This window comes from Cnephaeus nilssonii (assembly GCF_951640355.1).
Source record: "Cnephaeus nilssonii genome assembly, chromosome: 2".
Lineage (NCBI taxonomy): Eukaryota > Metazoa > Chordata > Mammalia > Chiroptera > Vespertilionidae > Cnephaeus > Cnephaeus nilssonii.
This window is the reverse complement of record NC_137073.1, coordinates 111,398,804-111,459,751: the sequence shown is the minus strand read 5'-3', so window position 1 is coordinate 111,459,751 and position 60,948 is coordinate 111,398,804. Positions and strand designations below refer to the sequence as shown.

The following is a 60,948-nucleotide window of genomic DNA, read 5'->3' as shown; positions in this document are numbered from 1 at the left end:
CCGCCCTCTCCCTCCCCCCTCCCCTCTGAGATTCATCAGTCTGTTCCATGTTTCCATGCCTGTGCATTGAGCATCTGCCCCCTGGTGGTCTTTGTGCATCATAGCTACCGATTGAACATTCGAACAGTGAACAGTCAAAAAGTTGCTTAGGCTTTTATATATATAGATAACATATTCCAAATCACATCTTGTTGCAAGAGCCGTCAAGTGAAATAGTTACCCATCCAAGTGAACAATGTCAGATCACCTCTTTCATCCAATAGAGGCGCTGGAGATAAATACCCGGGTAAGGAAGTGGAATTCCTGTGTTTATGCTTTCAGACGATTTAACTGAAGGAACATTTAGCTGCCACTCCTTCCTGTTTTGAAAGAACCCTCTGCTTCAGAGGCCAATGGCTGAATTCACATCAATATTCTGCCTAAAATTCATCAAGAGGAAGGCCTCTCTTCCTCTTGAATGGATTCCGAAGCACAAAAGCCTATGTGTGTCTTTACCTGCTATTTGGAATGGCCTGGTACCTCAGAGAGTCAAAATCTCCCAATGACCTTTATGACATGGGGACTATAATAGAATAATGAGTTCATAGCTTTGTATAAAACATACTTAAATTTTGTGGGCCCATCCTTTAGAAAGCACAGGAAATAATGCTCTCTCTGGAAAGGACTGAGCTAAAGGAGAGAGATTTATATTTGAAGCACAGTAAGAGTCTAAGAAGGCAAAATCCCAATTTAGTTGGGGACAAGACTGTTGGAAAATTTCCCAAAGTGCTTTGTTCTAAATCTCTGCAATAATAACCTTGGATTGTGTTTTGTGTTGACTGGTTGACCTATTCTACTTGCCTCAGTCCTCTGAATCTGGTATCTGGAACAAATATAACCCCTAAAGGGATGGTTTCTGTAGGGCGTGAGCTATAGAATCAGGAGGAGCAGGCAGGGTGTGGTGACACCCAGAGCAAAGCGACTGATGTGTGTTTAAGGCCTTGGCCTCAAACAGGCCAACATGAAAATGCTCCCTGAAGGGAAGAAGGTGTTGGCAACAGCCAACGTGTCTTAAGCAACATCGAACAATTTAGAGCTCTTGACAGATGGGCTAGGAATTCGGAGCATATATGCCCCTGGGAAACCAGCCAAAAACACTGCGTGGCTATGTCTTTTACGTCTATAGTGACGGCGTGGACAAATTGCAGTTGTTCTCAACTCTGACCCGCGCAGGGCTCCTCCCTGGCCGAGCTGCTTTCCTTCCCCCTGGTGTTCTCATCTTACTCCCTGGAAGAGAGCAGAATGTTCTGCCTGGAATTTTATCTTTAAATTTCTGTGGCGGCGAGGAGAGCCCCAGGGCCTGTCTCAGGGAGCGGGAAGGGTCCAGGTGTGCAGCCTGCTCTTTTTCACAGCGTTCGATGTTAATACTTTACTCGTCTAAATCAGACACACCGAACTGGGAGCCTTTGTTGAGGGAAAAAAATCATGTTTGCCAACGAATCCAATACAGTTCAACTAAAACCAAGCCTGTTACCCAGCTTTAAAGACCATTTGTCTACCTATTTCTAAACTGTCTTCTAAATAGAATCGTGAGAAGTCACCGGTAGAATAATGCTCTTCTGCAGGCCAACCTGACCCGACAGGTACGCTTACCAGGGAGCAAAGGTGACGTCAGGTGTGGGCACGCTAGACCGTCTCCATTGCTGTGATGGAAGTGGTCAGCCACAGGCCTGTGCCTGCTGACCTGGTTCACCCGAGATCCTTCTGTGTTTGACAGAAGCTACTGTAGGACCCTAAGGTCCTTCTGATTCAGATGAAATGGCCTTACTCCAGCTTGGCGTCCTACAGAGAAGAAGAGAACCTGTTGGGCGTGGCTAGTGTGGTAGAGAGCAAAGCATGAAGGTTTTTCCCTCTGGGCAGCTTAGGTGGGACTGGCTGACAGCGTGCCTTTGAGCAGAAAGGAGTGGTGGTTCCTCCAGTGTGGCTTAGTCCTCCAGGCGCCCACTAGTGGGCTTCGTGCCTCAGCCTGCAGCCACCCTCTGGGGCTGACACTAGGTCGGCACCTGGAGATGGGATACTGCGTCCACCCTCCCCTGGGCAGACACCTTCTCCATGAGGACATCCTTCACGTACAGAAGAGGGAGCTAAGCAAAGGGGGAAAGCTGCCTGTGATCATAGCACCAACAGGAACCGGGCTGAGGAGAACGTGAAACTCATCCTAACCAGGGCCTTCCCGGCCACAGCAAACCCTCCGAGGGAAGGCAGTGTCTGGGGGAGGCTTTCTCTTCCTCAGTGACTCCACTTGGCCTCTAGTCTGAAGCCCGTTTCTTGGACACAGTGTTTGGAGCCTGATGTAGTCTTGCTCACTTTCCCAGCTTAATTTCTTCCCTTTCCAGCCTCAGCCTTTAGGCCCTAACAAGCCCTCCAGATGCCCAGACCCCATTCCGACGGCCTCTGTCCATCAGCCTGCAGCGACCTTGCATGCCACACCCTGGTCTGGCTCATGTCTTATTTAACCTTTATGATTCAAGTTGAAGATCATTTTGTTCAGAAAATTTCTTTGCCTCCCAAGACTGAAATAGGTTCCCTTCCTGGGCACCCACAATACTCTGTGTGTATCTCCATGGCTGATGTGGGGACGCTTGTGTATAGTTATCCATCTCCTCTCCTTTCCCTACTGCAAAGGACGGACCCGCCTTCAGGAATGAAGAACACGTCCCCTGAGATTCTGGCAGTGCCACTGGGGACAGCTCCCTGCAGGGACTGCCTTTGTTGCAAAGAGCTGCCCGAGCCAAGTCACGTCCCTTTCCTGGGGTGGTCAGCCCCCGGAAGTAATCAACACAAGCGTGGCGAGGCTCAGCCCTCACCCTGGGTTCAAGTCCAAGCTCCCCTGAACGTCAGAACTCTCTGCAGGGCCGGCTGCCACTTCTTCCCATTGAGGCTGCATCACAACTCGGCTTCCCTGTGCCCGACCTGCTTCCTTCTCGCCCTTCCACGGGGGTCGGCCCCAAGGGCTCCCTCACACATCTCTGGCACACCGACCGCCCTCTTGGAATCGTGTCCAAGGGTGCCGTGTGCGACACCTGCCTTCCCCTGTCCTGAGCAACGCGAGGACAGGGACTGTGGCTTCTTCATCTCTGTATTTCCAGCTCCCAGCACACTGCCAGCACCGAGTGTGTTCTCAGTCAATGTCAGTGTGCTCTCAGTCAATGTCAGTGGGCTCTCAGTCAATGTCAGTGTGCTCTCAGTCAATGTCAGTGTGCTCTCGGTCAATGTCAGTGGGCAGGGTGAATAAACGAGACTCAGTGAAAGGGGCGTTGGTACTGGGAGAAGACGAGGGGCAATCAGGTTGCCTCTAGAAGGCGCATGGCTTTCTCACCTGATAGGCTGGACTTGGAGTTCACAGATTGGGTGCTGACGCTCTCCTCCTCTTCCTTATTCAGTGTGTGTGGCTGGATTCCAGCAGGAAGCAGAGCGCATGCTAAAACAAGGTGATGTGAGAGAGTTTACTAACACGACTGTGAACAAGCAAAGGCCAAGTGCAAGGAAACCAACAAATAGGGTGGTATTTGGGGCAACTGACATGATGCCATCTCCGGGCCTAACGGGACAAGGGGAAGGGGCTGGCTGGAACCCAGACTGGCACCGGCAGGGAACCGTGGCTTGCCCAGAGGGGCACAGGCCATTCACCACGACCTGGCAGGAAGGGAGTGGAGAAATAAAGGCTCAAAGCTTATTTCCACCACCTCCTCTCTCCTCCCAGTGTCTCCCATTGGCCGAACCCAGGGAGAAGCCAGAAAGGGGTCCTTGCTGCAGGCCAATGGCACAGAGCGCAGAGAAGGGGGCGGGGTGGAGAAGGGAGGAGAACGGTCTAGGGAGGCAAACAAAAGGTACCCAGCACAGGGACCATGGAGACTCAAGAGTGGAAGTGATTTGCCTCTTCCCCCTTGCCCGCCGGATGGGTAAGGTGCCTAAAACACGCTTTGTAAGCTGCACACTGGAACACATGCCTTACACAGGGTTTAACTGAGAATATTCCACGGGCAGGTCTAACTGAAACCCTTTCCCAACTTAGGAAGAGTTGCGGCAGACAGTGTTGCTGGTTCCGGGCCTGAAGTCACTCCCTGCCTGCTGGCCACAGCGCCCTTTGGTGAGTGGGGACGGGGTGGAGAGGCCAGCTGTCTGAGTGTTGACCTGTGCCCTGCATTTCAATCCTTTGGTTCATGCATAAGCACACGGCCTGTTTTCGCCCGCGAGGGGCTTCAGAATTCGGAGTGCCTCTGCGATAGTTCAGCATTATTTGGAAGAATGGAGCCATGTGATTTATTTGCTCAATGCTCATTAAAAAAAATCTATAGCATAGCTTCTCTAACTCCTACCACAGCTTTCACCTCCCACCCAGGGGAAACTGGCAGGATTCCAAATCTTTTGGGGTAAAGAAAAGGTGCCTAGACTCAATATAATTTGTGGGAAATTAGTTTTTAAAAACTAACAATGCTTTCATTTCATTTTATTTATTACTCTTTAATTTTCATTCTTTGTTTCTGTATATGTTGGGGATATATGAAACCTAAAAAGCCAGAGAGTTTGACTTTTGTGTGTCCCTTAGCAAAGGGGACTGTGGAATGTGTACTCCTAATGCAGTTTTATCCTTTCCCTCCCTCCCTCCCTCCCTCCCTCCCTCCCTCCCTCCCTCCCTCCCTCCCTCCCTCCCTTCCTCCCTCTGTCTCTCCCTACCTCCCTGCATAAATGCATGCACACATACATTCATTTAGTACATATTTGTGAATGCCTAGCATATACCATGTACTTTTCTAGGCAGTAGAGATACAGAGATGAACAAACTGAGAAGTGCTGCTTATATTCTAGTGGGGGGGAGTTAGACAATAAACAGGATAGAGAAATAAAAGGTATAGTATACTAGATGTTGGCAATTGCTTGGGAGAAAAATAAACTAAGAAAGGGAAATGGGAGAGTGGGACTGTTGTTTTTCAGAGTGATCAAGGAATGTCCACATATAAACATATGGCACTCAACCAGCGTAAGATGAAATTATACTCTCGATTACAAACATGCAGTTTTGGTTCTAACTGCTTTAACGGAGACTCTGGGTGATGCACTGAGGTTGTCTGAGCCACGTCTCTCACCTGTGAAGGACAGAGGTTGAGTGGGGCAGAGGGAGAATGCTGTAATTCCAGTGAAATGGTCCAGTGAAATATGTGGACATAATACTCACAGCCATCCTTTTTAAATTTAAATTTTACTTTTCAATTACAGTTGACACTGTGTATTATTTTGTGTTAGTTTTAGTGTACAGCATAGTGGTTAGATAATCATATACTTTATAAAGTGATCCCCCTGATAGTCCTGGTATCCAGCTGGCACCATTCATAGTTATTATGATATTATTGACTATATTCCCTATGCTGTACTTTATATCCCCGTGACTATCTTGGAACTATCAATTTGTACTTCTTGATTCCCTCACCTTTTCCACCCAGTCCCCCATCCCCTTTGGCAACCATTCGTCTGTTCTCTGTATCAATGAGTCTGTTTTGTTTGTTCATTTATATTTTTTAGATTCCTCATCTAAGTGAAATCATATGGTATTTATCTTTCTCTAACGGATTTATTTAATTGAGCATAATATCCTCTAGGTCCATCCATGCTGCCACAAATGATAATATTTCATTCTTTTTTTATGGCTGAGTAGTAGCATTCCATTGCATATATGTACACACCTTTTTAATCCACTGGTCTATGGGTGGGCACTTGGGCTGCTTCCACATCCTGGTTATTGTAAATAGCCCTGCAATGAACATAGGGGTGCATGTCATCTTTCGAACTGGTGTTTCATCGTAATTCTTGATTCCTCCCTTTCTTTCACAGCCTGTCAGCAAATTCTCTTGGCTCTGCTGGCAACCCATATCCACACGCAGAGCACTGCTCCCACTCCCCCTGCCACCGTCTTGGTCTGAACCACCATCATGTCTTGTCTGGCTTATTGCAATACACACCTCCTGGCCTCCCAGCTTCAAATTCTACCCACATCAGCCAGCGTGAGCTTCAAAAAGTCAGGTCTTGCCACTCCTTTGTTCAAACCCCGCATTGGCTCCAAATCCACACAGACTAACCTCCCAAGTTCTTATGGTGACCTTTGAGGCCCACTCTGACCTTTCCCAGAGCGCCCGCCCTCACTCACCCACTCTGCCCCCCTGGCATCTTCATTCTTTCTTGAATGTCAAGAATTTCCTGCCTCGTAGGCTTTTGCTTTATCTTCCTTCTGTCTGGAATGCTTCCCCCCCCCCCCCCCCACCCGACTCATCCACTTCACTGCCTCCCTCAAGTCTTTGCCCAGTTCTCTAACCCAATTAACCTTCTCCACCTCTCCCTCACCATTTCCACCGCGGACCCCATCTCCTGCCCACCGTCTTATTTCCATAGCGCTCCTCACTCTTATACATCCAATAACATTTACTAAATGATTGACTGGTTATGTTTGTGTGTGTTTTCATCTGATAGAATTAACTCCATAGGGCAGCTCTGGAATAGTGCCTGGTGCAGAGTGGGTGCTCTGTAAGTATTTGTTCAGAAATAATCAATGTGGTACACACACACACACACACACACACACACACACATGGTTTGCCCACCTCCTCACTGTCTCATGTTGTCCTTGCTTCGAACCACCTCCCCCACACTCTTTGGTCATATCCTACTGTAGGGGCTGAATGTCTGTATCTCCTGCCACATTCACATGTTGCCTGGAGTTGGAGATGGGGCCTCTAAGAAGTAATTAAGGTTAAATGAGGTCTTGAGGGTGAGGCCCTGATCTCCTAGGACTGATCCTTAAACACAGAGGCACCAGAGAGCTCTCTCTCTCTTTCTAGCTTCACCCACGCACTGAGGAAAGGCCAGGCTCACTAGGATCTGGATCGGCTGGCACCTTGGTCTTAGCCTTCTAGCTCCCAGATCTAGAGAAATAAGTTCCTGTTGTTTCAGCCACCCAAGCTCGGGTGTCTGGATGGCAGCTCCGCAGACTAATACACCTACCCATGCACTTAGACTCACCGTCCATGTCTCCTTCATTGAGCCATTGCCAAGTATGTTAGTCCATAGGGACATCCACTTTCTGATGTTCAACAGCACTTTTAAATACATGCAAAGTTGTAGAGTTTGATTATACTGTAGTTTTCATGGACTTGCTCTCTGCTTTATGAGTGTGCATCTATTCTCCCCACATGAAGTGTAAGCCATCCATGAGGGCAGAGGCTGAGACAAATACAAGTCCACTGTGCCAGGTTCCTTCGGACAAAAGCCTCTTGGTCATAGAGAGGATTATAGAATTATTTAATTGCCTGAGGTCACACAAATGGTCTTGCAACAGAATCAGATCCATCCTCATAAATCCCAGGCCAGGACTCCATGTTGGAGCAAGTTCCATTTCTGGGCACTACAAAAGGTGCCCACAACCTAGAGCCTGATTCATAAACAGATGAGACCTTTATAAAAATACATTCATGATAAAATGTGGTTGTTAAGGACACCAAAGCATGTCAACACCCAATGAAGAGAAAGGGGGTAAGGAACGAAATCCTGGATCTCATCAAATCTCTCAGTTATCTGTAAGACCACCCCTGCCTCCCCCCTCCCCGGCCCATGCTGTGTGGGTGAGCTGGTCAGGGTCAGAGCAGGACTGACTGATGAGGAAGAACAGGAAACAAAGGGAAGGAGAATGAACTGTGCAGTCCCTGATCAACGGAAGGAGATAAGAGGAAAACACATTTAGAGAATTAGAGAATCACCTTGTGGGGAAAAATAAGCAGTGGCTCTCCGGTGTACATGATCGTGGGAAGGGGGAGGTTGCTGTCCCGACTGAAACTTGCACTGGAGACACAAGACATGGCCATTTCCATCTCATACATTGTACACACCGCACAAACCATGGCCAGCTGCACTGGGCTTTGAAGAAACCCTTTCCCTGAGCTACCATGGCATGTTTGGTGGTTGGGATCCCAGATCAGCCTGGAAAGGTCTCTTTGAGCTAAAATATCTCCATTTTGGAGTACAAGCTAAACCCAACTGAAATAATACAGCTTATGGCTGATGGCTAAGGAAAGATTAGTTCATTTGAGAAAAAGGAGAACGTGGATGCACATTCCTGTAGAAGCTCCAAAGGCATTTTGGGTACCTCTCGATCTTGGAACACTGCAGTTGCTGTGAGGTCTGTTTTTACTTGTAAAGGCACAACCTCTGCTTTCTGTGGTAGGCCCCTAGTACCACTTCACATGTAGAACAAGCCGGGCAGAGTGAATGGGGAAAATAAGAGAGGACTCTTTATCAGGAAGCTGAGCAAGAGGAAGTGAAGAGAAAGGGGTCAGAGCAAGCGTGACTCAATGTTAAAAAGAGAGGGAGCTAAGGTGTGTCAGAGGAAGGAGGGGCTGGGTGTGCGGATGGAAGGAGGGGTGCTTTGGGGTCCCACCTGACCTGGATTTACATTTTGGAGAAATCGTGATTCTGAATAAATTACTCCCTTAACTCCTCAGCCTTAATTTCCTCATCTGTAAATCGAGGACGGCCTTGCCTCGTAAGCCCGGTGTGGGGATGAAGTGAGAGCACGGAGCTGAGGCTGAGGGTAGGGATGCATGAGTGAATCATAAAGGGTGCTGTGGGTAGGCCTGCGGGGTGGAGTTGCACAGAGGCCGCAGGGCCAGAGCATCTTGGTTGACGTCTGGAATGTACCGGAGCAGGAAGTGGGAGGGGAGGTCCTGGGGGGGAGGGGGGCTGACGAAGGAGGAGAGCATGTGCGCCTCAGGGCTGCTCCTGAAGCGCATGCTCGGGCCGCAGTGGAGGGAATACCTGGGCTACTTTATGCTGTGCTCTGTGCCACAGGGTCCTTAGTGCAGCCCCAAATCTTTTTCGCTGAGGAAGTAGCACAGTGTCTCTGGGTGTGTATCTGCAAGCCCTGTTGGGTTGGCTGTGAATGTTATAAAGAAACTAGAGGCCCGGTGCATGAAATTCATGCCGGGGGCGGGGGTGGTCCCTCAGCCCAGCCTGCACCCTTTCCAATCTGGGACCCCTCGAGGGATGTCCAACTGCCCATTTAGGCCCCATCCCATCCCTTTCACAATCCAGGACTGCTGGCTCCCAACGGCTCACCTGCCTGCCTGCCTGATTGTCCCTAACTGCTTCTGCCTGCCAGCCTGATTGATGCCTGACTGCTCCCCTCCCGGCCCTATTGCCCCTAACTGCCCTCTCCTGCAGGCCTGGTCCCCCACAACTGCCCTCCCCTGTAGGCCTCGGTCCCCCCCGCCCCCCCCCCCCCCCCCCCCGCCACAACTGCCCTCCTCTGCAGGCCTGGTCACCCCTAACTGGCCTCCCCTGCAGGCCTGATTGCCCCCAACTGCCCTCCCTTGCAGGCCTGGTCCCTCCCAACTGCCCTCCCCTGCTGGCCTGATAGCCCACAACTGCCCTCCCCTGCCAGCCATCTTGTGGTGGCCATCTTGTGTCCACATGGGAGCAGCCATCTTTGACCACATGGGGGAGGCCATCTTGTGTGTTGGAGTGATGGTCAATTTGCATATTACCTCTTTATTATATGGGATGAGGGTTACAGCCCTGGGGCACCTTCTTGGGGGCCTGCGCTCTAGGGGAACAACAGGGCATTGCTGTGGGAAGCAGTGGGCCTGGATCCCATCTCCCCAGGGACTATGAAGTTGCTGCCAGGCTCAGTGAGGGTGCAGTGAGCAGCAAGGACATTTCACAGCTTTCCTGGGAGCAGGGCACTCTTCTCTGAGCCCAGCTCGGCCAGCCCGCAGCCTGCTACCCCCAGAGGCTTCTTCATCTCTCGGCGCTGCCATGGGGATGCTCAGATGGGCTTTAGGGGGTTGTGGGGTGGGAGGGGGGGGGGGCCGGGGAGAGGATATTAGAAATAGCAGAGAAGCTTTTCCTAATGCGCAGGCCAGCAGCCCCTGGGTGGGGTGGGCTTCAGTGACCGGTCCCCTGCCCAGAGGAACGGTTGATCACAACCAGGCCCAGCCTTTCCTTCCACAACCTGCGGTCAAATCTCTGAACAGCTGGCTGTTTCCTCAGACCCGGGACCGTGGGAAGCTTCTCATGGCAGGCCTCCTCGCCTCTCATCCATCCTTAACCCACACTGCCTATAATCGCAGGGAGCCGGGTGCATTCAGGGAAGGATGGGCTTGTAGGTCAGCTACTTATATTTTCCAGAGGCAGGTGTATGCAACTTTGCAACCATTTGTAAACTTCATCGCAAAACAGACTGCAGATTCGCCATGTGACAAGAGTCCGTCTTCCAGTTTTCTGCGGAAGCTGACATTCGTGGGGAAGGATGGAGAGGTAGCTTGTGACTGGGCAGTGTGATGGGCACTTTTCCCGGGGAGACAAAAAGGAGGCACTGGCTGAGGACCCGCCAGGCCCAGGACACGCTGCCCGCAGCCTGGAGTCATGACAATCTTCCCACTCACTTTTCCCGACGCCCCGCAGTCCAAGGGATGGTCTAGCTATCATATTTCCAAGGCAAGAAAAACCTACTGGGGCATTGAACAGAATATTTGAAAAATCTTTAAAATCAACAGCTCTGCTGCTTGGCCCTGAGGAATGCGCCCTCCCCGGGGGTGCCTGGAGACCATGGAATGCGCACCAGCAGCGGGCCTTACCTCATCCTCCCCTCCCCGCTCCGAGGCCTTGCTCGGCCACGCGGCCTCCTGCTCTCTGCCTCTGCACTCGGGGCAAAACTGTGGGATGGACCAGACTTGCCGTCCAGCTCATCCAGCTTGTCCTCCAATGGCACTTTCCACCCCATGCTGCCCCCTGGCTGCTCGAAACTCACTTTGGGGGAGGCAGTTTATTAAAGTTTGCAAAGCGGTAGGGAGCCTGTTTACAGATGTTTTATCTCAAGAGTCTTTTTAAATTTTTAATTAGCACTAGTGACTAACATTTGAAATTCAGGAGGTAGAAGTCCGGATTCTTGGCTTCTCATGAAACAAATGCAGCGTTCTAACCTCGCTAGAGTGCATTTCCTCCTGTCACAGCGCTATTCCCTTTAGATGCGTCTGGGCTCTCGAGTTTGCTGCAGTCCTCACCCCTCCCTCTTAATCTAAACGGGCTTGTTTCACTCAATTGAAAAACATCTGTAGGCCCATAGAGACTGTGGTCTGCTACTCCCCCGGAGGCATAAGGCTAAGCAACACAGGCATTCATAGGACTTGAACCTCAGCCTGTGTGACGGAGGGCGTGTGACTTAGCTCAGGATGTCTTCTTTTTATCACCTGTGAATGAGGATAAAAATGCCTACCTCAAAAGTTATCATGGAGATTATATAAGTAATAGCGACACAGCACCTACAATGATGCCTGGCTGTAGAAAACTCCCCAAAACGTGTTTCATGTATTACACCTTTCCTAACCCCTTCCCTCGACTTTCCTCTCCCTATTCTTGTCTCCAGCTCATGGAAACAAATAAAATGGTTTTTTGCCATTCATTCAACAAATATGGAATTGAGTATCAATGCTGGTCAATGCGTTAGATACTAGAGGAAGGAGGGTGTAGGGGAGACATATCTCCATGAATAAGACACAGTTCCATGTTTTAAGGAGTTCGTGGTATATGGTAGTGTTACAATGTGATCCGTGCTGCAATTGAGCTGTATATTAGTCCCTGGCAACACCAAGGAGGACACAGCAATGAAAACAGTCCCTGGGGAAACATAGAAATTTAGATTACTATTCATGTGATTTCCCTCTTTTTGCTCATTCTCATATAAAATCTAAATTTTGAACTTTAAGATAGGTCACCGCAGTAGCTTATTTCCATTGTATGCACTCATTCATCCAGTCACTCATTCAATCTGTTAGCCAAGCAATTAAGTTGTTATCTATCATGTGCCAGACACTGTTCTAGGCACTGAGGATACAACAGTACAGAGGTAAAAAAAGGACGCCGACCGGTGTAGCTTAGAGCTTAGACACAGGCCAGTTAAATCAGAACAATATGGTGGTGCAAAGGCTATGTTAGGACAGATATGTGAAACATACAAGCAAGTTTCAGAGCTTCTTGGAATGACTTGTGGAGAGGACTACACTTTTGAAATCACACAGGAAGAGGATGTAGACTCAGTCATTGGTCATTCATATGAGGGCGGTTTCTCCTGAGGGCAGGAGCACTTGGAAATATCCATTGCAGTTATCTTAGAATTAAAAGTAAATATTTCCACCAATCCAGGTTGGCCTTTGATTTAAGGAAAGAGAATTCAGATGGCTTCACACTTGCGCCACGTTGGTCCAAACCTGTGATACTAACCCAACATCAAGGCATTTCACATGCTACAATTAAAATATCCTCGCTCAATACATGAATGGTTGCGAGTGTTTAATACCAGGCAACGGGCATTTAAAAATGCATTATAAAGAAACCTGGAAAATCCTGTTAAAATTTAACTATCAGTTACATATCCTTTTTAAAACTTGTGACTTTACAATTATATTTAACTTGGAACTACCAGGCTCCTGACTCACTCTTCTTAAAAGAAGATGAATGTCTTAACTCCGCTCTCTTCTGCTGGCCAAGTGCAGTGACAAAATACCACATAAAGAACCACTGGCTGTCAAAAAGCTAGGCGATACCAATTGTAGAACACTGAGACATAGAAATTGAGCAATGATGGAGAATTCCAATACTTTATCCCTCCCCCAAACTTATTTTGCATAAAATATAGGAATTCTGTAAATTTAAAATTGGACAGAGAAATGGAGATGTGGACTGCCACATAAAAGCAAAGACCGTTACACAATTTCCCTTAAACATGACCATCCTTTTCTTCACACACATGTGTTGAAAATAAATCTGTGTTATATGTAGGCAGGACAAAGTCAGAAACTTCAGGACCGTGTCCCTCATGTCTTTAACCTCCTGTAGCAGCCACATCAATCTGAATCTCCAAGATGCCATCGCTGGGTTTAAGAGACATCACCACACTGCAAAGGTGGACTCTGTTGTAACCGCTTATTAAAAACAAACCAAGCCAAACTTGTGGTTTAAAAATTGGGTCCAGATGATGCTTAATAAGCATGAAATACTTTCAGTGTTACAAACGAGAACCAGGTGTGGAGAAAAGCAGCTTGGAGCTGAGCACGGCCACCTACAAGCAGGGCTCATCTTCCTCCCAAAGGGTGAGAGTCAGTCATCAACGACACAGCCTGGCCCTCCTTGTCTCCCGTGGGGAGGTGTCCAACTGCAAAGGAAAAAACGGAGCATTCTGCCCTGAAGGAGAACGTGCAGGCTGTCTCTTTGAAGATGTGTATGTGTTTGGAAATCAAACCACCTAAAAGCAGACAGGGAGGAACTGAATGCTCAATGGCTCTGCAATTAATGGGGCTTCTAGAGAGGGTGGCTGCTTTCCTAAGTGTCTAGCCATGAAGGGCACCAAACCCTGAGCAAGGTGAGCCTGACTTTTACCTTAATGAACCTTCTCTTTCAGCGAGTGCCAGGAGAAATACTGGGTGACCTCTGGCAAGTTAGTTCATCTCTGTGGGCCTTGATTTTTCTCATTTGTAGAATGTGGGAGTGGGGTTACTCAGCAAAATGACTCCATGGTGTTTCTTCATCATGTGTATGTGTGAGGGAGCAATTAAAAGAAGGCCTCTCTATTTCACTCGAATGTCAAGTTGTGGCCACCAAAACCTTCTACCTTATTGGCTGTGGCTTCAAAGGAGCAGGATAAACAAATCCATTGCCCAAGAGAAAAATCCTTTCTGCCATTTTCCCCTCAATTCACACAAGTTCATTAAACCGAAGTCCTCTAAGCCCAAGTATCTCTCAGTTGTCTTTCAGTGGGTCTGTACAAAATATCCCCATCGGGCTGACAACCAGTAGAAGGTAGAGGGTAGGAGGAGACAGGTTCTCAAGGGTCTGACAATGCCACAATCCACTGGTTGCCAGCTTTCAGCATACCCTAGAATCATCTGAAGGGCTTGTTAAAACCTGAGAACTGGGTCCCACCTTTAGAATTTCTTATTCAGTAGGTCTGGGGGAGGGGCAAAGATTTTGCATTTCATCATGTTCTCAGGTGCTGCTGGTGCTACTGGCCCAGGGCTCAGACTTTTAGAAGCACTGCCATCCTGATCATAAAGATGTCAGTATTCTAAGTGAACAAACGTGACATTATTGTCTTAGCACCATGGTTGTTTCTATTGGGCCTTAAGACATAGCATTCTGTTAGGCGCCATGGAATATAAATAACCTCAAATATGGAGATACCTTTTAAACTATGTCCCTACCTACAGTTTCTCTGCATTTGAGCAGAACAAGACACACTGTTGGCAAACTCCAGGTGTTCACATTAAGTTATATTGGCTTCATCCCCAGTCTGTTCTCAGGACAGTCTATGTCATGGGTAGGTCTTTAAAAAAATTATTAAGAATTTCAAGATGGTAACAGCAGAGCATGAAACCAAGCACAGGGCCCTTCTGAGTACAGGGGCCTGTGTGACTGCACAGGCTACATGCCTGTGAATCTGGCCCTCCCTATTCTTGTCTTTAGAACCAGGAACTCTAAGAACCAGCTTTGGAGGGCGGTAGCGAAGGCAAGATGAGCCCTGATTCCCCAGGGAGGTAACAGAGAACTTCTGCCATAAATGAAAACATTGTATCATAGAAATAGTTAAGACTCAGCCCCTTACTTATAGAGATTTATAATTTGTTGGGAAAACAGAATTTAAAGGCAAATACATTTTAAGTCCCACGAGGGCAAGGGAATATTGGGTATATTTACCACTGGAAGCCTAGACCTAACATGGTACTTCAACAAAGTAGGTGTTCATTACATAATAAGTGAAGGAGAGAATTTATCTCTATTGGCTATCTTCTGTCTATGGGCAGGGTCTCCAGTCAAAGAAGTAGAATTCTCAATAATTAGAATAAAAATGTTTAATGACACCTGGCGAACAGTGAGTTCTTTAACCTATTCAGTACTCAATAAATATTTGCTGAATTAATTTGGATTGAATTGCAGAAGACAGCAAAAACCAGTAAAGAAAGAACTCATCATTAAGAAAAACAAAACAAAACTTGAAGTCATAAGACTTGAGTTTGAATGCCAGTACTGTCAAACACCATTTGTGAGAATTAACCCCGCTGGCTACTTTTCTGGAACCTTACTGTTAACCTTCCTTATTTGAAGAAACGAGAAAAGTGAGAGAGTGCAATTCTGCTCTACCCTAATTTCCAGGAGATTTATGCCAGTTCTACTGTGATACAGAAATACAAATAGAGGAGGGAAAGGCAATTTCAGGCTGTGGTGTTTGGTGAATTCTTCCAGGTGAAGAAGGGCAGGTCAGCCATTGCCTCCAATCCATATTTTTACATGAAATCTCCCAATTTTTAAATACTGGTAACTAAGTCAAAATTGGAAAAACATTATGATGTTGGGCAAAAGCAATCATGGGCAACATAGGGCCCTGGGCTGCCAGTGTATCGTCCCTGGCTTAGAAGGAGTCGTTAACTTGCACTATTTGAGTTGAGGTAAAAGTAGGCTGGGATCAGTAGGGAGAAGTCAGAATGCAGGAGCTTGGGTGGCAAGCCCTGCTGGGCATCAGAGAGCCCACTAACTTTATTTGATCCAAGACAATATTGGACACATATTCTACACATATATTCATTGTTTCATTGGACAAATATTTAGGCGTTCCTATGATGCATCAGGTACTCATGAAACAATGGGGATGTATGATGAATGTCTTAGTCATCTTGGGCTGCTATAAAAAACATAGATAGGCTGGATGGTTTGAATAACAGATCTATTTTCTCACTAGAGGCCCAGTGCATGACTGAATCATGCATGTGTAGGGTCCCCTACACGCTTTCGCTTTCGATTGCGGGGGAGCTGGGTGCCTGTCCGCTGGTGCACCAGGCCTTTCAGAAGCCTCCGGCGCGGCAAAGGCTTCTAAAAGGCCTGGTGCCAGAGCAGACAGGCACCCAGCTCCCCTGCTTATGATGGTCCGCGGCGGGACGTGAGCTCGCTGCCCAGAGGCCCCTTCTGTTCCGCAGCACAGCCATGGCGCAGACGCTGAGCTCCCGCCACTGCTGGCGCTCAGCATCCTGCTGGCCCAATCGGCTACTCCGGCCACCCCGAGTCCCACCCCCTGCGTCTCCCACTGACCCAATCATGGGCGTAGCAGAGTGATGGTAATTTACATATTACCATTTTATTAGGTAGGATGTTTCTGGAGGCTGGAAGTCCAAGATCAGGGCGCCAAAATGACTGGGTTCTGGTAAGAGCTCTTTTCCCGGCCTGCAGAAGGTGGCTTTCTTGTGTGTGCTCACATGACTTCTACTTACTTTGTGTACATTCATAGTGAACGAAAGAGAATGAAGACAAAAGAAAGATGGGGCAGAGAGACCAGAAGGAACCATGATGGTGCAGGGTGTAGATGCTTTTGCAAAAAAGAATGGTAAGGGAGAGGGGGAAGGCGATTAGTGGTCTGGTGCTAATTTAGGAGATGGAGGACTGAGAAGTGGCCACTGGGTTTGGCAATTAGGAAATCACTGGTGACTTCTGAGAGGATTATCAGCAGAGCCCAAGTGGCAACATTTCCCCTAAGCTACAGGGATATGCTGCTTTAACCACCTCCCATCCGCATGCATTCACATAACCAACCCAATGCACACACATGACAAATTCAGCATCAGGGTACCAGGTAGACAGGTAGCTGTAAACGTTTTACACAATTTTTCTTCTAATCATAGGCAAGAGGGACACTGGGTTCTTGACTTCTAAAGTCTGAATGCTGGCATTTAAAACTGTAACCAACAAGCACTGGGAAATTCTTTTCGTTCCATTCCAATTCGGAAGATCCATGCGTCTGCGAGTGGCCCACTCCGGGCAGAAGCTGCTCTGTGAGCGGGACTCTGAGCTCAAACAATCACTCAGTGAGCAGCCTCTTTTCTGTGAGCTCTCTGGCAGCCAAACATGTTTATGACCTTTTGAAAGAGAACTGCAAAGGCCGAGGGCATGCCGCGACCGTGTATTTGCCCTGTCATGCCATCATGGAGCTCTCGCTCCTGATCTCTGCTGCTGCGGGACAGGAAAGTCCCAGCCAATGACAGTTGCGAACACAAACAATTGCTGGGCTTTTCTGCACGAGGCGCTGAGTGCAAACACTGCTCCGAGTGTTCCTGTCCCACGGGCAGCCTCTGACGGGGCGGAATCTGGGCCAGGAGGGAGGGCTTGGACGGCCCTGTGTTTATTTGGTGATTATACGGCAATGGGGATTTTACGCAGTTTTAGAAACGGAGAGTGGGGCGAAGAGAGAAAGGCAGGCACTTAGTGCGGTGACAGCTCTGGCCGCGTGGCTTGGCCTCCCGGGCACCGCGGCGGTCCTTCTGGGGGCAGGCTGTCCGGCACTGGCCCTGGCGGGCACCAGGCAGGAGAAGAACCGAGAGGGCAATCTGGCATTTTCGTATTTGTTTATTTTAAGCTCTCAGGCCTGCTGAAAACAACTGGAATCTTCTGAGTCGCCGAGAGCACATAGGCTTCTTTGACGGAGCTCTTGGCCCCTGCCGCCCTAAAGCCAAAGGGGCTCATTGATTAAGTTGTCGGGTGACCAGACCCTCTGTGAATTCAGGTCAGACCAGAGGCCATGGTTAATAGCTGGCAGGTAACTGTCCCCCAATGAAATCTTTACTATGGCCTTCAAAGCTCAACATGAAAGAGTATTCCACTGAAATCCAGACTGCAAATTGGGAAATGTTTTGAGTCTGGGCATCTGCCTGTGTTACTAGCAAAGGAAATGCTGGGAAAGCAAAGATAAAAGGTAGAAAGGCATGGTTAAACACAGCTGGAGAGAAGCCATGTAGATAGCCAAGGACAAGGGTCAAAGGGAAACCCGGGGTCTATGTGGTTTGCTGAAGGATTAGGAGTGGATCAGGCCGGGGGGATGGTGGGCTGTGATGACTGGTTCACATCAAACCCCGGCTACTGATGGTCACCCTGGGGGCGGCCCCACGAAGGGCGCTGGCCTGCCTCTGTGCTTCTGCTGCCATCCCAGGGGAAGGGCCTGGAGGGGGCGCTGTTAACTTGCAGGCTCCGTCATTCGGTCTGGCTTTGACTGAGTCCAAGGACCAAGCGAAAGCTCTCTGAGCAGGTCCGCATCCTCGTAGTTCCCCTGGAAGAATTCCTATCGAAGAACTAACTCATCCGACGCTCCACAAGTTTTCTCCAAATTAGATCAGGTTTATTACTATTGGGAAAACTTATTGGCCTTGGATTCGGGGGCCATTGGAAAGTTCCCATTTCCAAAAGCATTGTTGGAAAGTGGATTTACCAACAATCAGCAGTGTGACCAGGCCAGACCAAGGGCCTGCCTTGCTCAGTGACAAGGAGCTCCTTTATCCCGAGCCCCCGCTGCCTACTTCGCACTGTGCCAGGTGCCCCGCTGGCACGGCCCCCGTTTTTTCACACTGCCCTTATGCTGAAGGCTCGGTCCTCCGCCAGGCCTCTGTTGTACAGAAATGGCTGATGGTGTGAATTTGAGACTCCATTTCCCTTCTGTAAAATAAGGGGTTAGAGTAGAATGACTAAAAAGTATCTTCCAACTCTAATATTTAGCTGGATTTTAAGTTTTAGGAGAGTATCAGCAAATTACTTTCTGGAAGTTGGAAAGAATCAACTGGGGGGGGGGGGTGGAGGTGGAAACGAGTCATCTAAATAACTTGAAACAGCCAACACCTTCATCTAGGACTTGAGCCTCCAGAACCATGAAATAATGCATTTCTGATGTTAAGCCAAAAAAGCAAAAATAAATAACTTGAAACAATTTTCCAAAGGGACATAAAATCTACCCTGCTGTTAAAAGTAATTTCTATACATCTTTAGTAACAGTTTTAACAGAGGGCTTGGACACTGTAGAGTTTGCCAGGGCTGCTATAACAAAATACCACAGACTGGTGGCTTAAACAACTAAAACGTACTTTCTCATAGTTGCAGAGGCTGGGGGTCCAAGATCAAGGCTTCCCCCGAGGTCTGCCTCTCTCCTTGGCTTACAGATGCTGCCTTCCCACGGTCTCCCGACACGGTCTTTCCTCTGTGCATGCACATCCCTGGGGTCTCATGCCTGTTCAGAAAAACGTGCCTAAATATGTGACATTTTCTGATAATTTCTGGAGGTGTGTGGATCTTGCATTTGAAATTTGATGATGTTTTTCTTGACGTGGAGATAAATAAAATCTCTAGGAATAGAAAAAGGAGAGTGTAGTGGAGAGGCAAGAAACCCAGATTCCAGCTCCAGTTCTGCCATTGTATTGCGTGCTCCCTGACATTTCAGTTTTCAGTGGTCTCACCCATAAAAGGAGCAAGGCCATGACAATGAAAACTTGCATGCATCTAGATCGAATAGATCTCAAAGTTGAGCCTTGATATCGTTGTAGTAGGTGATTGAAGGGGGAAAAGACAACTGCATTTCTGCTTTACTGCATGTTCTTAGAAGCGGGAGAAGATACTGATAACAACATATGAAATCATGTAGATTGCACCAGCAGGTATCGAGGCCTGGTAGATGGTGGCATGCACATAGATACAAACTCCTAGTGGAAAGCTTTGAATGCCAAGTGATAACCCCATCCCAGTCCCCCTTGGACCGTGTGGCTTTCCCTTTGAGAATGCCTGAGGATATTCTCCCCTCTTTCTCAACAAGGGAGAAACAGCTTTGCTAATTCCATCTGAGAGAAGACACATCTAGGAAACCTAGATTTAGGACAAGTTAAATCCTGAGAGGACTGTGGCCCCTGGGCACACCACGTCTGAAGCTGAAACTGCTGAGGACACTAAAGGACTTGTTGACCTTTCCTTCTTGAACCACGGGAAAGTCATCTTTTAAATAACACAGAAAACAGCCTCTGTAGTCCACTAAGCAAGTGTTCTCTACTGAGTCTGGGCAACTTGACTCACCAAATTAATCCTCGTTGCTCCTCTCAAGCTACAAAATATGTCCTTCTGCTCTTGAGCTATAGAACCTGCCTCCTTCACTCAGGTAAACTTGGCCTCTGGATCCCCCTCAGTGAAGGAGGTTCTTCAGAGTCCCCCAGCTAGCCGAAGTCCCATAAATACTCCCCAAGTCCTAGGTGCTGAGTCATGCTGTGCTAGTTTGCCAAGTCATATCTGCTTAAGCTACTACCTCCATGATGTGGAAGTATATTTAAGTTGACAAAATTAGAAATTTCTCAAAATAGTCATCGGCAATTAAAAATATATGTTTATGTCTCTATAAACACAGTACATGCTCTGTGAATCAACTTCCATGTGTCGTGCCCCTGCACTAGCGTCTGCCTCTCTCCCTTCCCTTGGGAAGGCATACTGTCTGAGGCCATTGCTATGAATGCTCATGACTGGCAGGCTGTACTCTGGTACGCACCCAACCCCTCTCACTGGCTGAGCTGGTGCCCACCAAGCAGCCTTCTTAGGCCAGTTGTAAATGTTACTGAAATTATGCAAGTTAAGTCTTCTACAAATTTGTGATTAGGAGGATGAAAAGAGAGTTATTAAATGAAATACTTTGGAAAAATCTGATGGAGAGGAGCTTGTAAGACAAATGCTATTAAATCAGTATGGGCAAGACAACTTGCAAACGTTGGAAAAGACTATAAAAATATAGAAGAAATCTGGACTCACATTTCCACTTTAAAGAAGCTAAAACTAGCAACTATAGATCATGTACTAGGAGGATAATATATGCAGAAAAACTATGTTCGATTCTAATTAGGGAATTCATACTTTATATATTCTGGATATCTGATCTTTTTTTTCAAATATATTACTTGTAAATATTTTTTTCTCATTCTGTGGGTTGTCTTTTTTTACTTTCTTGATAGTGTCATTTGTTGCACAAAAGGTCTTAATTTTGATAAAGTTCTATTTATTTTTTTCTTTCTTTGTATTTTTATGTGAAACCATTGCCAAATCCGAGGTCATGAAGATTTACTTCTATGTTTTCTTTCTTTCTTCTTTTTTTAAATGCCCCTGATTGGGAATCAAACCTGCAACCCTCCAGTCCACAGGCTGATACTCTAACCACTGAGTAAACTAGCCAGGGCAATATGTTTTTCTTTTAAGAATTTTATAGTTTTAGCACCTTTATTTAGGTCTTTGAAATTTGAGTTAATATTTGTATAAGTCTGCTCAGGCTTCCATAAAAATAATATTATAGACTAAGTGACTTAAACAACAGAAATTTATTTCTCATAGTTCTGGAGTCTGGGAAGTCCTAGATCAACGTGAAAGCATTATTGGTTTCTGCTAAGAGTTATCTTCCTGGATTGCTGGTGGATTGCTGATTAATTGATTCTCAATTAACCAATCAACCACCATAACTGATCACATTGGATAATTCCATTATATATATTCAAATAATTTACATTTTCAAAATACATGTTCATAAATAGAGCAAATACATTAGTTAGAAATAATATACTTGTTACTATTGATATGAGTTGACAATCAAAACTTAGTTAAGAACTCACAAGGTGAATGCCTGGGAAAGAAGTATTTACACTCCATTGTTGCCTCAGTAGAGCAATGGATCTGGCGGCTCTCTGCTCTACCTTCCCTTCTGGAATTCTCAACATCTGGATGGCAACAGCCTGTGAGCTCTCCTCCTCACCAAACACAACTGATGAACTCCGCTCCCTTTGCTGAACAAGAAAACCAGGTGTTATAAATGTTACTTTATTATTTATTACCAAGCGGTGGCGACACCTTGTGCCTCCTAATGACAAAGGTGGGAGCCGACATAGGAAACTGTTCAGGGAAACCTCAGATCAGAAGGAATGATGATTTAATTTACACTGAGTGGCTAGGAAAGAATGATTTGGGCTGACTGACAGCAATTCAGGTTAGAAATTATTTTCCATTGGAGGACATTTCAGAGGCATATTAATCAGACTTATCTAGGCTAGGTTCTGTGAACTAACAACCTCCAAATCTCTGTGGTTTAAGACACGTACAAAAGTTGTGTTTCTTACACCTCGTATGTCGGTGTGGTTAAGCGGTGCTCTGCATTCCTTAGTCACTCAAGGACACAGTCTAACAGAGGCCCACCATCCTACCACCAGGGACCTTCTCAAGTGCCACAACAGAGGAAGAGAGACTTGCAGCTTATTCATTAACAAATAAAGGCTTTGACCCAGAAGTGACACATTTATTTGTCTTATTTTCATGGTTTGTCTTTCTCCACTAGAATATGTTCCAAGAGATTAGGGACCTTGCTTGTCTTGTTCAACACTGTATCCTTTGTACATAGTAGACACTGAACTTTGGAGGCTAGAATCACCAATGGTGCTTTAGTGCCTATAAAATAAGTATTTTCAGTATGAACCTGATAATTAAAAATGAGGAAGAGAAGAAACACGGGGTATCCACAGACCAAGGAGAAGAAAAAGCCTGGATGTGAATACAGCAAAAATCAATGTAAAAAGATCAATTACCCTAAGTGGCTGAGGCAAACGTAGATTCCAAGAATAATCTGGATATCTACAAATGCCTTGCCTACACTTGAGTGTGGCAGCCAGCTACTGAGATGGCCCTAATAAGCTTAGCCTCCTTTATTCATGTACTTGGGTGCCTCCTTTCATACTGGATCAGGGCTGCCCTGGTGTGACCAACGGGTACAGCAGAAGCTGATGGTGTGTGACTCCCAGCGCTGGGTCGTAAGAGGCATGGCAGCTTCAGCCTTGCTCTCGTGGGTCACCTGCTCTGGAGGAAGCCGCTTCCATGCCAGGAAGACACTCAAGCAGCTGTGGAGAGGGCCACAGGGAGAGGAACTGAGCTCCAGCCAGAGGCCAGCCCCGGCTTGCCAGCAAGCTGGCTGAGCTACCTTGAATGCATCTGCCAGCCCTAGCCAAGTCTTCAGTGACTGCAGCCTCATGAGAGACCCTGAGTCAGAACTCCTCAACTGAGCAGATTCGGACTTTCTGAGCTATAAAAACTATGAGACATAATGAATGGCTATTATTGTTTTAAGCCACTAACTTTTGGGATGATTTGTTACACAGCCATACTGACGGGAACAATGGAATTTCTTTATCTTTCCAACAGTTTTCTCCTCTCAAGGATGTTCACCTTCTTTAAATGAAAACTGGAAAGAAACAGGTGAGGGATGGAAGTGTCATGAGCTCAGCCAATCAGAGGAACCAAATCAACTTTCGCCTTGAACTGAGTCAGATGTCATGGGCTGACTGCTCATTATACATCCCCATAGTCTGTGGCCCTGCAAAACCATGGTAACCATAGAGCTGCATCAGAACTCAGGTTAGGAGCCGTGCCAACCCAAGTGGCTTACTGAGTGAATTTTTCACTTTAGAACTGATTGGCTAACATGTAGGAAGTTCTTCAGTTCAAATTCGGAAGCTCAAAAACATAAGCTAGATTTTCGGTCTGAGGAGGGGACCCCAGTTTTATAGGTTTGTTTGTTTCTTTAGAAGTGTAGTGTGGAACGAGTTCTGCTGGCTTTAGCGGGACCTGCGATTATAGACCTGGCAATGGGTACACCGTGGGTCACTTTTGGGTGAACTGGAACCTCGCATGTCTTTCTTGAAGACCTTCTTATCACTGCAACAGCTGACTTGTGTGTGTACAAAAAAATGGCCGACTTCTGACCTTCCCATGAACTGATCTGCCGGTTCATAGAACATTGTTCTGTTCCCACACTGCAGGGACTTGAAAGTGTATGTTCGTCTGTTGGAAATTCTCTGGAGTTCTGGGCCTCATGCTCACCTTTGACTCTTTCCCCTCTGACCTGATATGCTTATCTAAGTGTATTTCTGGAAAACTTTTCCGATGTCAGTGTGAAGGAGGAGATTCTTTAGTCTCTATAGTTTTCATCAGGAGAATGTCATTCCTCCAGGACGTGGTGTTTTTCACTGTGCTCTCAAACACAGCTCGCTATTGAGTGGCCCAGCCTTCTGACCTCTGAGGCCATAGAATCAGGAAAAGGCCTTGCTTGCCTCCACTTGCATTTTTCAAGCCATGCCTTATATTCCTGTGGCATTTAATGAAACCATTCTTTCTGCACAGAAGCTTCTTTGACCTCTTTTGGGAACCTGCTCTAAGACTCTGTGGCTCTTGTTCATAAGAACATTCTTTTTCCTAATATCTAGTCTAAACTTTTCCTTCCTTGGCTGAAGGCTTTTTGTCTCCCATTTTTTGAAACTACAAGTGATTCCCTTTCCTCACTGAAGACTAAACTTTATACCTAATGGCTAGAATGTCAAACAAACATTAATCTTGTCTCCTGACTCTTTACAGATGGAGGAATGCCCAAAAGCAATTTAGGTTTAGACAGCAGAAGTATTTGTGTAGTGTTATTTAACCTCTGATTCATCTTCTCAAATCATCTTGGATTAAGCTTTATTTCTCAAAGATGCCAACAGCATAAGTATCTACCTTGAAACTTCATAGTCATTCCCTACTTCTACATTTCATTTTAAATTATGTCTCTCCCTTGTATAAGCTACCTACTGTAAAAAGGATACTCATACACTTGCAAAGGACCATTTATATGCCTCAGTAACACACGTATCAGGTTTGAAAATTTCTCTTCATAGATAGGGACTACTCTAAGACCACTTAATATGCAAAAAATTCATACTTTCCAAAGAGCGATGTAAGGGGCAATTGTTCATATCCAGGCAAACCTCTCTACTTCCTCCCACTCCAAACACACATACACATGGGCCAGTCACACTGAAATTCCACCTTTGGGGATGTAGCCCTTAGGGATAACTAGCTCAAGGTTTTAATGTAGATCCCTTGGGAGGACACTGGCATTCTCTCTTCACACTTTTATAACCAAACTAAGGGGGAAGGAATTTCATCATAAAGAGCTGGAAACAGAATGAACGAGTCCATTGAGGCAGCAGTCACTTATCCCTTTTAGCGTGAACTCGTTTGATCTACTGTTTACTCTTAAAATATAGTTCATCAAAATCCTATTTTTGAGCTAATGGGAATTTTAATGGGGGAGGGTGTAATGGTGGAGGATTTGGCAGGGGGCGGTGGGCAAAAGACAACTGTCAAGTGAGTAGGAGGACTGGGTGCATTAATAAGGAGTTGGGACAGTTAGGAGGCAGAATGGCATGGAAGGGCATCGGTTCTCCATCTCCAGTTCACGCTACTTCACCCTCCTTTATTTGTCCACTCATGCACTTGGAAAATTCTAAAAAGTATGTTACATTACTGGTCTGGTTGTCTGCCACCCCCAGTGAACTCCTTGGGATGGGAACCCGAAGGGCACAGGCAGATGCAGATGCTCTGGGAGGGGGGGTGCAATATGGGGTGGGGTAGCCAGAGCTTAGAGGCCAGAAGGAGTAAAACTATAAGTAATAATACCAGCTGTAAACAGTAAAGCTGAATAAAATTTCAACAGAAATACCTCATTGGCCAAAAAGATTTTCAATAATGCTGATGGTGGCCTCTCAGAATGTGGAATGTACTGCGTGAAGTTTATGCCTATACGAACAGGGTGGAAGGGGGTTGAGGAGTATTGCTTCAGATTGGTTTGCAAATCTCATAGGAGAAAAAAAGGAGTTAAATGGTTCAGGGAAGATAAAATAAGTTCAAACACTTGATTGAAAGAAATGGTGATGATGATGATGATGAAACATTAATAACTTGGTATGTCTCCATGAAGGCTAGTTTAATTTAATGAAAGTTATCTGATAGGCAGCATAGTGGGGAATGATGGTGGGAAGAATCCCTATTGAGGAGAATCCATTAACTTTATGTAAATTTAGACCCTACACGCTGACCAGGTGTTTGGACAAATCATTTCCTGGTTCTAGGTCTCAATACATGCATGAGACTATGATTAGAATTTAGGCCTAACATTCCAAAATAATGAAAACCAATCTGGGACCAGTTTAATATATTTAGACACCGTTTTTTTTTTTTTTTTAAATTTAGAAACTGTTTTGTGAATCACAAGAATACATACTTGTAAAAAAGAGTAAAAATCACTTATGTTTACTAATGATAGTGGGGCTTATAAAATGGCACAAACTCAGTCCGAGACTTTAGAGACTTCATGAAGGTCCCTTGAGACCAGTTTTGAAAGTGCTGTCCTACTCCTCATGCACACTGGATCTTTCTGCTTGTTAGACACTTTATCTTTTGGAAGGACATGTTGTGGCTCAGCTCAACTGTATTTAAAAAAGCAATACATAAAATGAGAAATGCTATTTTCGTAATTGGAAAAACTGAGCTTCCGCATTTTAATTTATGAGGTCGACCAGTTGCCTGTGTATTTCAGAGTGTGACTTCTTCCGTTCTCAGTTCTGTCCTTCACCTCTTGCAGTTCTCCAGGGACAATAATCTAAAACCGCAGCCAAGAGCCTGACATAGCCCCAGCACAAATGGCTTGTTTTTTTTCTTGACTATATTATCTAATTTTCCTCTAAGGATAATGGGTGGATTTCAGATCAAATGCTTCAACTGGCCCATAAAGTGAAAAGGTGCAGTGACCACCCCCGCGATGCATCATCACCACCCCGTGGTCAGAGGTAGCCTGGTGGAGGGGATATGGACTCAGCAGAGCCAAGAGCTTGTAGGGAAAACTTGGTGTAATACTCACAATCGTAAATCACACTGAAAAATGCTTAAGAGTCAGAACATGAGAACAATTCCAAAGATATTCATCAGGAAGTGGTCATCTAAATGGTGAAAGAAATGCCAAGAGAGATGCAGTCACCATGAAAAATTAGGAAGTTTAAAGTTATAGCTGTGGTTATGTGAGAGAATGTTCATATTCTTAAAAATACACTGAAATATATGAGGGTAAAGGGGCAGGATGTATGCAACTCACTCTCAAATGGTTCAAAAATAATTTTATCTATCTATCTATATCTATCTATCTATCTATCTATCTATCTATCTATCTATCTATCTATCTATCTATATCTATATCATCTATCGACAGAGAGAGGAAGAAAGGAAGAAAAGAAGGAAGAGAAGCATATAATTGATAAAGTAAAGGGGAGGAACATGTTAACAATAGGAGACATTCTTGCAGCTTTTTTAATGTTTGAAATTATTTCCACATCCAAAGATGAAACACACACACACACACACACACACACACACGCATGCTTGCGATGGGAAATTATGAATGTTGCTGCCTAAAGCTGTACTAGTATTTCTCCACTATCATTCTTCCCCAGGCTTAACCACCTCAAGAATTTCTCTGGTGTTTTACAAATGACTAAGCTCCTCATGCTCCCTCTGAGGCATCAAAGAACACCAGTGTTCCTCTGTCACTCTATGTTCCTTTCTCCGAAGGCCATGGCTTCTATGACTCCAGAAAAGGCAGATCTGGAGGGCAGAGGCCACCCCCTGAGGTCACAGAGCTCAATGCTCCATGTGCTATTTGTCAGAGCTTCGCTGGGGCTAGGCCCCTGTGTGCTCACATCCCCACACCCCTGGGTCTTGCCGTGGGCTTTCCTTGCCTACTCAGGTGTCTCTGATAATAGCCTAGACGTGTCCCTTCTGCCTCCTCCTCCTCCTCCTTCTTCTTTAAAGATATATTTTTATTGATTTCAGAGAGGGAGAGGGAGAGATAAAAATGTCAATGACGAGAGAGAATCATTGATCAGCTGCCTCCTGCATGCTCCACACTGGGGAGGGAATTGAGCCCGCAACCTGGGAATTTCCCCTGACCAGGAATCGAACCGGAATCAAACCATGACCTCCTGGTTCCTAGGTTGATGCTCAACCATTGAGCCACACTGGCTGGGCTGCCTCCTCTCTTTAAGTAGCAGCTTTGAATGCCAGGTTTCCCAGCAGGAGAAAATTTGTGTTATCTCAAGTTCTTAGGGGTTGGTTTCCCTGTACAAAGATGTTTAAATTATATTTGTTAATTGACTCATAAATTTGCTTTGAAAGAGCTAAGGAGCTGTAAACATAATTACGGAGAGTATAATGTCATGTTAGAACATTGAACAATCCAATGCAATGAAGCAAGTGGTGCCATGAAGGCAGGTGGGAGAGGCTAAGGGGGCTCAGGGGGCAGACAGCAGGGCCTCTCACACATTAACGTGTGGACATAATTAAGTGCCAGGTATTCATAGTTGGTACTCAATACCTATTTGCTGCATGAATGAGTAAATGAATGAATGTTAGAAACAGAGGAAGGAAGTACATATTTTTTAATAAGATGATAGTTTTTAAACAGAGCTCTCCCTGCCCTGGGGGTTCATGAGTCCCCCTCAAGGGCAGCTATGGAGTGATGGGGAGCAGTACAGATGATAGATCAAGTGGGGCTCTGGGCCCTCTATCTACATTCAACAGGCATCTTACCGGCCTTACCTGCTGAGAGCCCATAGCCGATCATGTCTGAGCAAAGAGACCAGCAGTTTGTAAACATTTGAAAAGCACTGGGCTGGGAGCCAAGAAACACGTTCTCCAAGCATCAAAAGAGGAGCAAGTCTGGATGAGAAAAACGGTGCTGGGGAGACAACAGCATTCTGATGCTGTAATGCCAAGTTGGCATTCTTTTACCCTTTTCACCAAAGCAGGACCTAAAAAGAGCAAGGTTTCAAGAAAGGTCAGAGCAGAAAAGGATTACAATGCACCTTGTTTACTTATGTGAAACCTCTCAAAACCAACAACTCCTGGGTGAGTTTAAGGTTACCTTGCTCTCCTACTGTAAGCCACTAATACTTCCATTAGGGTTCCAGAGAATACAAATGATCAAAGGCCTATAAACATTCCTTCCATAACTCTCCATCTTAAAGGAAAATGGCTTGGTCTGCAAAATTGGAAAAGGGGCCAAAAGGGAAGTTGAATGTGGATAGTGTTAGTATGTGAATTCTGAGAAACCTGGAATGAACATATTATCCAAGCAATAACAATTTACATATCTCTTTAGTTACTTTATCAGTGCCTTTTTAAGACTCTGTCAAAAATCTTTTTTAATTTCTTTTTTAATATCTATAAGAGAGAAGATGCCACCAAACTCTTAACAGATAGTCATGAATGAATCTTGAGTCACGTGTGCTCATGGGATCAGTCTACTTTTCAGATAAATAGCCAATATTTGGATCAGGTCCTTTGGCTACATGTGAACTCCCAGAAGTCAGAACAGAATCATATCTGTTGCCTGCCCGAGTCTCATTAAATCAGAAGAATTAGGCAGATTAACCAATATCAATTGGTGACCCCATGGTTCCAGAGAGCACAGAGCCATGGAGCAGGAAGGAAGGCTATATGTCACTATGAACAAAATGGTGTCAATGGCCCAGGATAGAAATGCTCTTTGGACTTTGAGGTTAGTTAGGATGAATATTATTCAGTGATCAACTCAAATCTGTCACAGATACAGAAATTTTCTCCTATAAACTACACACACAGTACAGCTTGTATTAAGTTAGTATACTATTACCCAAGACCAGTGACTATCTGGCCAAAAAAAAAGATCACTTTTGCTACTAAAGAAACATGTACCATCATTTCCCCTGTGAGTTCCAGTCACACTTACTTAAAATGGGTGGTAGGATTATTCCTGGAACGGACATTCATTCTTAGAATACTTCCAGCCCTGTTTTCTATTGTCTGTAAAAACTGAGAGTTGACAATAGAGTCGTAGGTTACCATGGAAATGGTGAGTACTTAAACAAGACACACAGTTAAATACACTAACCCTAAGGACACTGCTGGTCAAAGTTCAGGTTTACATACTGCAGCAGCGTGTTACAGTGGCCTCGAAACACTCGGTGAGAAAAGCCACAGAGAAGTCCAGGGCAGGCAGGTAAACCTACCAGGGTGGTCTTAAGAATAAATTATTTTGAGGAAGCAACTCTGGGTAGTTGTACTTTCAGGTGGAAGAACATTTGCTTGTAAAGAGACTATCAGGAAAATAATCATGGTTGGCTGAAGATAGATGAAATTTAAAGATTAATCCAATTGAACTCTGCTTTACAGAGAAGAACATTAGGGAAGATTAAGAGAGAGAATATTAAGTGGCTTACACAAGATGACATGAGTCTGATAGAGACTAGGGGAGAGCTGGAAACCAATATGTCTCCAAGACCAATGTTTGTATATATTTTATAGTGCCCATTGGAATTCCTTTTCTCCGGAGCTTTATTGAGGAATCACAAAGCAGAAGTATCTGGAATACTATTTACCTTATTTGTAGGCCACCACGAAATACGTTTGCTTGATGAACGAAATTAGTGATCATTCCTCTAGGGCAGTGATGGTGAACCTATGACACGCGTGTCAGCACTGACACGCGTAGCCATTTCTGATGACACGTGGCCACTGAGGTGGCCACATGCCGAGGATGAAACATTTGCTGCTCTTGAGGATGAAACATTTGCGAAATAATGTTTTTTCCTCAAAGTGACACACTACCCGAGTTATGCTCAGTTTTTTGGCGAAGTTTGACACACCAAGCTCAAAAGGTTGCCCATCACTGCTCTAGGGCCACTTGAAAGCTTGAGATGGTCTTTTTGCTATTTATACCCATTTCTATGTTTGAGTCTTGAATTTTAGAAACACATAGAAAAATGCTTATTTGAAAAGGACGTATCCAAAAGCATCTAGGATATGGTAGAGAATTTCTTAGCTTAACCAAAACACTTCCAAGTGAGAGTTGAGCACAGTCATGCCACTGTGTCTCTGTCACCTGATGTCTTTCCCACCAGTAAAGGACATCAGAGAACTTCACTGGTGACTTGCTAGGTGACCTCGCCTATGCTTTTTTTCTTCCCCCTATAAAATCAGGCACCAGGTAGATAGAGTAACAGAGTAGGGGGAGTTTATATAGGTGTTGGGGCTATACAAGTTTTTCGAGAATGATAGAAACTGATCTAGTGTTTATCACTATAATCTTCTTAACTTTGGCTATAAATTAAGCAGATTATAATGGTCTAATCCAACCATCTTTAGGACTGCCTTAAAAAACGGAAGTATCTCCCCGACCCATCTCTGAAAGCTCCATCCCATAGGCTACATTCCATTATAGTCCCAATTCCTTCCTTGTTATCTTCTCTCTCACAGATGAGCACATCCTTGTTCAGGTAACGCATTGCAAAGGAATGGTCCTTCAGGAAGCGGAGTTTCAGTAGACCCAGCACTAGGTAGCCAGGTGTCTCTCATCTCTTCAAGCTCCCAGACGGCCTCCTATTTTAGGGAGACAAGCTGAACGCTGCCCACGGGGTAAGGCAGAAAGAGCACCACTGCCACCACCTGGATGCAGGGAGAATGAGGCAGCACCTAAAAAGGAAAGCCGCTCCATGTCCAAGAGTGAGCAAGCTATCTTGCTGGCTTCCTTGTCCTTTTCATTTCCTTATTGTGCTTTCTTTGACTTTCTATTTTTCTTCACTTCTTTTCACCTCTCCTACACATAGATGTTAAGTTTTCTCAGTTTCACCTTCCTTCCTGGTTCAGGAAAAGGATCTGTGAATGGCGAGGGGCCCACCCTAAGCTGGGAGGTACAAGAGACCAGAATAAAGTCACTCTTCCTTTGCAGAACTCATCCCACAGGCTTTCTACCTAACGCAGGTTTCTATGTTCTCTTGATCACAGGAAGAGCCTCTCTGTGAAGCTCTTCTTCATGCTGCTCGAGGTTCTGTTAAGCGTCATCTAATTATTGGCCCTGAAAGCGAGGGGACAGGTCAGTGATTTTCTCATCCTATGAGGAAGAAAGACCACATGTAGCTCAGTTCTTATCTGCCTAGTGACATGTGAGCTATGTAATGCTCCATGAATAGGCTCCATGATATGGTTCTATAGGTTACTCTAACCAGGGACTTAGGGTAATTGTTATAAATGTTCCTTAGAGTAAGAAATAGGCAGAAAGACAACAAACATTCCCCAGTGGCCCTTCTTGGCCTCTTTAGACTTTCCTCTAGAGGGTTCAAAAATCTCTAGGTTCTATGGATAACTATTCAAGTCCTTACAGGCCATCTACCAGGAGTCAGCACCGGTTTAGAAGCAAAAGAGAAGGAACTTGATTTTCTAAATTAAGGTGAGTTTTTACTTAGCAGTTTAGATCATAATTTCTGATCTGGAATATTTATTTTTAGTAATCCATTTGAGGCCTCCATTATCCATATCGTAGTAATTATGTCAAAAATGGAAATAGTTCTTCAAGATGAGTTGCTCTTAAGGAACCATAGACTAGATCCACTGAGCTAGTGTATTGTCATACAAACAAAAAGGGAAGTCAGAATGCTGCTACATCAGTTCTGGTCAGTCCAGTGACCATGGTAAGTTAATTGACTACTTCACTCTTCTTTAAAAGGGGACCTTGAAATAAACAATCCCTTAGGTCTTCTTTTTAAGATTCAGTAATTCTATGAATACAGAATCTCTAGAACATCTGAATTTCTGTTCTAAAATGCCTTTATGATATTCAAATAAGAACCAACTGATATAATAATATGAAGGGCCATCATAAAGCATGAAACTTCAACTTCTATTCAGTAATAAATATTTACAAAAAAACTAGAAAATTTATGGCTAGAACATATAAGAGCCTTAAGCAAAGTTTGTTGAGCAGTGCCAATGTATAGTTCACACTGGTGTTAAAAGGTGGCTAACAAATCCAGAACAGAAAAGAATAGTCTAGAAGTTATTCTACTTTTACTGAGACTTCTCAGTACATTTCATGTCACTTCCAGAAGGCAAGTAATAAGTACTGAGCACTATTCACCTACTCTCAAATTTTGATTTCTGAAAATATTATCTAATGGTCTTAGTTCATTCATTCATTCAATCTAAAAATGCCTTTTTAATTCCTATCATGTGTCAGTACTGTGGAGAATTCAAAGATGGAGGCAATATTATCCTTGCCTTCAACTTGCCTATTATTTTGCATAAATGTTATCTAATTTTAACATGAAACTTGAAAAAATGTTGACAGACACTGATTTATTAATTGATGTAATAGGAAAATAATTATCAAGTGAAAGTTGACAAAATTATTTGACCAATCCAAAAATAAAGGAGCAATTATTACCAAGCATATCCAGTATTTGAAAGTAGTTCTAATAGTATCAGAAAATTTTATGCTATAATATTAGGTTACAAAAAGGTGAAAAAAATTGAGTATGCAGCATGATCTCAACTATGGAACACAACAAAAGAAAAGTACATTTACATGTGAATAGCAGTTAACTCTGGGATTAAATTTATTTGCGCCAAAGGTATATATTCTATATGATTAGAAAAAAATATGTTTATTTTAAAAAGACCAATAAGAAAGTTAGTGTAGCCTGGCCAGCATGGCTCAGTGTTTGAGCATCTACCTATGAACCAGGAGGTCACGGTTCGATTCCCAGTTAGGGCACATGCCCTGGTTATGGGCTCGATCCCTGGTGTGGGGTGTGCAGGAGGCAGCTGACCAATGATGCTCTCATCATTGATATTTCCATCTCTCTCTCCCTCTCCCTTCCTCTCTGAAATCAATAAAATACACTAAAAAAAGGAAGTTAGTGTAAACTTTTCAAAAGCAGAGCAAAAATAAACAAAAACAGAAACCCCCAAGTCTGTACTTACTTTACTAAGAATTAATCCTATTGAGTTAGAGCACGTAGAGAGGCTGGAGTGTCAGAGAATAGGAGGAAAGAAAATGCGACCCTATGATTGGGAAAGAATTTTTCTGGGGAAAAAAAACTTGCTAATTTTTCCAGCAATAATATTATTGTTTTCCCTGATAATCAGTCTGTGCCTGCCGATGGCATTGTTCTCCAGCGACAGTGAGATAGGGAAAGGAGACAGATACGTGACAGTCTTGTGGGGACACATTTCCCTTGCAACAGGAAGGACACGGAAGCTCACCTCTGAGTCTGGAGTCTTTCCTCGTGCCTCTGAAGAGTAATAGTTTTAATTTAATTTAATGTGGTTCTGGCTAATCTTACTTATTTTATATTTTATTTAGGTTTAATTAATACACAATGCCACTCACTGTTCTTAGGTACTTGCTGTGATGAGTTTCGATGACTGTAATAAGATGCAGAACAGGACAGTTCCCTTGGGCCCTTTTCTCCATCAGTTCCCCCCTGGCTCCCGTCTCAACCACCTTCCGATTGCTATCACCAGACAGGCAGATTTTGGATTTCTTAGAAGTGGAATCCGACAATGATACAGAATCACGGAGTTTGAACAGCAAAGTCTGTGCTGAAGTTGACTGCTCAGATCAGAGTTCCAGGATGTTACCAAGTTCTTCACATACACAGGTAAGCACCTCACTACAACAGCAACACAATGAGATTAAACTGCTTTTTGCCTTTTGCTCAGTTTTCCTAGTGGAAACTTCCGACCCTTGAGATACAACTTTTGGAATGGCGGAAACTGGCCATCAAAAGACCTGGGATCCATTCCTATTAATTCTACTAACTAGCTGCATAGGTTCACTCAAATTGTCTGCTTCACCTCTGTTCTCTTTGGTTCCTTACTCGGTAAGATGAATAGAACTCCAGGAGACCTTATATACATAAATAGTGGGGTCAAGATTTCTCTCCAGGCTTCTTTCCCTCTAATACATGTAAGAGTGCAGTGTCCATGTTAGGTCCAGGCACCCTCCTGTGTTGGCCCAGGCCAACCCATTCATTGCCATGGCCATCTGACTCCTAACAGTGATTCCCCCAGACCACTGTCCCACTTCCTGCTGGTCAATTACTGGCACCTCATATCCAGCTTCTTCAAGACATTGCTATGACCCTGTACCATTGTCCCCCAAGCGCAGGCCCTGTCCTCTTTAATTCCTTCAAAGAATAGCCATGAGAAGGTCGCAATATTTAGCTTGACTTTGTGGGCAAATAAAAACACACCTCCAGCAACTGCAGAATATGCATCCTTTCCAAGCACACAGAGAACATTTTCAAAAACTTTTGACCATGTAATGGACCAAAATTAACTTCAAAGGATCAAAATCATATAGAGTATGTTCCTTGACACAAAACAAGTAACAAATCAATGAAGAAATCTGTTATTGAAGCACTATTAAAATGACGAAACACTCAAAAGAAAATGAAGGCATCGTTTTGACAGAAGATAATAGGTTGCTTGCTAGATTGCTGACATTCAGCCGGTAGCCACCTGCTGTTTTTGCCTGACGTCTACTCTGCTTGTTCAGTGTGTTCTTCCTGACTGCTCCGTGTCTGGGCCAGACCGGCTGTTAATATTCTGAACATAACCTCACCTTACAAGGGAGAAATCCTATGGGCGATGGCATAAGGTTGGGTATACTTTACAAAACTCATGCTTAGAATAATCTTATTTTGTAAAATAAAGGAGTGCATCTATTCCTAAAAATAATAGTTTACATTTATTGAACTGTACAAAGTGGCATCTTATTTAATCTTTAAAATATCCCCATGAGGTAGGCAATATCATTATTTCCATTTTACAGATGCGGAAACGGAGGCTTTGAGAGATTCAAAGTAGGAAATAATGGAATTGGCAGTCAGACTATATGGCCTCCCAAATGTTTATTAATAAGTCTGCGATTGCTCGAAAGGGCAAATAGGAAAGTGGACAGCATTTGGCACTGGGACATATGACTGGGATGGCTGGGGGCGATGGGTTTAGGACAAGTGCTGAGAAAATATTGTTCTATTTTCTCTCTTTTCAATTACTTAAACTTTATTGTTTAAGGAGTATGTTGTATTTGTTTAAAGAGAAAAGTTAACGACTACAGCGAGGGAGCAATAATTCAATCTAGTTCCAGCAGCCCGTCCTGGTGACAGCCCGTCCTGGTGACAGCCTGTCCTGGTGACAGCCTGTCCTGGTGACAGCCCGTCCTGGTGACAGCCTGTCCTGGTCTCCAGTGGAGAAGAGGGCCAGGGAGGAAGGAGCTGTGCCTGATGAGCTACGGGTTCCGGACTGCTCGGGCAGCTTTGTGAACAGAAAGCCCCACCTGGGTTAGAAGTGCCTTGTCTTTCTTTAGCACCTAATCTGAGTTAGCCTCAAAGCACCCTGTGATTCCCGGTGTGGTCGGAGGGTGTGGCCTGGAGCAGCCGATAGCCCAAGATTAGCTCTTCCCCACACTTAGGGAGGCCAGGCCCTGGGGGGAATCCCTTCAGCTCCTGTTGCCTCCATCACCATGCCCTGGCAGCAGCAGCATCTTCACCATCATCATCTCCGGCCTCCCCGGGACACTTCTAGTTAGTCTAAAACTCTAAAGGCCTGGAGAAGGCCTGATGCTGAGTGCTGCGGAGAGGAGCCCTGAAGAGGGCGGAGGCTGGGTGAGGCTCAGCCAGTCACAGGAGGAGGCTCGGGCAGGAAGGAGAACAGAATGGTCACTGTCCCGGGACTCAGCGCCCTCCTGTAACCACAGCAGACCACGCTCCCTGCCTCCAGTAATTAGAAATTACTTCAGCACATAAACAGGCACTTTATAATGTTTTCTTTTTTACAACAGGCAGCATGCTTCTCCTCTCCAAGGGAGTGGGGAACCAGCTTTGGCTTCCCACTGCCCCCACCTCCTTCACAGCCCGGCCCCACAGTCACCCACAGAGAAGGCAGCAGCCACATCTGCTCGCAGCGTGGCCCCGGCCCGTGGCCCCGGCCCCAGGAGAACGGCCCCTTCAACGTGCACCACGGCCGCCTTGGCACGGCCCGGGGTTGGCAGCCACAGCCACAGCGCCCTCCCCTCTGCTCTTCCCACTCTCCCACCAAGATGCTCAGGAAAGCTCTTCCCAGAAGCCTCATGACTGGCCTGGGCCTCATTCTCGTCAGGACGCCTGGCCTCACCACGCAGCACTCCCGGCCGCGGGAGCGATAGCACTGTTTGTGTTTCATTAGCTCCTGGTTTCGGGGCAGTTTGTGTGGAGGGTGTGGCTGTTCAGCTGGGGACGCAGTTGACAGAAATATAGGTGCATTGATGTGGGTCCCCTGTGTGTGCCCGCTCCACGCTCTGGTCTGGAAGCTCCCCAGTCCCTCGTTACACTGCCAGCAAGGCGAGTGGTTGGCAGCTTCATGCTTGGATTTTTACTCCCTAAAACCGGAATGATAAAGCTGCTTCTCAGCCCCAAATATCTGGCCGGGCCGACCTCCACACTGCTTATCGCTGGGCAGGCCTTCGGGCGAGCAGCTGCTGCTGCCTCCTAGGCCTGGGGACGCGCAGCTTGGAGACCACTCCCTGGCGGCTGGCGGCGTGCCCTGACCCCAAGTGTCATCTGCTTATTTCTTGACTGTTTATTTCTCTTATTTTTAAAATCATGTCCCTCATAGGATCTATGTCATGACTTATATTCATGAAAATATCCAAAATAGAAGCATGATTATAAAGCAGGGGATTATTTTTTAAGCAAACATTACAGAATGTCCTCATCTAAATGTGTGTTGTCCCCTTCAAAGTAATCACTACTGAAAAGTTGTACACATATTCCCCAAATGGTCCCGTTATGTAACGTATTTGAGAAATTCTTCTTGGAATTACCTGAGACAGACTATGTAAAAATGGAATGAAATAAACATTTCTTAATTTAAAAGAAATACATATTCATACTGAAAACTTTGATTTTGGAATTGTTTTCTGAATTTCTATTTATAATTCTAAAGCCTAGAGGAAAGTATGATTAACATATATTTCTTTCCAGTCTCTTTTTGCCGAGTTGTGGTTGATTGAATAGACTCAGTGGTAATGAATCTTCATCCTCTGACGGTAATTTTGAGCTTTGGAATCTAATTCCATGTCACTGAATTCAGCAAATATTTACTAAGTGTCTCTCCATGCAAGGAGCTAAGTGACATAAAAAAAATTAGCAAGATGTGTTCAGATTGACCTTTTAAAGAGGCCATTAACTGGTTCAGAAGGCGTGCCAAATAGAATTACAGGAAACATTTGGGACAATTACAACATCATTCGAGTAGGTGTGCCTCCCAGGAGGGCACCGCGTAGGGACAGTACAGATAGCTGTGCACGGCCTGAAATGCTAAAACAATGAACACGGCCCACATGACATGCGGAATACAACTATTTGGGGTAACCAGTAGCAGCCACCACACCTCCGAACTAGAGCCATCCTAACGCTAAGGTACAAATCAGGTACAGTGACTCCACATCCCATTTGCCTGGGAAGGCCCTGGCTTCTGCCTGTTGTCCTGATGTTATTAGTTGCAGCGCCCCTTTTCTCTACGGAGAGCACTGGCTCGGAGGATAAATTAACGACCACCCCCTAAACGGAGACATTGGCTGCTGGCACCTTCCCCCATGCCTCCTAGTCCCAAAGGGCAACGCTCTAGTTAGTCAGTCAGTTAGGCCTGCTGGTCCACCCTGAACAACAGTCCATTTATTGGTCCTTTATCCTTTATCTCCATCAGGGAAAACATGCGCTTTAATTTCCTAAAGAAATACAAGGAGCTAATAAACAGTGAAACAATCTTTAATCACAACTTTTTATCAAAGAAAAGCAGATTAAAGCAACGACTTTACTAAAAGTCAGCAAGCGTGGGTAAGATGGGGACTCTGCAAGAGTGAAATTATTAAAACCTTAAGGGAATTTGGTCCTAGGTCTCATATTATATGGTGGCTAAGATGGTGGGATTTGGAGCCAGACTGCCTGACAGTGAATCCCGGCTCCACTCCTTCCCCAGAGTACCACCCTGGGGAGTTATCTACTCTCTTGGTGCCTTAGTTTTTTCATTAGTGAAATGGAGACAATAATTATATTTCTCTCATAGAGTGTTTTTAGGGATTAAATGATGTCACATCCATCATACACACCACATGAGCTCACTCCTGATGAGTAAAAAGATCTTTTACCAAAAAGTTCTGAAACACTGAAAAGTAGCCACGTTAGCTACGTATTCAATCATTCAGCAAGTGGGGTTTAGAGACCGATAATAAACCGGGCACTACTCTAGGCCAGCGGACACCCATAACGAAAAGGACAGATTGCTTCCCTGGTTTCTCCTGCCTGAAGGAAGGAGAACTATTAACTGATGCAGTATGATGCAGTGTGATGAGTAGCTGGCCGGGGACATGCACTAGGGAGGCCACTTTAGTACAGAAGGTCAGGACAGTCCCCTGCGGCAGTGACACGTGGGTCTTGGATGGGAAGGTGCATGGAAAGCCCAGATTGATAGATTTTATATCTCAGAATATTCTAGCTTGGCTAAGTAAAGTCAGATTCTTTTGAAAATCCTTAACCTCATATCTACATGCAGTCAAATCCTGTATAGAGGTGGGTGGTCTTCAGTTTGGGCTGGTGCTTGAGTTAGGCCCTGACGCTGTGGCCCTTGTCTATCTGATTCTCCAAGCTCCTGGGGTAGAAGCCCAGCCTTGTCTGATCTCTTCTATCTTTTTTTTTTTAAATAAATCTTTATTGTTCAGATTATTACAATTGTTCCTCTTTTTTCCCCCCAAAGCTCCCCTCCACCCGGTTCCCACCCCACCCTCTGCCCTTACCCCCCCGCCCACTGTCCTCATCCATAGGTGTACGATTTTTGTCCAGTCTCTTCCTGCACCCCCACACCCCTTTCCCCCCGAGAATGGTCAGTCCACTCCCTTTCTATGCCCCTGATTCTATTATATTCACCAGTTTATTCTGTTCATCAGATTTTTTATTCACTTGATTTTTAGATTCACTTGTTGATAGATATGTATTTTTTGTCATTTTGTTGTTCATAATTTTTATCTTTACCTTTTTCTTCTTCTTCCTGTTCTTAAAGAATACCTTTCAGCATTTCATATAATACTGGTTTGGTGGTGATGAACTCCTTTAGCTTTTTCTTATCTGTGAAGCTCTTTATCTGACCTTCAATTCTGAATGATAGCTTTGCTGGGTACAGTAATCTTGGTTGTAGGTTCTTGCTATTCATCAGTTTGAATATTTCTTGCCACTCCTATCTGGCCTGCATAGTTTCTGTTGAGAAATCAGCTGACAATCGTATGGGTGCTCCCTTGTAGGTAACTAACTGTTTTTCTCTTGCTGCTTTTAATATTCTCTCTTTGTCTTTTGCTCTTGGCATTTTAATTATGATGTGTCTTGGTGTGGTCCTCTTTGGATTCCTTTTGTTTGGGGTTCTCTGCGCTTCCTGGACTTGTAAGTCTATTTCTTCACCAGGCGGGGGAAGTTTTCTGTTATTATTTCTTCAAATAGGTTTTCAGTATCTTGCTCTCTCTCTTCTTCTGGCACCCCCATAATTCGGATGTTGGTACGCTTGAAGTTGTCCCAGAGGCTCCTTATACTATCTTCATATTTTTGGATTCTTTTTTCTTTTTGCTTTTCCGGTTGGGTGTTTTTTGCTTCTTTGTATTTCAAATCTTTGACTTGATTCTTGCGATCCTCTAGTCTGCTGTTGGTCTCTGTATATTATTTTTTATTTCAGTCAGTGTATGCTTAATTTCTAGTTGGTCCTTTTTCATATTCTCGAGGGTCTCACTAAATTTATCGGCCTTTTCTAGAAAATTCTTGAAAAACCTTATAACTATGGTTTTGAACTCTATATCCAGTAATTTGCTTCCCTCCATTTCTTTCATTTGTGACCTGTTTCTTTGTCTCCACATTTTGGCTGCTTCCCTGAGTTGATAGAGTGGCTTTGTGTGCTAGGTGTCCTATAGGGCCCAGTGGCTCAGCCTCCCCAGTTACCTGAGGTGGACACTCTTGGTGGAGCCCTTTGTGGGCTGTGTGCACAGTCTTATTGTAGTTAAGCCTTGATTGTTGTTGGTATCTCTGGGAGGAATTGACTTAGCTGTGTCTACGATGGGATAACTTCTGTGCTGGAGACACCCTTATGAGGCAAGACTTGTTTCAGTGGGGCTTTGGTGCTCACTGAGTCTGCCCCCTGAGTGTGTCCCTTATGGATCTGAGGAGTTGTAATCTGGATGGTCCTACTCTGACCCCCGTGTACACTGGCTCTTGGATCGCCAAGGAGGTGCTAATTTAGCCTCTGCCTGAGGCCACCCATCAGGAGCTGCAGAGAGATCTGCAGATTCCTCTTCTTTGTTTGGGTTTTGGAGGTGCCCAGATGAGGCCCAGCTGTGAAGCAATGCAAGCTGCTGTGGGGCTTTGGGCCTTCTTTTGGATGTTCTGGGTCTCACTGACTCAGCTACAGTTTGTTAGGTAAGTTTAGGTTTGTAAGGACCAGGCCATTCATATGCAAAAGCCTCTGCGCACAGCTGGGGTGGGGTGGAGTCTCAGGGCAGAGCAAACAGCAATGGCTTCCCGTCAGCTCTGCCCTATGAGGCCCTTGGGTCTCAGTGTCCTTTGGTAATCGCTGCAAGCACCTCTGAGAGAAAGCCGCCCTCGAGTTCTACCCGCTGCCAGACAGTCCAGTTTCTCCCCGTATGAGTCTGGATCCCCAGAGTCTCACCCGGAACTGGAGTTCAGAGCAGTCGGGAGCTTTTGTCTCCCTCCCACTTGAAAAAGACAGCTGCGTACTCAGTTGCCAGCCCTCTCTGCACGCACCTCCGTACCTCTGCCTTTACTTCCGCACCTCCTCTGAGTCTCAGTGTACTTTTCTCTTTCCTTCTAGTTGTAGAATTTCCACTCAGCCAGCCTTCCTGTGGTTCTGGATGATGTCCGTTTTGTCTTTTAGTTGTAGTTTTGAAGTTGTTGTGCGAAGCAGCTGTTCAAGTGTTTACCTATGCCGCCATCTTGGTTTCTGTCTGTTGCTTCACCTGATCTCTTCTATCTTTTTTTCAGCAGTTAAATTGTGAGGAGTGAAGTTGAAGACAAATTATCTAAGAGAAGAGACATAGTCTATCCACTTCCCTATGTACCCCACATTCTTTCCTCGGATTAGCTGCATGTCCAGAGAGTTTCAGAATTAGTCTTGACCTTTTATGATATTAATACATATTAATCTTATGCTCTGAGAATTTTATTGACAGTTACCATAAAAAATAGCCATCTGAAATCTCCTTCTTAATTTTCTGTAGATATAATGAGGATTTGGTCCATAAATAAATCCTGATCTCTTATGTAAAGGCCTGTGTATCATTCTGTTTAGAATTTCGTGCTAAAGATAGTTTTATCTCATTTCTAGACACTGGTTTACTTCTTCCTCTCTGATGACAACTATGGCCCTGGCTTCTAGGGGTTTAGAATCACTTTACCCTTACAGCTGGCATACTTGAATTCTCCTTTTTCATTTTTGACCTTAAATTTATAATATATTTTATTAAAAGCCATTCCAATCCTTTATGATAAAAAGGATGGGTATAAGTAAACAATGCGCAATGCATTATTATCATAAATCAATGAGTACAAATAGACGAAGTATATTCTTGGATAGTTTTAGTTACCATTAGAATAAAAAAACTAGTAAGTCATAAATCAATGGCTGAGGAAAATGGAACTCAATAATCTTTGGCATGGGTGAGGTAAAGGGGGTGTCAGAAGCTTGTGAAATCTGCCAGGTTGTGCCCCAAACCCAGGGGGCCCAACAGCAGATTTGACAGGTACGCCCCACAGAGGATGCTCATCTCCACACATGTCTTGGGAACCTCACTATCCTAGAAGGACATGGAAAAGGTCCCAAACCAAGGAAGAGTGAACAAGCAGTACTCCTTTCCATATACAATGTGTTCTCAGAGCTCACAGCTTAAAAATAGCCCCGTGGAGGGCAGAATCCCAAAACATGCTGAATCTTGACTCTGCATGTCTTGTGCCTGTCATCGGCTTAGACACCAGCAGGAATAAAATGAACAGCCTGCGGGGACGTGAAGCATAGAGCTCTTTGTTAGGCCTTGTTAAAAGAGCAGAGGCAGAGTGAATTGAGTGGGGAGGATTTAGAACTCTCGGGATTTAGGATTATCTTGAGGATTGGCTAGGAATCCATTTACAAAAGGAAGAATATCACATTTGTCAAACACTAACCATGCCCAGGCCCTTTGCTAAGTGCTTCTACATATACCTTCCTTTTAATTATCCATAACAGTCTTTAAGATAGGCAATGGTATTCACTTGCTTTCTTGTTAAGAAATAGGACATTCTCTCTCTCTCTCTTTCTCTCTCTCACTCAGTACCATTTGCCTTGTTGGATAATAATAAAACTTGAATCACAGGTTTTAAGCACTGTGATTCTTAATCTAACTTCAGTTAATATTTTAAGATAAAGTTAAGAAATGAACTCTTCTCAATGTTAATGGAGAGGCTCTTGTGGGGATAACACTGATAATTTTGTTTGAAAACAATCCATCTTAGAGATATTGGCTCTAGCCAATCAAATTCTAGGGCCTGAGTGCAATTTGGAAAATGTGAGAAATGCAACAAGGACAAGGACTGGATCCATTGGGCACCACCTTTCATTAAAGATGAAATCTTGCTATGGTCTGAAATGAGCAATCACATTAAGTCACATGATATTCATGCTGGTTACTCCTCCTTTTTTTCTGGTCCCTCTATTTTAAAATCTCTATCTCCTTTTATCTATCCATCCTTATAATGAAATAAGTTTTTTCTCATGAAATTTACTAGGTGGAAAGGCTCTTAACAAGATGAAAAGGATTTTATACCTCTCTCACCCACATTCCAAGGGCTCTTGGATAGTTGGCTGTTTTCAAAGATGTGAAAATTTGTTCATAGTTTATGCCAGGGAAATAGACTTTGTACAGTTATGGAAACACAGGAATTATAAAGACCGTAAAAAAAGAAGGGAGCTTAGGTATATTCTTGCTCAAACTATTATTTTACAGGGAAAGAAATGGAAGCGAAGAAAGCGGAAGGGGATTACTAAAAGCAATAGCACGAGACTCCAGAGTTCCTTTTACCATATCACAGTCAAGACACTGTTTTGAGTGTCATTTTAGTACAAACCCTCCACATACCAGTGCTTTCACTTATTTCCTGGGTTGCACAGGATCATGAAGCTTAAAATAATTTCAGAGATCATCCCGGTCCACGCCTTTCATTCAGAGCGGAGGACACAGAGGGCTGGAGAGGTGGAGCGCCCCAAGTCACACAGCTGCTGAGCGGCAGAGCTGGAACCGAACCCAGAGTGTGTCCTCCTAGGCCAAGTCCCTCTCCATCCCACCAAGGGGTACACTGGCTCCATAAATTAGGGAGACGAATGTTAAGAAAAGGAGTTGAAAGTATTACTTCAGCTGCATGGACGTATCACCGAAGCCCGCAGCAACGAGGGATTAGCAGGGCTAATTTTACTTATTATTTCTCAGCCCAGGATTAGCGGCTGGAATGTGCCGCGCAGCATTCGCAGCGAGCCTCCTGCTTTATACCACAGCTTCCCTGGGGCAGCTAGACCACAAGCTCAAATAACCTGCCTCAAGGTTACGTATGAAGTGCTCAGCTCAAACAAGTCAGAACTCACGGTGCTCTTGGTCAAGTCCATTCCTAGACAGAAGGTGTTTTCTTTTCAGCATCTCCTCCTTTTCCCTCTGTGTCTTCTCCTTCCTTCCACTGTTTAGCATAGTAGCCCTGGGAGACTGCTGGGACGTGGACCTATGTCAGAGAGAATAGCACACGATGGAACCTGGGTGTATGTAAAAACGGAAATCCAGGAGCTGGGGGTCTAAGTCGGGTGTTGATAGCAGGTCAGGAGTAAGAAGCCAAAACATATACCTGAGTTCATGGCAGGTTTCAAACACTGAGCCAGAGGCTCACTAGGTATCCAGGCAAGTAGATGGGAAGGCATAGATGAGCAGGTCCAGGAGATACACAGGAAAGAAAAAAACCAACAACAATAAAAACTGAAGAGGCAACGCCAGGCGGACTGGGATAGGTAAACAGCACAAAGGGCTCTGGGAAGTGGTAAGAGCCATTGCTTGAGAAGCCGCCACATGCCTTCTGTTAAGGCATAAACAGGGCCTGCTGCTGGGGACCGGGGCGGGGGGAGGGGGGCGTTATAGGTAGAGGGAGGGAATGAATACTGTCGGCTGGGGCAGGGATTGTGCAGTGGGGAGAAAGGCAAATCCAGACACAAGGCGCCCTGTGTCCTCACATTCATTCACTCACTCACTCACTGAACACGTGTTTCCTGAGTGTTGACTGAGTTATTGAACAGGGCTAGGTTCTTGATACTTAGTGATGAAGGAGACAAAGCCCCTGACCTTATAGACTTTATCACGAGTACAGGCAATAGATACTGAGTGACAGCATGTGTGATGTGAAATCCAGGATTCACACATGCTTTGCAGCAAAAGGAGAGAGAGTAGCAGTGATGGTGATGGCACTGGGCTAGACTAGGTGGTCAGGGACGGCTTCTCAGAGGTGTCATTAGAGTGAAGTGAATTGAAGGCCCCTTAAGTGTCTTTCATTAGGCACTTAACCTTCCCAATCCGGTCCATCCCCTCTGCATATCACAACACGTCCAGCCTATTGCCCGTGAGTTATTTTAAACGATGGAAAGCCTTGCTCTCTGATCTCTACGATGACAAACAATTAAACTGAATAGCTCTTCCTGATGGTACCCTTCAAACCATCCACTTAGATAGGCAAATAGATGGGAAGGCATAGATTACAAGGTCCAGGGGCTACTCAGGTGATTCCTGGTACTTTTCCTCTCTATAGATCATCAGATCATAAGCATGATGATCACATAAAGGGAACAGGTGATGAATAACTAGAAACAAGGATGGAAAGTCCTAAGAGTTCGCTGTGATAAAATATATCCAAGGAAGACGAAGTTTCCTGACTTTTATATCACTCCCTCTTCTAGATTGCTCAGGAAAGAGGAAAAGAGCTGTGTCAGTCGAGGTCTCCTCAGAAAAGCAGAAACCCTTTTGAATATCTAAAACATGGAGCCCAACACAGGGAAGTAGTTACACAAGTGATGGCGAAGGGAGAGCCAGATCAAGCCACATGAGCATCTTCGGTGAATGAACTTGATGGCCATCACCATCTCTTGTCTGGAAGGAGGTGGGGTTAACCATGCCTAGGAGGTCGAGACCGCCTGCCCAGAGCCGGAATCATGGCGGGCCTGTCTGCTAGCAGGTGGCACCATAAAGGAATTGTAGCTGCTGCCAGAGAAACCACCAAAGGCAGGGGCCAGGGAAGGGCAGCCCACCTTGGATTCTCCCCGAGCCCCTGCTATCTAACTTCCCCAGTGCTTTCCATGGGCCGAACCCAGCCAGGGGCCAATAGCCTGCAGGGGCCATCTCCCCCCAATCCAGACAGGAAGCTGGGAGAAGAGTGAGGAATAGATTTGAGGGCAGGTTGCTCAACACTGTTAGAATAGATTCTTTTTTTAATGTTTTTATTTATTTATTTTTTGGTTAATCCTCACCCAAGAATATTTTTTCCCTGTTGATTTTTAGAGAGCGTGGAAGGCAGGGGGAGAGACACACAGAGAGAGACACATCAATTGGTTGCCTCCCGCACGCGCCCTGACTGGGGCCAGGGATCGAGCCTGCAAACCGGCTAGGGCAACACTGTCAGAATAGTTATAAAATGTACTTCATGTTCTTAAACTATGGGCCAAGAACTGTGCTAGGATCTCTCACAAATATTCTCATTTAATCACAAAAGGTTCTCTGAAGGTAAAATGATTATTACAATTTTAAAGGTGAGAAACTCAGGACTAGAGGGTGTGTGAAATTTGTTCCTGGTCAGACACTATGTATGGCGAAGTCAGGGTTGAAACCCGCCCCTCATTATTCACCTCTGCTCTTTCCACTGCACTCCTGACCTCTCATGAGCCTGGGCGGGTCGGGGAGGCCCCTCTCCTTCCGAACTACTGGCTTTCCCTTTTCACCTTTCCTGTGGGACCCAGGGCACTGCCGAGTAACACAGGCAGCGTCTCTGTGCTCTATCCTAAGACTAGAGTTCACGGAAATCTAATATTTGATTCAAGCTGAATGCCGTTTCAGATATAATTGTTGAGGTTGGAAACACGGCTATGTTGAAATCATCCCTCCTGGGTAATTTTAAATACTAAATGCTTTCCTTTTCTGTACTGCAAAGGTGAGCACAGATGGCCACGCCTGCATTTTCAGAGGCCAAGACTGGTTTTGGGGTGGGGGTGTTGGTGTTTGCGCCAGGCAATGAGGTCAGTGACTAAAAGAGTGAGGGTGAGTGAGGGTGGGGCCTCCCTCCCCAGATCTCAGGTGGGGCTTCGAGGTTGACAGCAAGTCCTCCTTTCATTTATAAATGAACTGTGTTTGCTCTGGAAGCATCTGAGAGGATAAATATGGGATCCCACAGGAGCCACAATGTTATTTTTGCAGTGTCTTTTCTCATTATACCTTCAGTTCAAGTCCCTTCACCCCCCCCCCAACTTATTTGTTTTTGGGGGGAGGTTTGCTTCTTATGTATGAATGCATGTGCATGAATGATTATGCATATGAATATACACACAACTAGAAGTTTGTTCTAATTGAGAATTCTGACGTAAAGATGTTTACAGCATCACTTTTCCAAATTTTTCCCATAGGTGAGATTACTCTGAACCGTGGTTCAAATGTGGCCCAACTCCATCTTGGAAAAATATGGAAGTGTAAAGAATGTACAAATGAAATAATGACTATGTGATGTTAGGTAAATATACTCTTAATGCTTTTAAAAGACATTTGATAGCAAGTGTCATATGTATGAGACATACTAATTTTTTACCCTGAGAGATATCAGAATATAATTAACATCTGGCTAAAAACAAAGCTCATCCTTAGTTTAAATTTAAGGCTCAATTCCACCTTAGCCATGTTTGAGGTACTTTCAGTGGGAGGGAGAATAATGCACCCCCCAGCAATGTGCCTATACCCTAACCCCTGCAACCTGTGAGTAATATGTGGGTTTACCTGGCAAGGGGGAAGTAGGGTTGCAGATGGATTTAAGATTGCTAATCAACTGACCTTAAAATAAGGAGATTATCTTGGGCTTTCTAGGTCATCTAGGCCGGCTGTAACCACAAGGACCCTTATATGTGGAAGACTCAGTGTCAGAATGACATGATGTGGAAAGATTCGACTGGCTCTGAAAATGGAAGGGGCAATAAGCCAAGGAATGTGGGCTGTCTCTAGAAGCTGCAAAAGGCAAGAAAACAGATTCTCTCCTGGACCCTCCAGAAAGAAACACAGCTGTGCTGGCACCTTGATTTGAACCTAGCGCGACCCAGGTTCAAATTGCAAGACAATAAATGTGTGTTGTTTTAAGCCACAAGTTTGCAGTAATTTGTTACAGCATCCACAGAAAAGTAATGCACCTTCTCACTCAGACTATGCCTATGGAACACCAAAAAAAAAAAGGCTTAAAAAATAACAATGGCCGTATATTAGCTAGGGGAAGTGATATTAGCTGCTACAACAACAAAATTAGAAAAATCTCATGGCTTCATAGAGTTAAAATTTATTCCTTAACCCATAGAATTCAGACAGATGTTCTGGTCTGTCACCTTCCATATAATCATTCAAGGCTTAGTTTTCCTCCATCTTGTGGCCTCCAGTTCCTCTAAGATGTAGCTCACCGAAGACACCCAGGTGGCGTGGGTGACTCTCCACTTCTCCATCGCTGGAGGAACTCCTTTCCTGCATTAGGCTCCCTGTTTTAGATACTCAGAGTGGTGTCTGTTTTTCTGGGAGACCGCAACTGATACAGTTCCATCCACGGGCATGTGTGGAAGGAGGACTGTGTGGAAAGACTGAAGGAGCCTGACCCGGAAATGGCATGTCCCTTCCACCCCAGTGCATCACCAGGGCCCTGGTCAATGGGCAGACCTAACTGCAAGGGCGGTCACGAAATGTAGTCGGGCTGTGTGTCCTTGAGGAGAGGGAAGTTTGGAATTTGAATAATGGAGCGGTCTTAGCCACAAGTGGGCAAGTCCATCTTTTAATAAGACAGAAAGATATAGGGGCAAGGAAAAATTAATGAACAAACCCTAATGTGAAATACAGTCAATTAAACAATAAGGAAAAGCATAATAGAGATACAGCTATTAGATCTGGTTTTAAACAGTTGCTACCTCGTGGCATCACGAGGATTTCTGTAAGTCATAGAATGTCTCTTGGTCTCAATTTTCTCATCTTAAATACGGAAATAAAAATCTGCCCTGTCTTCAACTTTTTCTTTCTGTTTCAGCTTTTGTCAGTTTTCAGGTTTTTAGTGAAGAGTGAAAAGGCACTATACAAGTTTGTTTGCATGTGCATGTCTAGGGAATTTACTAATTTGAAATTTTATTAATTCGCCTTAATTGACTAGTTTAGTTAAGAAGGCTCAGTTTTTTATTAGGTTGAACCATATGAAATAGTCATTTTTGTAGCTTAAGGATGGCCAAATAATAGCAAATTCTCATAGCTCCACTTAATATATTACATTAAAATACCATTTTGGGTCCTTTTGTATAACCCAAAAATGAATTAGGAGGCTGTTTCTGATTACTCTAAGTTTGCCCTGTTAGTGCCCATCATGGTATGGTATTTATTCCCTTCCTCACATTGTGCAATTTGTAATTTATATGTTTGCTTGTTTAATATCTATTTCTGGAAGACAGTAAACTTTGTGAAGGCAGATAAAAGCATCTTCATTATCACTGTATATTCAAAGTCTAGTGTAAGTACTGAATTTACAGACTCAATAAATACTTCTAAATGTGAAAATGGAATTCCTTCAAATTCTATTCTGAGTCTAACTGAGGTGACAATGTCATATAGGTTTTAGATTTCAGTGGAAATAAATGTCTACCTATACTTAGGTAATATTTATCAGTTGTTTTACTTTAATTTTTATAAAATCCAGAATTGCTTCCAGGTAATTTTGAATGCCAACTGCAAATACCATGCCATTCGAGCATGAAAAAGTGTTGTTTACTCTGCTGTGAATGCTTTCCCCTGAATTATTTTTGATAGCTGAAGACCAAGGCCATGATGCTCAGAATGATTCAGTATTATTCCTGAGTTGCATATTTGGGAAAGGAAATAGAGATTACTTAACTTCTCTTTACCCAAACTCCCCCAGACCGGTGCAATTCTAACATTGGTTTAGAAGATTCCGCACCTGGCTTTTGGAACCACTTCTAATGTATACCATACATCAGCCCTCACTGTCAGGACTGTCTTCTGATTTCAACCTTTGTGTTTAGTTCTGTTTCTCTTTGTGAAGTGAAAATACCAAATAGTTCTCATCTTTTGGGTGAGGATTCTTCAAAGCCCAGAAAACCATCTTTCAATCATCACGAGTCCTCATTGTCCCATGTTCATGTGGTTTTGAGATGTTTTAAATTAATCTCTAAAAGTCCCCCATCTCCAGGCAAAACAGCAACCCTGATGTTGGTGTGCATGTTAAAACATTGCTCTGACTCAAAGAACTGGAATGTAATTTACTATTGGGGATGAACTCTGTGAAAACACTTCCATGATCAAAATACAAGATGAAAAAGAAGAGTATCTTTGGGCCCCAGGGAGAAGGAGATCTGATGGTATCTGGTTCAACTTACTGGTATAAATGTGAGCATTTTCTCAGGGCAACTTGGGACCAGAACATAGCAGCTCAAAGAGAATTGTACTTGAAAACATTCTTGTCCCTTTGATGCAAATCCAGTGAAAAATACTAAGATGTTGAGCACATTTTTTATTTATTTATATCAAGCGCCTGCTTCTTTCTAAGGTTCATTTTGTTTTCTTCTTCTTCTTCTTCTTCTTCTTCTTCTTCTTCTTCTTCTTCCTTCTTCTTCAATCCTCACCCAAGAATATTTTTCCATTGGTTTTTAGGGACAGTGGAAGAGAGAAGGAAAGAAATATTGGGTGAGAGAAACACATCAATTGGGTGCCTCCTGCATGCTCCCCAACCAAGGCCCGTGTGTGGGGAGGAGCCTGCAACCGAGGTACATGCCCTTGATCTGAAGCGAACCCAGGACCCTTCCGTCCGCAGGTTCTATCCACTGAGCCAAACTGGCTAGGGCCATTTTGTTTTCTTTTTAGCTTGTGTACTCTCTAGCTGCTGCTGCTCCAATGGATGCTGCTGCTTGGCATGCAGATGTCAAGAACCAACTAGCCAAAGTAAAGAGGAAGGAGAGACCAGGAAGTCTTAAGTATCTATGATTCAGTAGGGCTCCTGATAACACGTTTACAAGAGAAGACTGACGGCCAAACTACTTTCAGAAAAGGTCTTGACGATGTTTTCTGCTGCAGATACAGTGCCATGGAAACATGGAGTGTTGGGTGGGAGGATAAAGCCAGGAACATGGAAGTGCCCTGGGGATACGGCAGCAGCGGGCAGTGTGTGGAGCAGCCTGGCAATGAAGGAAGTAGAATAGTGCTGCATTTGTTCATGAAGAAACAAGCTTTCTGGATGCATCTGCTCAAAATACTCCTTTCCATCTTCTGTGACACTACCTTCTCCTAGGCCAGTGATGACGAACCTATGACACACGTGTCAGCACTGACACGTGTAGCCATTTCTGGTGACACGCGGCCGCTGAGGCGGCCTCATGCCGAAGATGAAACATTTGCTGCTCCTGAGGATGAAATATTGCGAAATAATGTTTTTTCCTCAAAGTGACACACCACCCGAGTTATGCTCAGTTTTTTGGCGAAGTTGGACACACCAAGCTCCAAAGGTTGCCCATCACTGTCCTAGGTGGTAGGTTCTCCCATCTACTTTGTTTTAATTATGGCTAATCTTCTACCTTCAGCTCCCTAACTGAGGGCCTCCCCTAAGGCCCCCTCCTCTCCTATGATCTGTTCACATTTTTGCTCCTAGAATGAACCATGCTCTAGTCTCTAGCTATCACCCAAACTGTGGACCTATGCAATTGCCATCCAGAACTCTAGATTGAGACACACTAGTACATTGTAATAGATTGCAAGGTTGAATGAATTTCTTAGGAATAAACCACTCCTTCCATCAATTAGAGGAGAGCAAACAAAATATACTGGTAACAACCTCAGGGTAAGATGTTCACTATCTTTTGTAGAACCTAAATTTAAGCACAGTATTCTGTTTACAGAGAATCTACAATATAAGTTATTGACATGCATTCACATGAATTAATATGAGCAAAGCTTTATATAACAGATGATAGGGGATAATTATTAATGTTCTTTACAAGTTATTTAAGGTCACTAGTATTGGGCTGATGAATGATAAAAAGAAAGTAGAATTCTCCTACTTAAAAAAGACCATTTTAAAGTTGTCTTTAGTGTTCTTATCTCTAACTTAACAGACTCAGTACCTTAACCTCATCATCCAGGTGTAATTTTCTCACCATTTTAATAATCTTTTTGATTCTTTCCTAAGCTTCACTCATTTTTAACTAGACCTGGCTTTAGTTAAAACGCTACAAATTGTAGTTAATAAATAAAGAATTGATGTTGTTTGTCCTTCCCCATCTCTTGGTAGCATTATCTAGAAGGTCGGGCAAGATTTAGGAAGTGCCTTGTGTCCATAAGCCAATGAGAGAATAATCAGCAAAAGCAGGGACTAAATTCACAATTGTGGTTTCATCTGTACTGTGTCAGATAAAATAAAGTACAGACAAGAGGGCTTTGAGGAAGAAATGGGGAGGGGAAAAGGCAGAGTTGGAAGAGGTTGAACGTTTAGAGAATAGGCATTTTATTCTTACTCTCACTGGTGGCATTGAGGCTCTGAAAAGTAACGGGAGCCATCGAGTATGTTTCTGTGCCGATAGAAGTGCTTCAGTGGACAAGGGATAACCACGGAAGGAAAGTGACTGAGGTGGAGAGCAGGAATGGGATCCAGGTGGAGGGACTGGATTTTGATACAGCAACGGTACTAAATTCAATGTCACTGAAGAAATGCAGAGTCTGGGTACTGAATGCAGTTATAATTAGATAGATTTGATGGGGGAAAGCAGATGGTAACTGCTTCTATTGTCTCTTAAATGTCATCACTGAGAATGATGGGAAAGTTGGGGAAGTGGGAGATTTGAGGGTAGTGGAAAAAATGTGAACTAGTAATTTTGGAGAATAGGAAAGTGAATACACTAGGCATGTGTGGCAGGATTGCCCATTTGAGGTTAGTGGTCATGAACTTAAAGTGAGATCAATCAACACAGTTGTGTTCTTGGGTGGTCAGGGAAGCCTCAGTTTTAGCTGTTCATGCTTTTCGTTATTATTGTTTGAGAGATATTTCTCTTTGCCCATTGGCTGTTTGGATAACCTCTGGCCTTGGAGAGGGAATGTCCAAGGCTGTTGCTGTCTGGAATCACAACCTGGACAGTGTCACAGCTGATAAGACATAATAGAAACAGGAGGAGGTGCCTGGAGAAGAAAGGCAGTTTTCTCTTAGCTGGAGTACATTCCCTAAAAGTTGAAGATAAAAGAGCTGCAGGGAGGCCAGGTTACAGGTCAAGAAGCAGGAAGGAAGGTTCTTAGGATGAATAGCCAACCCCATCTTATCCTAGACAGCAAGGCTCCATCCGATTGTTGATTCTGGGAGTAAAATGGTTTCCCTGGTTACTGGAGCCTGTTTATTCAGTCAGGCCAAAGAAGCAAGTATGTTCAAGCCATGGCAAGAATACAACAAACTTTTCTTAGCACCTTCTGTATCATCACGTTCTCTTGGATGTTCTTCCAACTAGCTACATTATTAATCTGCTCCTTCCCAAGACGGCTTGTTTTCTTATAACTAGGGCCTTCTCTAAGGCTCACCACTGGTTCATTCCTATGATCTGTTTGCACGCTCACTCCTAAAAAGATGAAACAGCCCGGCCAGCATGGCTCAGTGGTTTAGTATCGACCCATGAACCAGGAGGTCACGGTTCGATTCCCGATCAGGGCACATGCTGGGGTTGTGGGCTCGATCCCATGTAGGGGATGCACATGAGGCAGCTGATCAATGATTCTCTCACAACATTGATGTTCCTCTTTCTCTCTCTCCCTCTCTCTTCCTCTCTTTAGTCAATAAAAATATATTTTAAAAACCAAGATGAAGCATTCTCTTAGTTCTAGCTCTCCCCTATGCTTCCACCCTGTGTTTTCAAGTAGCATTAGGACATTTCTAAAGAGATGGACATTAATTCATCATTTTTTTTTTCAGAATTGAAACCTTTATTGTTCCTCTTTCTATGGTCCCTGCACTGGATTATGGAGATACCATTCTTATGATCTTCATCCTGGAAGCTTTGCAACATCATGACTTCATGCTTTTCTTTCTTCATCATGTTGAGTCTACCCCAAGTCCTGCCCATTCCACTTAAGCGAGGCCATTTTCCTCCATTGTCTTTTCTCCCTCCCCTCTCAAGGACGATTTCATATCTTCCCACCCTGCCTCCTAAGCTCTGAAGTCTCTGCTCTACACATCACACACAACCACCCATGGCATTCTGCAAATTAGCCAACCAGAGAAACACACTTCCTGTTGGAGCCCCTTGATTTTGCCAGCTGCTCACCGCCACTTTGTGCCTGACTCCCCTACAATGTTCCTGCTAGTCTTTCTCTCTCCATATAAAAGAGAAGTCTTTTTCTGTTTGATTTTGAGATATTTATAGACTTCTGAGATTGGAACATTGTCCCTATTGCAATAATCCTTTGGGAACACCAAACTGCATGTGTGTATAGGGGAATAAGGAAGGAGAAAGAGATGTTGGAGGCATTTGTTTATATAGGCTTGTCCTTGGCTTAGTCCCAACAAGATCCCCTTCACTTATGTTTGATGCTCTGGATGAGTTTAAAACCTTAAAATCTCAAAGATGACCATATTACAAAAAAAAAAACACACAAAAATAATCTGAGAACTGTGAAAAAGTATTTTTGGTAGAAAAAGAAGAGGAATTAACAGCATGTGAAAAGTCCTAAAATTGATTTACATAAAAAAAGAAAAAAGTTTAAAAAATTAAGTAGCCCTCTTCTCCTCAATAAAATGAAATAGGATATTCTCTCTATTAAGTAAGACTAGGCCAAAATGAAATGGAGACAATAAAAAATCAAATTAGATAACATTTTTCAATAATGGCCATAAGAAGACTTGAAATTGAAGAAAATGCAACCAGTAATTTATAAAAAAAAGTTCAGGAACTATTCTGAAAGTGAAGGTTAATATAAAATTAAAAAACAAGAAGATAACATTGATTGTGGAGAAATCACAAAAATTCTGATCTGCAAAGTATACATAATATTCTCTTATTATATTTTAAATGAGTATAGGATCTGTAGTGATATCACATTTTCAATCTTGATATTACTAATTTGTGCCTTAATTTGTTCCTAATATGTTTTTCTCAGGATTCATCAATTCCATTGGCCTTTTCAAAGAATCAATTTTGACTTTGCTGGTCCTATTATATGTTTTCTGCTCCATGAATTTCTGCTCCTTTCTTCATGAGCTCTTTCTTCTATTTTTAAGGAGTTTAAGTTGCTATTCTATTATTAACTTCTTGAAATGAATTCTTAGATCATTGATTTTCAGGCGTTATTCTTGCTTAATATATGTATTAAGGCTATATATTTCCTACTAAAGCATGACTGTAGTTGAATTCCATGCATATTTTCACTAGCACTAGTATTTTCAAAATATTTTCTAATTTCCATTGTGATCTCTTCTTTGACCCAGAGTCTATTTAGAAGCATAGTTTGTATTTCCCAACATATGGGAATTTTTTATGTAGCTTTTTATTATACATTGATCTGTGGTCACCTAATGTATTCTGTGTAATATCATTCCTTTGAAATTTGTTGAGTTGCTTTATGGTTCAGCATTTTTGAAAAAATTCCACATGTATTTGGAAAGAATGTGTGGTTTGTAGTTGTTGGGTATTCAACTACATACATTTTAACTGGGATGTTCAAATATTTTATATCACTTTTGACTGCCCTTGCTTGTTCTATCAGTTACAAGGAGGTATTTTAAAAATTTTCACCATGAATGTGCATTTGCCTATTACTTCTTATACTTCCATCACTTTTGCTTTACATGCTTTCAGGCTATATTATTAGGTGATAAAAATTTATAATTATATCTACTTATTAAATTAACCCCCTTTCCCATAACATCTCTCTTTTGTTTCTCATATTAATGTAGCTATACCCGTTTTCTTTTGGTTAGTGTATTACTGATTAATTGCTAACAAAGCACCCCAAAGACATAGTAGCTTAAAACAACAAAAATTTATTTATTTAATAGTTTAAGGGAGTCAGGGATGTAGGAGCAGCTTAGTGTCTCAGGAGGCTATAGTCAAGGTGTCAAGAGGAGCTGCAGCTTCATGAGAGACTTGAGTGGGGCTGCAGGCTTGAGTAGGGCCAGACAGTCCACTTCTAAGATGGTGCCTGCTCATAGCTACTGGCTGGAGGCTTTGGTTTCTTACTGGCTGTTGATAGGAAGCCTTGCTTCCTCATCCCATGGACCTCTTCACAAGGCTGCCCGAGAGTCCACATGATGTGAAAGCTGGTGTCCCACCAGCCAGCCGGCCAAGGAAGAGAGGTCGAGGAGGAAGCCACATTGCATGCTATGACCTACTCTCAGAAGTCCCACCCTCTCGCTTCTGCCCCATTCTGTTTACAAGGAGTGAGTCACCAAGTGCCACCTCAAGAGGGGAATTAGGCATTACCTCTGAAAGGAGGAGTTTCAAGAATTTGTGGGCCTATCTTTATTTTTATTGATGTATTTATTTATTTAAATCCTCACCCGAGGATATTTTCCCATTGATTTTTAGAGTGAGTGGAAGAGAGAGGGAAAGACAGAGAAACATCGATGTGAGAGAAACACAGGGATTTGTTGCCTCCTTCACACACCCTGACCAGGGCCTGGGCCAGGGAGGAGCCTTCAACTGAGGTGCCCTTGACCAGAATTGAACCCGGGACCCTTTGGTCCCCAGGCTGATGCTCTATCCACTTAGCCAAACCAGCTAGGGCTGTGCGCTTATTTTTAAAACAGTAAGTATACTTTTTTATACTTTCACCTATAGACTTGATGTTTCCTTATATTTTAGATTTGGCCCATAGTAAGCAAATATACATAAATTGTATACCACTCTGTCTATCTTTGTCTCTTAATTGGAGCATTCAGTCCATTTTAATTTAATGTAATTATTGATATACTTGAACTTAACTCTATTGTTACTTGATTTTTGTGGGTCCTCTCTGTGCGCTCCATTTCTCCTCTTCCTCCCCTTTGGATTGAGATGAGCTGGGCCTCAGTCCCTGGGCGGGATGCCTACTTCCGCTTCGCCATTGTTCCTGAGGAGCTGCCTGTCAGGGTCCCACTGGAAACAGCGGATCTCCCAGCACTGCCTCAGGCCAGTCAGCTGACCGGGCTCCTCAGCATCCTCTCCAGAAGCAGCAGGTCCTGGGGGAGAAGAGGCCCACGCTGAGCGCCCTCCTGTGTGTTCCTTTCTTTTCTGAGATTTTGTCTCCATGTTTCTTCACTGTCCTGTTGACTCTCCCAAACTCTCAGGAAGAATATTTTAAACCGCCCCCCCCCCCCCCCCCCGCTATGTTATAGTTGTTTACTTGAGAAGGTTGGTCTGAATTTCTTAGTTAGCTTTCACTGGAAGTGAAATAGTCATTTAATTTTTACAAATGGTGAAGTAAGTCTTATTATTATTCCCTTTTACTGGTGAGAAAACTGGTCTCAGAGAAGCCAAGTAAATTTTTCAAGGTTACATTTAGAAAGTGGCAAAGAGAATTTGAACCTATATCTTTCTGTCTCTAAAAATAAAACTCAAACTCGTGCTATTTACATTAGCTAAAAGCAATTTTGGCTAATATCCCCCAAATGGAACGCACTATAACAAGATTTATTGCAATTATGCTTATACTTCTCATCAATTATAAATGTACGTTTGTAAAGTTGGAAGTCTTTTTGTTTTATGGCAGTCTTCAATTAATTTCACTAAAACAGTTTGAGTTTCCTAAGCATTTTGATCTAGAGTTCATAATTCCTTACTGGTACTGACTAGCAATCAGTATTTTATAAAATAATGCTACTTTACCATAAAAGTCTAATATAACCCAATCAATGGTTATTTTCAAAGTATAAATAAAAATTGAATCTCAATTTTTGAATTTCTTAACCACTCTTTCTTCATTCCACATCCAAGTTTTATTTTAAAGAAACTTGGTCTTGCTTCAGATCTCATTTATCATCCATTAAAATTCCATGCAAAACAATAAATTCCTTCCTATAAAGCTATATAACTATTAAATCCACCAGACATTATTTGACTTTTAGGGATGACATATTTTTGAAATCAATGTAGAGCTTTATATAGTCATCAAATATATACGACATGACATACATTGTTATCCAGATGATTAAGCTTTAGCATATTTCATACTGAAGAAAAGTTCTTTCTTTACTCACACAACATATCTGATTTAGAAAAGCAACTTCTCTGCTTATTTTTGCTGATAAGAAACTGGAAGAGAAAACCATCTGCCTCTGGAGTCATGAGGTTAAATTAAAATTGAAATCGATATTTTAGGAAAGGTAAAATGGCAAAGGCTAATAAAAACACATTTCTTCAACAAAATGGACTATGGCCCTGTGTCCTGAGAACCAGGCTTTCTGAGGTTACTGAAGGGTTTTGCGTCAAGAGTGCCCTAGAGGGCATCTGGCCTCTAAATAGACTTGACTTTTCCCCTCATGTGCTGGTGTCACCCCGGAGAGAGGAGAGGGGAAAGAGGGAGCCCTGTAGGCCCGCTGGTGTGAGCTCTAAGGAAACAGAAGAAGTGGAACCTGATTGAAGGTTCCTAAGTTGGACAGTTTATCTTCCCAGGAGACAGGGCTGGAAAACGGTCTCAGAGCTGACTGAAGAATGTGCACTTTGCCGCGCTGTGCTTGGCAGCTGGAGAGGGAAGATACGGCCGTTGAGGCGATGGGAAAATCTTCATGCGAAGGAAGGAGGGGAAAGAGTACCTGAGCTTCACTGAATTCAGTCTAACATGCTTTGGATCTGTTGGGTGAATACCATTGGTCTTCAAGTCCCGGAAAGTCAAAATTATATGCTATATTTTTATGGTTTCAAACACCAAATAAACAAGAAGAGGAAAAAAAGGAATAAGTGTTTAATGGAAAAGAGTCTCAATAGCTGGGAAGATGTCCGTTTTAGTGGTGCTTTTGTAAATTTCTTGGATTCTAGAAGCTTGAAATGGTAGAGAAGAGCAAACGCAAGCTGCACTGGGATAAAGTGCCTTTTTGGGGACTGCACAGCAGGTCATGTGAAAGCTTACCTTGGACTTAAGGGCAACCCTTTGGGGGAGAGTTGGCCCAGAGCCAGCTTAAGTGGATTTGGTCCAATAGAGTCACTGGTGAGGCAATGGACCCTGTGTGTGGTGAGTGCTGGGTTCCCAGAGACTGAGGGTTGACTTCTTAGCAGCCAGCCAGACTGCCAAGGTCTTAAGGATTGCCATTTGGTGTTCCTGGTGGGAGAATCTTGGGGAAACACAGAAAACTGTGCATGGGAAAGGTAATCAGTATCAGGAACCTGCCATACAAAGGTACCAGTATAGGCTTATATCTCTTCTGTTGGCAAGTATTTTCCCAGCAGGGCTTGGGGTGGGTGTGGGAAGGAGAAAAGGGCAAGGTTGGGAAATAGAGAGGTGGATCACACCCCCTCTTCCCACTGAAGGTGTCTCAGCTAGAAGCAGCACTTTACCAGAGGGAGAAGATTTAGATTTGGGGGCTGGCGGGGGGGTGTTAATCCTCATCTGAGGATATTTTTTCATTGATCTTTTAGAGAGAGTGGAAGGGAGGGGAAGAGACAGAGAGAGAGAGAGAGAGAGAGAGAGAGAGAGAGAGAGAGAGAAACATCAATGTGAGAGAGATACATCGATTGGTTGCCTCCTGCATGTGCCCCGACCAGAGCTGGGGCTCGAGCCTGCAACTGAGGTATGTGCCCTTGACCAGAATCAAACCTGGGACTTTTCATTCACAGGCCGACGCTCCATCCACTGAGCCAAACCGGCGAGGGGAGAAGGTTTGGCTTTAAGGAAAGGATGAAATTGTGATTATGATACTGAACTGGGCATTTAATTACTGGGTTGAGACTGACCAGAGGACTTTTAATATTCAAAAGGGATCAGAAAAGCACCGGTCTCGGTTGGGAAAAAAAAAAATTAGCTACTAACCCATTGAGCTAGTGTGAAGGAAAGCACGAGGAAAAGGAAGTTGCTTTATGATTGCACCTTTTTTGGGTTTTGCTCCATCAAGCACTAGTTATAGCTCATCCGAATGCCTCGGCCTCAGTCTCTGGAGTCTGTGGAACCACAGGAAGGCCAATGTCCACATCACACCTGTTCCTGCGCGTTACCACCCACCCACCCACTCACCCCAGGTCTCCCTGGCTTCCATCGGGGAGCTTTGCCGGTTGAAGACCTCTTAGAGCCTACAGCGGAAGAGGGACATTTTGCAAGTGGATGGTTGGTTGAGTAAGAATACGACGGGTCTACATGTCGCTAAAGGAGAAGGAAGAGCATGGCAGGCTTTGGAACAGGACTCAAAAGTGCTCTTCAAAACTCCATTCTTGATTACTCCTTAGAGCAGGCTAGGGGGTAACTGATAGTTTTATTTCCACCGAATTTGGATTGGTGCAATACATTTGCTGTGCACATTCCCTGGAACCCAATCTTTTTAGCAGGGTTTTAAGGAAAGACTAAGCCGATTCTTGCTAAAAAGCCTGTTGTTGAGTAAATGGTTGCTGTTAGAGAGGTGAAAGACAGCCGCATCCAGGGAAAGGAGAGAATGGGATTCTGGAGGTTAGGGAAAAAGAATAATATAAAAGATCCCAATTTTTAAAATGAAAAAAGGAAACATTAGCTCCATCCAGGCTTAGGAAAGTTAAACATGCTTGCTGTCATTTGTTCTCTAAACCATTGTGAAAAGGAGTTAACCAGAATCCTAGGGGTCAGTGGCTGAACTAGAGATTATTACTTGTAAAAAGTGATTTATTTATTTATTTTTGAGCAAAGAACTAAGAGTCCCTCACATGTTGGAAACTGTTGGGAGACAAATTCCCTGTGAAGAAAAAATTCAAAAAGAAAATATTGGAATGGAGTATTTCCATAAATTGAACATGTTTTGCATTTGTTGAAGTCCATGAGACTTTACAGAGTGACAGATAATTTAGAACTGTTTGTTCTAAGAAAAGAGATGGTAAGATGTCCTGAAA

General features: G+C 44.1%; 1 long non-coding RNA gene across 1 annotated transcript; it reads left to right on the top strand.

Annotated features, from left to right (window-relative positions):
- The first annotated feature begins 3,887 nt into the window (after positions 1–3,887).
- On the top strand, positions 3,888–37,434 carry LOC307116514. The gene is made up of 4 exons (XR_013815223.1): positions 3,888–3,941; positions 4,055–4,129; positions 33,962–34,223; positions 36,410–37,434. It is a non-coding gene; the product is annotated as an uncharacterized lncRNA (long non-coding RNA).
- Positions 37,435–60,948: the final 23,514 nt, after the last annotated feature.